Genomic DNA, 72089 nt, shown 5'->3' with positions numbered 1-72089 from the left:
GGTATGACTATGACTGGATCTCTTTTACCATGAATTAGAATGTTTAGTCAGTCCTTGATCTTTAAAGGTGCTCTGCATTTATGTTTTGCAGTCTCAGAAAGGGCTAGCGAGATACCATCTTGTTATATCATATTACGATTGTTTTGAGAAAGTGTTGTCATCCGAGATTTATTATTATTGCTCGCTAGTTGATTATGCCATTGATATGAGTAAACATGAGACCTAAGTGTTATTGTGAATATGGTTAGTCATAATCTTTGCTGAAAACTTGAATGCTGGCTTTACATATTTGCAACAACAAGAGCAAACCGAGTTTGTAAAAGTTTTTCTTTATCACTTTCAGTTTATCAACTGAATTGCTTGAGGATAAGCAAATGTTTAAGCTTGGGGGAGTTGATACGTCTCTGTCGTATCTACTTTTCCAAACACTTTTGCCCTTGTTTTGGACTCTAACTTGCATGATTTGAATGGAACTAACTCGGACTGACGTTGTTTTCATCAGAATTGCCATGGTGTTATTTTTGTGCAGAAACAAAAGTTCTCGGAATGACCTGAAACTTCACGAAGATTATTTTTGGAAATAATAAAAAATACTGGCAAAAGAATCAAGGCCAGGGGGGGCCACACCCTGTCCATGAGGGTGGGAGGCGCGCCTGCCCCCCTGGGCGCGCCCCCCTGCCTCGTGGGCCCCCTGGTGCTCCACCGACCTCAACTCCAACTCCATATATTCACGTTCGGGGAGAAAAAATCAGAAAAAAGATTCATCGCGTTTTATGATACGGAGTCGCTGCCAAGCCCTAATCTCTCTCGGGAGGGCTGATCTGGAGTCCGTTCGGGGCTCTGGAGAGGGGAATCCGTCGCCATCGTCATCATCAACCATCCTCCATCACCAATTTCATGATGATCACCGCCGTGCGTGAGTAATTCCATCATAGGCTTGCTGGACGGTGATGGGTTGGATGAGATTTATCATGTAATCGAGTTAGTTTTGTTAGGGTTTGATCCCTAGTATCCACTATGTTCTGAGATTGATGTTGCTATGACTTTGCTATGCTTAATGCTTGTCACTAGGGCCCGAGTGCCATGATTTCAGATCTGAACCTATTATGTTTTCATGAATATATGTGAGTTCTTGATCCTATCTTGCAAGTCTATAGTCACCTACTATGTGTTATGATCCGGCAACCCCGAAGTGACAATAATCGGGACCACTCCCGGTGATGACCATAGTTTGAGGAGTTCATGTATTCACTATGTGTTAATGCTTTGGTCCGGTACTCTATTAAAAGGAGGCCTTAATATCCCTTAGTTTCCGCGAGGACCCCGCTACCACGGGAGGGAAGGACAAAAGATGTCATGCAAGTTCTTTTCCATAAGCACGTATGACTATATTCAGAATACATGCCTACGATACATTGATGAATTGGAGCTAGTTCTGTGTCACCCTATGTTATGACTGTTACATGATGAACCGCATCTGGCATAATTCTCCATCACCGATCTAATGCCTACGAGCTTTTCACATATTGTTCTTAGCTTATTTACTTTTCCATTACTACTGTTACAATCACTACAAAACCCAAAAATATTACTTTTGCTACCATTACCGTTACTTCCATACTACTTTTCTACTAAATACTTTGCTGCAGATATTAAGTTATCCAGGTGTGGCTGAATTGAAAAATCAGTTGCTAATACTTGAGAATGTTCTTTGGCTCCCCTTGTGTCGAATCAATAAATTTGGGTTGAATACTCTACCCTCGAAAACTGTTGCTATCCCCTATACTTGTGGGTTATCACTCGGTTGGAGATAAGTTCGGTGATAAAAGTACATTGCTACATTGAATCGAACGCCTACTCTTTATCTATGCCATCTATAAGACTGTGTAAACTATAGTCTTGTGAATATTTCGCAGCCATCATTACTTGGTAATATACGAAGTTCACAGGAATTTCTTTTCCATCTGGCCCCTGAGGGCCTACTCGTGCTATATGATTCGGATCGAGTCCGGTGTAGCGCGTTTTCACCATCGCCCACACCTCTCGTGCACCTTCTCGGCATGCAGACACCTTCCATAGCTCGAAATGGCGTCGGGCGCCTTTAAACAGCTTCGCCAACCCCTCCATACTTTCTGGAGGGGCATCGGATGGCCATAAGGCCTTAGCCATACTTATCATAGCTTTCTGGGCCCGCTCATGCACCACGGTCAACTCCTTAAGCACATCCCCTCGGAATCCGGACACTTCTTCTTCAGGCCGACCGGTTAACAGACCTGTAACAACAGAGTTGTGACAATCCGAATTATGGGATACTATGAGTCCTTTGGATGGTTCAAAGGGTCATACCGAATATGCTGCATTTCAACTTCTTATTTTCTTTTTGCGTGATTGATAATTGAGCCTTTAAGCTCCTTATCTGTTCGGCTTGTTTATCCTTTTCCTCCACGAGTTTGTTCTTCTGATCAGTGGTCATTGTGGCCTTTTTCATCTCCACAAGTTTTGTGGTGATGACATTCAGCTTTGTCTGGTTTGTTTTCAGTTCCTGGGACAGCGTGTTGTTCTTTTCCTTGAGAACCTGCAGGTCATAACGATCCTTAAACCGGTTGGCCTAACCGCTTCAAGTCTCGGGGGCTACTGGCATATATCTATTAAATTTTCACAAACTATTACCTGCACATCCTTTGAAAATAGTTGAGTAACTCCAACAAGTCCATCCCAAGCGGCTCGGATATATGCATCCACGGAGCTGAGTGCGGCAAATTCCTGTTCAGAGAAAACTGGAGCACGCATGGCCTCTTTCAGTCGACGATGATTCATCACGCTCTCCACCTCGGAATTCATGACGAATACGTCATCCGAATCCTCATGAGGGGGTGGATCTGGCACTATGTCAGCTCTCGTCCAGGTTGACGAGTCCGGTGCCGGATTAGCTGACATTGGGCTAGCAGGGCGTTTGCCCACGGTTTGCCGCGCGATCCTCCTGAAATAAAGGTGGAGGGGAAATTTAACAATCTGATCTCATGTGTAGGCACGTATCAAAGGACGTACCTCTTTGAAGAAGGAGGGGGCTCGACAGTACTCCCGGTTTCCTTTAGTTTTGAACGATTACCCTGCGTAGAAGCCGCTCTCGAGGGAGTGCGGCTTACCGAGTGCCAATCCTATGAAGTACAGTTTAGTGTAATGGATAAGGTGCAAGTAGGGGTCTCTTTTTGAGGAAGCTTTTTGAATACTTACAATGGAGAAGGGGTAAAGGCGGGGGTAGTTGGCTGTAATAGCCACTTCTGAGCTGTCAAGGCTCGCCTGATAGAATACTCCATCATCAAACTCTATGTATATATCTGGATCCTCGCAGAAGCCGGGGTCTTTGTTGCAAGAGTGATCCTCTGGCTGTGGGGAGGGACAATGAATGTCCTCGACTGCCTTCCTCCATGACTGTTTTAAGATAGCAAGAACAATTTGATTAGCGTGCCTCGATACTAAGGTAAAGTGGCGCTGATAATCAAAATCTTACCCATTCAATGGGTTTGTACATGGAAAAGCCTTCTCGGCAGTTTAAGCAGAGGGAGTCTTCTTTCTCCCCCTTATACAGATCGGCTAGGATTATGGCTAGTTCGGCCCGGGTATCCGGGCCCTTGCGTCTGTAACGAGATGCGTTGTCCTCTACATTGTAACACCATAAAGGGGTCACTCTGGACTGGAGAGGCTGAATACATCACTTTAACGCGATGGCCATGACTTCGATTATTGAGAGCTCAGAATGAGCAAGTAATCTGATCTTGCTGACGAGCCTCTTCACTTCCGCACTATCTTCCTCCTTGGGACTCCGGGGACGCCAATTGAGGCGTTTCTTCAGAGGAGCACTGGAGAATTCGGGGAGACCACGCCAAACTGGGTCCAGAAGGGGAACGTCCTCAATGTAAAACCATTCCGATGACCATTCTTGAGATATTTCCTTGGGAGTACCAATGAGGTAGCCCGATCTAGCTATGCGCCATACTTTGGCGCCGCCCACTTTAAATATGGAAACTCCTCGATGACGAGGAACAAGGCAAAGGAACTTTCTACATAGTTCAAACTGAGCCTCGCAGCCCAGAAACAGTTCACAAAGAGCGATGAAACCCGAGATCTGCAGAATAGAACCTGGAGTGAGATTGTGCAGCAGGATCCCGTAGAACTCTAATAGGTCCCTGAGAAAGGGGTGGATCGGGAATCCTAAGCCCCGCAGAAGAAATGAAACGAAGCACACCCTCTCCTCCTTGTTGGTGTTGGGGAAATTTTCTGCTGGCACATCATTGCCGATCGAGGCTAATCCCGCTCGAACAGAGACTAGATCTGCGAGAGGGAGATATCCCTGCATTTGCAGTCGACTCAACTGAAGATGAGACACTGAGCAGCTCCGCCAATCACCCTCTTGAGGGCCATGAGGGCGCGAAGAAGAGCTAGGAGCGCTAGCCATGTTTTGAAGTTTTTCGTGGCTGGTCCTGATGTTCTCTGCACGATGTGCATGGCATTTGGGGATTTAACTGTTGGAAATACGCCCTAGAGGCAATAATAAATTGGTTATTATTATATTTCCTTGTTCATAATAATCGTTTATTATCCATGCTAGAATTGTATTGATAGGAAACTCAGATACATGTGTGGATACATAGACAACACCATGTCCCTAGTAAGCCTCTAGTTGACTAGCTCGTTGATCAATAGATGGTTACGGTTTCCTGACCATGGACATTGGATGTCGTTGATAACGGGATCACATCATTAGGAGAATGATGTGATGGACAAGACCCAATCCTAAGCCTAGCACAAGATCGTGTAGTTCGTTTGCTCAGAGCTTTTCTAATGTCAAGTATCATTTCCTTAGACCATGAGATTGTGCCACTCCCAGATACCGTAGGAATGCTTTGGGTGTACCAAACGTCACAACGTAACTGGGTGGCTATAAAGGTGCACTACAGGTATCTCCGAAAGTATCTGTTGGGTTGGCACGAATCGAGACTGGGATTTGTCACTCCGTGTAAACGGAGAGGTATCTCTGGGCCCACTCGGTAGGACATCATCATAATGTGCACAATGTGACCAAGGAGTTGATCACGGGATGATGTGAGTTACGGAACGAGTAAAGAGACTTGCCGGTAACGAGATTGAACAAGGTATCGGGATACCGACGATCGAATCTCGGGCAAGTAACATACCGATAGACAAAGGGAACTGTATACGGGATTGATTGAATCCTCGACATCGTGGTTCATCCGATGAGATCATCGAGGAGCATGTGGGAGCCAACATGGGTATCCAGATCCCGCTGTTGGTTATTGACCGAAGAATCGTCTCGGTCATGTCTGCGTGTCTCCCGAACCCGTAGGGTCTACACACTTAAGGTTCGGTGACGCTAGGGTTGTAGAGATATTAGTATGCGGTAACCCGAAAGTTGTTCGGAGTCCTGGATGAGATCTCGGACGTCACGAGGAGTTCCGGAATGGTCCGGAGGTAAAGATTTATATATGGGAAGTCTTATTTTGGTCGCCAGAAAAGTTTCGCACTTTATCGGTATTGTACCGGGGGTGCCGAAAGGGGTCCGGGGGTCCACCAAGGGGGGCCACCAGCCCCGGGGGGCCACATGGGCTGTAGGGGTGTGCGCCTTGGCCTATATGGGCCAAGGGAACCAGCCCCAAGAGGCCCATGCGCCAAGAGATAAGATAAAGGGAGAGTCCTAAAGGGGGAAGGCACCTCCGAGGTGCCTTGGGGAGGATGGACTCCTCCCTGGCCGCACCCTTCCTTGGAGGAAGGGCCAAGGCTGCGCCCCCCCTCTCCCTTGGCCCTATATATAGTGGGGGGAAGGGAGGGCAGCAATATCTAAGCCCTGGCGCCTCCCTCTCCCACCCGTGACACCTCTTCCTCCCCGCTTGCGCTTGGCGAAGCCCTGCCGGGATCCCGCTACTTCCACCACCACGCCGTCGTGCTGCTGGATCTCCATCAACCTCTCCTCCCCCCTTGCTGGATCAAGAAGGAGGAGACATTGCTGCTCCGTACGTGTGTTGAACGCGGAGATGCCGTCCGTTCGGCGCTAGGATCATCGGTGATTTGGATCACGACGAGTACGACTCCATCAACCCCGTTCTCTTGAATGCTTCCGCTCGCGATCTACAAGGGTATGTAGATGCACTCCTCTCTCTCGTTGCTAGATGACTCCATAGATTGATCTTGGTGATGCGTAGCAAAATTTTGAATTTCTGCTACATTCCCCAACAGTGGCATCATGAGCTAGGTCTATGCGTAGTTTCTATGCACGAGTAGAACACAAAGTAGTTGTGGGCGTCGATGTTGCCAATTCTTCTTGCCGCTACTAGTCTTATCTTGTTTCGGCGGCATTGTGGGATGAAGCGGCCCGGACCGACCTTACACGTACGCTTACGTGAGACAGGTTCCACCGACTGACATGCACTAGTTGCATAAGGTGGCTAGCGGGTGTCTGTCTCTCCCACTTTAGTCGGAACGGATTCGATGAAAAGGGTCCTTATGAAGGGTAAATAGAAATTGGCATATCACGTTGTGGTTTTACGTAGGTAAGAAACGTTCTTGCTAGAAACCTATACAAGCCACGTAAAAACTTGCAACAACAATTAGAGGACGTCTAACTTGTTTTTGCAGCATGTGCTATGTGATGTGATATGGCCAGAAGATGTGATGAATGATATATGTGATGTATGAGATTGATCATATTCTTGTAATAGGAATCACGACTTGCATGTCGATGAGTATGACAACCGGCAGGAGCCATAGGAGTTGTCTTTATTTTTTGTATGACCTGCGTGTCATTGAATAACGCCATGTAAATTACTTTACTTTATTGCTAAGCGGGTTAGCCATAGAAGTAGAAGTAATCGTTGGCGTGACAACTTCATGAAGACACAATGATGGAGATCATGATGATGGAGATCATGGTGCCATGCCGGTGACAAAGATGATCATGGTGCCCCGAAGATGGAGATCAAAGGAGCAAGATGATATTGGCCATATCATGTCACTATTTGATTGCATGTGATGTTTATCATGTTATGCATCTTATTTGCTTAGAACGACGGTAGCATAAATAAGATGATCCCTCACTAAAATTTCAAGAGACGTGTTCCCCCTAACTGTGCACCGTTGCGAAGGTTCGTTGTTTCGAAGCACCACGTGATGATCGGGTGTGAAAGATTCTAACGTTCGAATACAACAGGTGTTGATGAGCCTAGCATGTACAGACATGGCCTCGGAACACATGCGAAACACTTAGGTTGACTTGACGAGCCTAGCATGTACAGACATGGCCTCGGAACACAAGAGACCGAAAGGTCGAACATGAGTCGTATAGCAGATACGATCAACATGGAGATGTTCACCGATGATGACTAGTCCGTCTCATGTGATGATCGGACACGGCCTAGTTTGACTCGGATCATGTATCACCTAGATGACTAGAGGGATGTCTATCTGAGTGGGAGTTCAATAATCAGATGAACTTCATTATCATGAACATAGTCAAAAGGTCTTTGCAAATTATGTCATACGCTTTAGTTCTACTGTTTAAGATATGTTCCTAGAGAAAATTTAGTTGAAAGTTGGTAGTAGCAATTATGCGGACTAGGTCCGTAAACTGAGGATTGTCCTCATTGCTACACAGAAGGCTTATGTCCTTAATGCACTGCTCGGTGTGCTGAACCTCAACGTCGTCTGTAGATGTTACGAAACATCTGGCATACACGTTTTGATGACTAAGTGATAGTTCAGTGCGTATTGCTAACGGTTTAGAATTGTGGCACCAAAGACGGTTTTGAATCGTCGCAGAACATATGAGATGTTCCGAAGACTGAAATTGGGATTTCAGACTAGTGCCCACGTCAAGAGGTATGAGACCTCTGACAAGTTTCTTAAGCCTGCAAACTAAGGGAGAAAAAGCTCAATCGTTGAACATGTACTCAGATTGTCTGAGTGCCACAATCGCTTGAATCGAGTGGGAGTTAATCTTCCAGATGAGATAGTGATGGTTCTCCATAGTCACTGCCACCAAGCTATTAGAGCTTCGTGATGAACTATAAATATCAAGGATAGATGATGATCCTTGAGCAACTCGCGATGTTTGACACCGCGAAAGTAGAAATCAAGAAGGAGCATCAATTGTTGATGGTTAGTAAAACCACTAGTTTCTAGAAGGGCAAGGGCAAAAGGGAAACTTCATGAAACAGCAAATCATTTGCTGCTCTAGTGAAGAATCCCAAGGTTGAACCCAAACCCGAGACTAAGTGCTTCTGTAATGAGGGGAACGGTCACTGAAGCGGGACTACCCTAGATACTTGGTAGATGAGAAGGCAGGCAAGGTCGACAGAAGTATATTGGATATACATTATATGAATGTGTACTTTACTAGTACTCCTAGCAGCACCAGGGTATTAGATACCGGTTCGGTTGCTAAGTGTTAGTAACTCGAAATAAAAGCTGCGGAATAAATGGAGACTGGCTAAAGGTGAGATGACGATGTGTGTTGGAAGTGTTTCCAAGGTTGATGTGATCAAGCATCGCATGCTCCCTCTACCATTGAGATTTGGTGTTTGCGTTGAGCATGATTGGATTATGTTTATCACAATACGGTTATTCATTTAAGGAGAATAATGGTTACTCTGTTTATTTGAATAATACCTTCAATGGTCTTGCACCTAAAATGAATCTCGATCGTAGTGATACACATGTTCGTGCCAAAAAGATATAAAATAGTAATGATAGTTCCACATACTTGTGGCACTGCCATTTGAGTCATATTGGTATAGAACGCATGAAGAAGCTCCATGTAGATGGATCTTTGGACTCACTCATTTTTGAAAAGATTGAGACATGCGAACCATGTCTATTGGTATATATGCATGAAGAAACTCCATGCAGATGGATCGTTTGGACTCACTTGATTTTGAATCACTTGAGACATGCAAATCATACCACATGGGCAAGATGACTGAAAGTCCTCGTTTTCAGTAAAATGGAACAAGAGAGCAACTTATTGGAAGTAATACATTTTGATGTATGCAGTCCAATGAGTGCTGAGGCATGCAGTGGATATCGTTATGTTCTTACTTCACAGATGATTTGAGTAGATGCTGAGTGTATTTACTTGATGAAACACAAGTCTGAATTATTGAAAGGTTCAAGTAATTTCAAAGTGGAGTTGAAGATCGTCGTGACAAGAGGATGAAATGTCTGTGATATGATCATAAAGATGAGTATCTGAGTTACGAGTTTGGCACACAATTAAGACATTGTGGAAAGTGTTTCACAACTAATACCGCCTGGAACACCATAGTGTGATGGTGTGTCCGAACATCATAAATACACCCTATTGGATATGGTGCATACCATGATGTCTCTTATCGAATTACCACTATCGTTTATGGGTTAGGCATTAGAGACAACCGCATTCACTTTAAAAGGGGCACCACGCAATTCCGTTGAGACGACACCGTTTAGAGAAACCTAAGTTGTCGTTTCTTAAAAGTTTGGGGCTGCGAAGCTTATGTGAAAAAGTTTCAGGCTGATAAGCTCGAACCCAAAGCGGACAAATGCATCTTCATAGAATACCCAAAACGGTTGGGTATACCTCCTATTTCAGATCTGGAAGCAAAAGTAATTGCTTCTAGGAACGGGTCCTTTCTCGAGGAAAAGTTTCTCTCGAAAGAATTGAGTGGGAGGATGGTGGAGACTTGATAAGGTTATTGAACTGTCACTTCAACTAGTGCGTAGCAGGGCACAGGAAGTTGTTCCTGTGGCACCTACACCAATTGAAGTGGAAGCTTATGATAGTGATCATGAAACTTCGGATCAAGTCACTACCAAACCTCATAGGACGACGAGGATGTGTACTACTTCAGAGTAATGCGTGATCCTGTCTTGGAAGTCATGTTGCTAGACAACAATGAACCTACGAGCTATGGAGAAGCGATGGTGGGCCCATATTCCGACAAATGGTTAGAAGCCATGGAATCCGAGATAAATGGATCTTTAAGAAGAAGACGGACGTGGACGGTAATGTTACCGTCTATGAAGCTCGACTTGTGGCTAAGAGTATTTCCACAAGTTCAAGGAGTTGACTACGATGAGATTTTCTCATTCGTAGCGGTGCTTAAGTCCGTCGGAATCATGTTAGCATTAGCCGCATTTATGAAATCTGGCAGATGGATGTCAAAACAAGTTTCCTTACCAGTTTTCGTAAGGAAAGGTTGTATGTGATACAATCAGAAAGGTTTTGTCGATCCTAAGGATGCTAAAAGGTATGCTAGCTCCAGCGATCCTTCTAAGGACTGGAGTAAGCATCTCGGAGTTGGAATGTACGCTTTGATGAGATGATCAAAGTTTTTGGGTTTATACAAAGTTTGTTAGAAACTCGTATTTACAATAAAGTGAGTGGGAGCGCTACAACATTTCTGATAAGTATATGTGAATGACATATTGTTGATCCGAAATGATGTAAAATTTCTGGAAAGCATAAAGGGTTGTTTGAAAGGAGTTTTTCAAAGGAAGACCTGGATAAAGCTGCTTACATATTGGGCATCAAGCTCTATAGAGATAGATCAAGATGCCTGATGATACTTTCAAAGAACGCACACCTTGACATGATTTTGAAAGAGTTCAAAATAGATCAGCAAAGAAGGAGTTCTTGGCTGTGTTACAAAGTGTGAGAATTGAGTAAGACTCAAGACCTGACCACAGCAAAAGAGAGAGAAAGGACGAAGGTCGTCCCCTATGCTTTAGACGTAGGCTCTACAGTATGCTATGCTGTGTACCGCACATGAAGTGTGCCTTGCCATGAGTTGGTCAAGGGGTACAAAAGTGATCCGGGAATGGATCACATGACAGCGGTCGAACTTATCCTTAGTATCTAGTGGACTAAGGAATTTTCTCGATTATGGAGGTGAAAAGGAGTTCGTCATAAAGGGTTACGTCGATGCGAACTTTGACACTAATCCAGATGACTCTAAGTAGTAAACCGGATTCGTATAGTAGAGCGGTTATTTGAAATGGCTCCAAGTAGCGCGTGGTAGCATCCACAAGATGACATAGATATTCGTAAAGCACACACGGATCTGAAAGGTTCAGACCCATTGACTAACAACCTCTCTCACAAGCATAACATGATCAAACCAGAACTCATTGAGTGTTAATCACATGGTGATGTGAACTAGATTATTGACTCTAGTGCAAGTGGGAGACTGTTGGAAATATGCCCTAGAGGCCATAATAAATTGGTTATTATTATATTTCCTTGTTCATAATAATCGTTTATTATCCATGCTAGAATTGTATTGATAGGAAACTCAGATACATGTGTCGATACATAGACAACACCATGTCCCTAGTAAGCCTCTAGTTGACTAGCTCGTTGATCAATAGATGGTTACGGTTTCCTGACCATGGACATTGGATGTCGTTGATAACGGGACCACATCATTAGGAGAATGATGTGATGGACAAGACCCAATCCTAAGCCTAGCACAAGATCGTGTAGTTCGTTTGCTCAGAGCTTTTCTAATGTCAAGTATCATTTCCTTAGACCATGAGATTGTGCAACTCCCGGATACCGTAGGAATGCTTTGGGTGTACCAAACGTCACAACGTAACTGGGTGGCTATAAAGGTGCACTACAGGTATCTCCGAAAGTATCTGTTGGGTTGGCACGAATCGAGACTGGGATTTGTCACTCCGTGTAAACGGAGAGGTATCTCTGGGCCCACTCGGTAGGACATCATCATAATGTGCACAATGTGACCAAGGAGTTGATCACGGGATGATGTGAGTTACGGAACGAGTAAAGAGACTTGCCGGTAACGAGATTGAACAAGGTATCGGGATACCGATGATCGAATCTCGGGCAAGTAACATACCGATAGACAAAGGGAACTGTATACGGGATTGATTGAATCCTCGACATCGTGGTTCATCCGATGAGATCATTGAGGAGCATGTGGGAGCCAACATGGGTATCCAGATCCCGCTGTTGGTTATTGACCGGAGAATCGTCTCGGTCATGTCTGCGTGTCTCCCGAACCCGTAGGGTCTACACACTTAAGGTTCGGTGACGCTAGGGTTGTAGAGATATTAGTATGCGGTAACCCGAAAGTTGTTCGGAGTCCCGGATGAGATCCCGGACGTCATGAGGAGTTCCGGAATGGTCCGGAGGTAAAGATTTATATATGGGAAGTCTTATTTTGGTCGCCGGAAAAGTTTCGCACTTTATCGGTAATGTAGCGGGGGTGCCGAAAGGGGTCCGGGGGTCCACCAAGGGGGCCCACCAGCCCCGGGGGGCCACATGGGCTGTAGGGGTGTGCGCCTTGGCCTATATGGGCCAAGGGAACCAGCCCCAAGAGGCCCATGCGCTAAGAGATAAGATAAAGGGGGAGTCCTAAAGGGGGAAGGCACCTGCGAGGTGCCTTGGGGAGGATGGACTCCTCCCTGGCCGCACCCTTCCTTGGAGGAAGGGCCAAGTCTGCGCCCCCCCCCTCTCCCTTGGCCCTATATATAGTGGGGGGAAGGGAGGGCAGCAATATCTAAGCCCTGGCGCCTCCCTCTCCCTCCCGTGACACCTCTTCCTCCCCGCTTGCGCTTGGCGAAGCCCTGCCGGGATCCCGCTACTTCCACCACCACGCCGTCGTGCTGCTGGATCTCCATCAACCTCTCCTCCCCCCTTGCTGGATCAAGAAGGAGGAGACGTCGTCGCTCCGTACGTGTGTTGAATGCGGAGGTGCCGTCCGTTCGGCGCTAGGATCATCGGTGATTTGGATCACGACGAGTATGACTCCATCAACCCCGTTCTCTTGAACGCTTCCGCTCGCGATCTACAAGGGTATGTAGATGCACTCCTCTCTCTCGTTGCTAGATGACTCCATAGATTGATCTTGGTGATGCGTAGAAAATTTTGAATTTCTTCTACGTTCCCCAACATTAACCTCTTTAAATAGGCGTCGTCCCTGTGTGGTTAGGGGCGTATTTGTAAAAAGGTATTGTGGACCGTTTGCTTTCGCGCAGCGCGTGGAGATCGATGCGACGGAAGGGAAGGAGTCATAAAGGCAGAACGTGAAGGCCAGGGCCGGACTGTCATTCGTCCGAAGTATGATGAATAACCTGCCTTGGAAAGCCGAAGACACAAGACGGATACTACATCGTCATTGAAGGCAAGTTAATGGGCTACTGAGGGAGTCCTGGATTAGGGGGTCCTCAGGTGCTCGGCCTATTTAATGTGGAACCGGACTGATGGGCCGTGAAGATAGAAGCCGAAGATTATCCCCCATGTCCGGGTAGGACTCCTATATGCATGGACGAGAAGTTTTGGTGTCCGGATGTATTTCCTTCCTCTGCAAACCGGCTCTGTACATCCCTAGGCCCCTCTGATGTGTATATAAACTGGAGGGTTTAGTCCGTAGAGGCTATCAAAATTCCCATAGGCTAGACAGGTAGGGTTTAGCCATTACGATCTCGAGGTAGATCAGTTCTTGTAACCCTTATACTCATTGAATACAATCAAGCAGGACGTAGGGTTTTACCTCCTTTAATTAAGAGGCCCCAAACCTGGGTAAACATTATGTCCCATCGTCCCTTGTTACCATTGATCCTCAGACGCATAGTTCGGGCCCCCGTACCCGAGATCTGCTGGTTTTGACACCGACAGGCAGGCCCTACCCCTGGGCGCGCCCTCCACCCTTGTGGCAGCCTCGTGGCTCTTCCGACTTGATCTCGAAGTCTCCTGGGTGTCTTCTGGTCTAAGAAAAATCATCGCGAAGGTTTTATTCCGTTTGGACTCCGTTTGGTATTCCTTTTCTGCAAAACTCAAAAACAAGGAAAAAACAGAAACTGGAACTGGGCTCTAGGCTAATAGGTTAGTCCCAAAAATAATATAAAATAGCATATTAATGCATATAAAACATCCAAAACAGATAATATAATAGCATGGAACAATAAAAAATTATAGATATGTTGGAGATGTATCACGCATGTGGGATGTGGAAGGAGGAGGATGGGGGTCGGGTGTGGATTACCTGCCTGGACCGACGAGGCCGAGCAGCGTGAAGCAGGGTTGCCGGCAAGGAGGCGGCATTGCAAGCAAGGAGTCAAGGTTTCAACTTGGAAAGGAAGGCGAAAACAGGGGAAATGTGGCTTTTGGTAAGGGGGAGGTGGCGGGGAGGTATTTATTTCCGCCGAAGCCGAAAATTTTGGACCGGTGCAGCGAAAAAACTGGCGCGGAAAGGGTCATTAGACACGGTCCCTTATTAAGCACTATGTACAATATGTGAACATCACAAACGATTCATATAGCTTACCCCGTGTTTGGTGAGTTTGAACGTGCAAATTTTGGTCAGAATTTTCCTGGTTACAGTGGTCATCCACGTCATTGCATAATTTGGGTACACAAAGGAGACTACAGCACACCCACACTTTTTAATCGAGCAGGTTCAGAAATTAAACAAAGCTAGCTGACCTAAACATTACTCTAACAAATTAAAGATCAGCACTCTTAACAAAACAAAGAGTACTACTTCGGCTGGTGGTCATCGATTTCCGCCGCCTCCTCCATGTCCAGCTCGCGCCCGACGATCTCCTAGGGAAGGGGCTCCATGGCATCCATCGCACCATACTATGCAAGCATCTCACCATCCGCATTCGCCATCTCTTTGGAAAAGGCCACCGCGAGCTGGGCGTGTGCGGCCGCGATCTGGGCTTAGACGGGCTCCATCATGGCAAGGTATGCCGCAGAGGAACGGACGGCTCCTCGAACGCTCTCGGTGATTGCCAACTCTTCGTTCGTGGGTTGCCGACCATTGTGGGAGAAGCTTCATTCGATTTGTGTGGTGACCGCCAGGAGCTGTGCATGGGCGGCTTTGACATGGTCGTGGGTGACCTCCATCAGGGCTAAGGCCACCGCTGCGGAGCGAACAACTGTTGTGCCGCTCTTGCCAGTTGCTATCCCCGAGATAGATGTTGCTGCCGCCACCTGAGAAGCAACAGCGACCGTTTGGGCTGCCTTGGCCGCACGATCGCAGATTGTGGCCGCACTCACGCAACTTGTTAGCACGCGCATGGCGGGTGCGGCCGCGCTGTCGCCGGAGTGGACCGTCAAAGTTGCCCTCACGACGCGGGTCCATGTCCCCATCTTTCACCGGCGACGATTGAACAGTGAAATGATATTTGGGGAGCGAGCTAGTCTGCTTGACACGCCAGTTGTGGACTGTAGTCGACGCAACTTCTCGCGTAAGCCATATGCGTATTATACTGCAACGGTGCTCCAAGATATTTTGTACTGCATCTCACACGGTTGGTGATAATAAACCATGCGCGATCTACTTGATTTTTTGTCTTGATTTGAATTACATAATGGGGTCACAACGGTAAAGGAGGGTGTTTGAATTGCTAGAACTTTTATCTGTAGTGAACATGCAACTATAGGTGTGTCGTCAAAAAATTGGAATTATTCAGGGTTCGTTGGAATGTTTTGATAGATTAACTTGGTTTTCTAGGCATTTCAGTGCACAATTCAAAATTAAACTACATGCACATGCTTCGGTGCATGAAAATGGGTTGTAAATCATATATGTGTCCATAGGTTGATGCTTATGTCCCATGCAAGAAATGGGGATGGATTTCAAACACCATGGCACCTTTGAATTACATAATGGGGTCACAACGGTACTTCCTTTTGTAATTCTAGTAAATCCAAGACTCGTCTGACATTCACGAACCTTGGCATGCTATCATGGAATGGCATCAACATGCTGGCGTAAAAAATATTGTCCCATTTGGGGTAGGTTATGGTATAAGCTTCTCACAAACCAGAGTTTCTCACAAGAAGCCTCATGGTTTCGGTAGGGAAACATGTCACCTTTGTGGACAAAATGATATTCGTCGCCTCTTCTTGCTTTCAATCTTTTTCTGGTGTCAACATAGAACAACAGGAGTGTTGTGTTAAATTTTAGAATTTTTCGAGGATCGTTTGGACATTTTGATACGTTAACTGAGTTTTTTAGGCATTTATGTGCATAATTCAAAATTTAACTACATGCACATGCCCCTATACATAAAAACAGGTTGAAATATCAAATGTGTGTCCTTGGTTGCAAGCTTAGGTCTGATGCGGCTTGAACAACATCGGTATTTCCCCAAAGAGGAAGGGATGATGCAGCACAACTACGGTAGGTATTTCCCTCACTGATGAGAACAAGGTTATCAAACAAGTAGGAGAACCACTCAACACTATGTAAACAGTACCTACACACAAATAACAAATACTTGCAACCCGACGTGTAAGAGCGGTTGTCAATCCCTCCCAGGTAAAAAGATAGATAAATTTGTAGTAGATTGGATAAATAGATCTCGCGGAAACGCGAAATAAAGTAAATAATAAAAAAATGCAGCAAGGTATTTTTGGGTTTTTGGATTAATAGATCTGATAATAAAAGCAAATAAAAATAGATCTCGAAGGCAAATATGATAAGGAAGAGACCCGGGGGCCGTAGATTTTACTAGTGGCTTCTCTCGAGAAAAATAGCATACGACGGGTAAACAAAATACTGTTGGGCAATTGGTAGAGTTTCAAATAATTATGATGGTATCCAGGCAATGATCATTATATAGACATCACTTCCAATATTAGTAGACCGACTCCTGCCTGCATCTACTACTATTACTCCAGACATCGACCGCTATCCAGCATGCATCTAGTGTATTAAGTTCACTGAAAAATGAAGTAATGCAATAAGAACGATGACATGATCTAGACAAGATATATTCATCTAGGAACAGACCCCATCTTGTTATCCTTAATAGCAATGATACATAGGTGTCATGTCCCCTTCGGTTAGTGGGATTGTGCACCGTAAGACCGAACCCATCACAAAGCACCTCTTCCCATGGCAAGAAATATCGTTCTAGTCGGCCTAACTAAACCAAAGATTCGAAGAAGAAATACGAGGCTATAAGCAATCACGCATATAAGAGATCAAAACTCAAATAACTTTCATGGATAAAATAGATCTGATCATAAACTCAAAGTTCATCGGATCCCAACAAACACACTGCAAAAAGAGTTACATCAAATAGATCTCCAAGAGACCATTGTATTGAGAATTAAAAGATAGAGAGGAAGCCATCATGCTACTAACTACAGATCCATAGGACTATAATGAACTACTCACGCATCATCAGAGAGGCACCAATGAGAATGAGATGAACACCTTCGTGATGGTGTCTAGATTGGATCTGTGGTTTCTGGAACTTGCGGCGGCTGGAATTGTGTTTTGTCGACTCCCCTAGGGATTTTGGATTTTTTGGGTATTTATAGAGCAAAGAGGTGGTGCGGGAGGCGTCCGAGGTGGGCACAACCTACCAGGGCATGTGGGTTGTGCTCCCTCAGAGCCCCCTCTGGTACTTCTTCGGCCCAACAAGTGTCTTCTGGTTCGAAAAAAATCCCCAAAAAGTTTCTCTACATTTGGACTCCGTTTGGTATTGACTTTCTACTAAGTAAAAAACAAGCAAAAAAACAACAACTGCCACTGGGCACCGTGTCAATAGGTTAGTCCCATAAAATGATATAAAGTTGCTATAAAATGATTGTAAAACATCCAAGAATGATAATATAACAGCATGGAACAATAAAAAATTATAGATACGTTGGAGACGTATCAGCATCCCCAAGCTTAATTCCTGCTCGTCCTCGACTAGGTAAATGATAAAAACAGAATTTTTTATGTGGAATGCTGCCTATCATGTTCATCACATATATATTTTTCTTTTGTAGCATGGACATTTGGACTTTTATATGATTCAAAGAAATAGTCGAGTTCTGACATGAAGATTTCAATACTCAAGCATATCAACATGCAACCATGTCTTTCAAAATATCAACACTAAAGTAAGTTATCCCTAGCCCATTATGCTCAATCATTGATCCATTCATGAAACACACTCGCATATTAGCTACACCCAATGCTCAAGTACGATCATAGTGCCCCTTAGTTGGTGCTTTATAAAAGAAGATGGAGACTGAAATGAAAATTAAAATTGCATAAAGTAAATAGAAAGGCCCTTCGCAGCGGGAAGTAGGGATTTGTAGAGGTGCCAGAGCTCAAAGCGGAAAAAGATAGAGATAAAACATTTTGGGTGGCATGCCTTTCCTGTCAACGAAAACGATCGAGTAGTTCCCAATACTTTCCACGCTAGATATATCATAGGCAGTTCCCAAACAGAAAATAAAGTTTATTCCTTTTTCCACCATACTTTCACATTCTAACCAAATCCATGGGTACCGTCCATACCAACAGTTTCCAAGGAATTTATTATTTGACAACATAAAGTAAATTCATTTTTCATTTCAAGACTAGGCATCCCACTACTAGGAAAAGGGCTATAGATAATATGGACACTAATGGCGCACCACACATGTGGTGCGCCACTACTATATACTAATGGCGCACCATGTGTTGGTGCGCCATTAGTGTGAAAATACTAATGGCGCACCACATCCACGGTGCGCCATTATTAAAAAAAAAATTTAATTTTTTCAAAACTACTAATGGCGCACCGTGGGATGGTGCGCCATTAGTAGTTCAACTAGTAATGGCGCACCATCCCACGGTGCGCCATTAGTAATTATGTTTCAATTTTTTTTTTGAATTTTTTTTATTTTTTTTAAACTACTAATGGCGCACCGTGGGACGGTGCGCCATTACTAGATCAACTACTAATGGCGCACCACTCCCACGGTGCGCCATTACTAGTTGAACTACTAATGGCGCACCACTCACAGGTGCGCCATTAGTAATTTTGTTACAAATTTTGTTTCAATTTTTTTTTGAAAACTACTAATGGCGCACGGTTGGGGTGGTGCGCCATTACTAGTTGACGCCATTACTAGTTGAACTACTAATGGCGCACCACCCCCACGGTGCGCCATTAGTAACGCCCATTCCACCGAATGCACGCCCCCACCCCCCCCCCCCCCCCCGTGGACCGCCTTTTCAGTTTTAAAAAAAATAAAAGAAAATGATGGAAATGTCAAAAAAATAAAATAAAATAAGTTTCCCATGTGATATGTGGTCTAGTTGTTGGGAAAATTAACAAATATGAATTTCGACTTTATTTGCAAAATCTCTCTGGAATTTCTTAAAATGGGCATAACTTTTGCATACGAACTCGGATGAAAAAGTTCTTTATATGAAAAATCATCTACTCGAAAAGTTACATCCGAATTTAACCTAACAGAAAAAAAAGATACGGGGCTTTCAAGATCTAGAGGCAAAAAAATTCAAAAAATTTCAAACTTACTAGTGGCGCACCGGTTGCTAGGTGCGCCTCTAGTAACAGAAAAAAATATTGGTTTTGAATTTTTTTTGGATTTTTTTTCAAAAAATGATTCGTAATATGACAGGGAAGTTTGAAATATTTTTCAAAATTTCATCATACTCATTTATATGAACAAAGTCCTAGACATCAACAAGGTTTAATAGGATTGATATGATAGATATATCAACAAGTGGTTGTTAAGTGAGGTGGTGCTGGGGTTGGATAGAACCACGAAGTTAAGCGTGCTCGGGCTGAATTTTTTTTTTGAAAAAAAATTGTTACTAATGGCGCACTACTATGTGGTGCGCCATTACTAAGTCAGATAGTAATGGCGCACCGTGGCATATACTAATGGCGCACCAGCGGTGCGCCATTCGTAAAAATTACTAGTGGCGTGATGCTAGTGGCGCACCAGTAGTGCGCCATTAGTAGGCAAAACTGGTGCGCCACTAGTATGCCTTTTTCTAGTAGTGTCCCTAATACCTTTGCCATACTCTCGTGCAATGACAAGTGAATAAACACTCATCTTGATAATAACACATCTAGCATGAAAAAATATCCGCCACCCCCTACCATTTCATGAGCTGTACGAGCACGCAAAAAGGAAATTTATTTTTAAGATTAGCGATGGCACATACAAATTTGCTTAGAACGGCATGGAAATACCGCATATAGGTAGGTATAGTGGACTCATATGGCAAAAACCGGGTTTAAGGATTTTGGATGCACAAGTAGTAATCCCACTTAGTACAAGTGAAGGCTAGCAAAAGATTGAGAAGCATCAAACCAAGAAAAGAAAAATGTCATAAGCGAGCATTAAGCATAACTAACACCGAATAATGCACCACAAGTAGGATGTAATTTCATTGCATAACTATTGACTTTCGTGCTTGCGTAGGGAATCACAAACCTTAACATCAATATTCTTACTAAAGCATAATTACTCATCAACATGAGTCACATATTTTTTTGACTGTAAGACAGTAAGGCAAATGCCTTATTGTATATCATTTTCATATAAAGAAATAGGAAGTAACATAGTCTTTACAATGGTTGATGGTGTGACAACCAGGGAGTTTATTGAAAAATACAAAAGAGTGAAATGGAAAAAAATTATATGTTATCAATCCAAGATGACATGCCCTCCTTGAGACTGGGTTTAGCTCTCAGCTTTGTTAATTTGAAAGATCTGATAAAGTCATATCTGCATTCATTGATAGAGCATGGGATTCCATCAAATATCATCCCATTTATTTGATTCCATATACTCCAGCATCCCACTATCATAATTTCCATGAAGTGGTGTTGGTGATATCTTTCTTGTGCATCAATAATCATATCATGAAAATTCAGATCTGTGTTCCATTCAAAACCAATGTTCCACCAAAATCCCTGGCTAAATGGGAAGGAAAATAGTAGATGCATTATATCTTCAATATCTTCTGCATTACATAAGACACATTGAGTGGAATCAAGATGCATATTCTTCCTGGTCAGGAGGTCACATGTGTTTATTCTATCATGAAGTAGAAGCCAGCAAAAGAATTTATTCTTTGGTAGGCAACATGTTTTCCATATCCATTTGAAGGTCACTTTAGCATCCTCATTTCTCATGAAGAAATTATAAATCCTCTTGGTCATATTTATACTGTTACCCCAGGAGAAATTCCATATATCATGTTCATTGTTGGATCTGATGTTATGTAATTTGTTAGCCAGAAGATGAAATTGCTGGTGTGCAGTGATGGACAGTGGTAACTGGAATAAATTGTAAAGATCTTCAGTACCTTTGGCAGCCCAAATAGATATTTTCTCATGTAGGCCGAAAGAGTGAAGCTCAGGGTATTTCAATTCCATGATCTCTCCATTCCAGTTGTCATCCCATAGTATGGAAGAGCTTCCTGCTTTGATCTCACATGAACTCATCTCTTTAAATAGATCAAACATTTTCATGCAGTCTTTCCACCAAAATGATCCTTTATTGGGGTTTGTGTGGGGAGCTTCATTATTATGATAATGTGCTTCCCAAATTAATTTGACCCAAGGAATATCCATCTTATTGTAGTATTTGTAGAGATGTTTGATAAGTAGGGCTTTGTTTTGCATTCTCAAATTTAATACACCAAGGCCTCCTTGATTTTTTGGCTTGCAAATCATATCCCAGTTGGCAAGGCATTTACCATTTTTGTTGATCTCATTTCCATACCATAGAAAGTTTCTGCTGGATTTGTCCACATCCAATATGGTGTAATGAACTTTTAGTGAGCACATGGAAGAAATGGGCATGGAGGCAACAATAGAATTAACATATGTGAGTCTGCCAGAATGATTCATGAACCTAGTGACTCCTGATAGTCTTTTGTCAATTTTGGATATGACAGGGATGAGATCCATAACAGAGGTTTGGTGGTGCCCATGGGTGAGCCCAGATAAGTGAATGGAAGACTTTCAACCGTACATCCAAATGTATTTGCAATCATAGTAACTGATTGTAGATCGATGTTGATGGGAATCATGGATGATTTGCTGTAATTAACAAGCAAACCAGTGGAAAGACTGAATATGTTGAGCAAATATTTGAGGTGGATAAGCTGGTCTTCATTAGCTGGCATAATCATTAGAGTGTCATCTGCATTTTGGATAATTGGATAGTCTTGTCCATATGCATGGTTGATAGGAAGAGTGATCTCATCGTTGACCCAAGCAGCATTAACCACAGTTTGTAAGAGATCAGCAGTGATGATATAAAGTAGAGGGGAGTGTGGATCACCCTGTCTGACTCCTCTCCTACAAATAATCTTTTTTTCCAGCCACTCCATTAAGTAGGACAGAGGTTGATGCAGAATGAAGTATATTTGTTACCCAGTTTATCCATCTAGGTCCAAATCCTTTAGCGTTCAACATAGCAATAATGGCCTTATATTCAACCTTATCAAAAGCCTTTTCGAAATCCATTTTCAATATGATGATGGTTTTTTTTGATTGATGGCATAAATGGAGATATTCAAATGCATATCCCAGGCAATCTTGTATATTTCTACCTTTAATAAACCCATACTGGTTCTGGTGGATAATAGTAGTGATGATCTTTTGAGCTCCGTTGGCCATAAGTTTAGTAATAACTTTGAGTGGCAGACTGACAAATGAGATAGGTCTAAAATCGTTCATATTCTTTGGGTTAGTTATCTTTGGGATGAGAGTAATGAAAGCAGTGTTAATACTATGAATATCGCAGTTTCCTTCAAAAAATCCCAGATCATGGTATAGAAGTCTTGCTTAATGATATCCCAACATCTTCTTAAAAAGGTGCCATTGAAACCATCAGGGCCAAGGGCTCTGTCAGTACGTAATTCCTTGATAACTTGGTCAATCTCATCCATTGTAAAAGGAGCCTCAAGGTCTGACAGGTCTTGTGGCTGAATTAGTTCGTCAAGATTGCAGAGCATGGGAGGGTCAATGGATGTGCCCAATCTGTCTTTGTATGATTGTAAGTGCATCTAGTGCCCCTTAGTGATTTTGGTGTATTGAAGACTTATAGGTTAAGGGACTAATGTGTTTATGAGTGTACACAGGTCTATAAGTCTATGAGGAGTTTGATATTTACAGAGAAAGTCGACCCCTAAAAATGAAGTTCTTTGATTGAAGACTTTGGTTTTCTGAAGACTTTCTCAAGACTTTGAAAGAGAAGAAATTGGTGTGACCTTGAAGACTAGGTATCCATTCGAGGAACATGAAGCGTGAAGACTTTTGTTTTCGTAGTTTCATTTTCTCTTTCTTGAGTCATAGGAAACACTGTACTGTTAAAGGGGGTCGAGGAAATACTAAGGAAAAATTTCCATGTGATGCTCAACTCAAAATCCTACACCTACCAATCCCTTCGAATGAAGCCATTGGAAATCTCATACAGTTTAGTCAATTTCTTCAGTGACAGAGACGAAGTTCTTCTGGTCTCTGAGGAATTTTTTCTGACTGAGGAGTTAGGAATTCACGCCTACACAGTGAGGAACATGATAGCCCTGAGGAATTTGATACTCAAATTTCCGACCATTGCTGTGCCTTGTGCCAGCTGTCCCAAAATATCTACCCACCTAACGGTCATATCATTGAAGGGCATTTATGTCTTATCATGTCGGGCTGCTCCCTAGGCTATAAATAGCCGCCCCCTACAACCACTAGCTGGTTGGCTGCTCCGAGAGAAAACTAGCACTTGTCATTTGAGAGCATCCCATCCTCCGAGGACTTTGAGCGAAAATCATCGAGTGAGGAAAACCCAAACCCAAACACCTACAAACTGAAAGTGATTGAGCATCACTGAAGAGATTGATCTTGCGTAGATCCGACGCTTGTTACCTTTCAAGACTGTGCTTCTTCTAGACGGTTAGGCGTCATGGTCTAGAGTATCCAAGAGGAATTGTGGATCGCCGAGTGACCAAGTTTGTGAAGGTTCGGAAGTCACCTGCAGACTTACCACGAGTGATTGGGCGAGGTTTGTGTGACCTTAGCTCAAGGAGAATACGGTGAGGACTGTGTGTCCAGGACTGTGTGTCCTCAGGTTTGAATACCTAGCCGCTCCAACTAGATGTACAACTGAGACAGCAGTTGGAACTGGTCTACCAAATCATTGTCTTCACCAAGCTTACTGGTTCTATTTCCTCAACTCTTTCATTTCCTAATAACTGTGATTGTGCACTTGTTCATATCTGTTTGAAGACTTTGACTGAAGCCTTTCTCAATTTCCTCAGTTCAATTTCTTTAGTCTGTTTGTATTCATCCTGTGTTATCATGTGTTTACGCTTTCTGTACTCTGTGCTTGCCTTCATTTCATCATGATGAACATGCTTGTGTTCTGTTATGTTTACATTTGAGTACTTATACCGCTACAAGTAGTTCTTCACTAAGGAATTTCCTCACCCACAAATTCCTTAGTGAAGAATTCATAAAAATCGCCTATTCATCCCCCTCTAGTCGATAAAACGCACTTTCAATTGGTATCAGAGCAAGGTACTCCCTTGTTCTGTGTGATTTTGGTTTAACCGCCTGGAGTTTTAGTTATGTCGATCGCATGTATGATCAAGGTCTCTGCTGGGGGTCCTACCTTCGATGGGACGGACTACCCCTACTGGAAGAATATGATGCGAATGCATCTTGAGGCAATTGATAACGATCTCTGGTATGTTGTGGAAAACGGTGTTCCCTCAGTCACACCTTCTCTGAATGCTGCTGATGTGAAGAGGTTCAAGCAACTCGATTCTCAAGCAAAGAATATCATATGTGGCCATCTGAGCAAAGGACAGTATGGAAGAGTGAGTGCTTTGGAAACTGCTAAGCTTATCTGGGATAGGCTCTCCAAAGTCAATGAAGGAGTCTCAACATAGCATGACTCTCGAGTTGATGTTCTTCGCAATCTCTTCAACCGCTTGAAAAGACTCGACAATGAAAATGTTCAACAAACCTTCGATCGCCTCACTGACATCTCAAATGAGCTTCAAGCACTTGGTGCCACTGACATCACCGACCATGAGGTGGTGAAGAAATTGCTGAGATCGCTTGATTCCTCATTTGATACTCTGGCACTGATGATACAAGAACGTGCTGATTACAAGTCACTTGATCCCGCTGTTATCCTCGAGAGGCTAAACACTCATGAGTTCCAGCTTGCTGAAAAGAGAGATCTCTATGGTTCGAGCTATGGCAGACCACGTGCCCTGAAGGCCAAGGCTGTCTCTGAATCTGAAGGTGAAGATTCTAGTAGTAGCCTTGATGATCTTGAAGAACTGAGCCAGGAGCTAGCATTGCTCGAAGAAATTCCAGAGGTTCTTAAGACGTGGTCGCTTTGGAAAATCCTCAAGGAGCAATGATTCCTCATCCAGTGACTACAAGAAGAGGTTATGTCACAAATGCAAGAAGCCTGGTCACTACATTCAAGATTGTCCTCAGTGGGAAAAGCAATCAAAGAAGAAGAAATACAAGGATTACAGATCTGATGACGCGAAGAAGAAGAAGAAATCGTCAAAATCTTCATCATCAAAATCCTTGAAGTCTTCATCTCACAAGAAGAGTAGCTCCAAGAAGGCTCGGGCATTCATTGGCAAGGAAATGGACTCTGAGGCTGAATCTGAGGAACATGAGGAAGAGGAGGCATTTGAGGAGTCCGAGTCTAGTGTGGCGAGTCTAGCTCTTACTACCGCATTCGTCAGCAACTCCATCTTCAACTCTGAAGAAAATGGCTCCACCAACAAGGCTGATGAAGGCAATGATGACTAGGCTCCCTCCTATTGCTTCATGGCAAAGGGTGCCAAGGATGATCAACCCAAATCCACTGAGTGGGTCCTCGATAGTGGATGTACAAATCACATGATTGGTGGCAAGAATCTATTGATGGATGCTCCCTTATCTCCATCGCATCTGAAGCATATCATCTTCGCTGACAAAGGCAAAAGTCAGGTATTGGGTCTAGGTAAGGTTGCGATCTCAAAGGATCGACACATGGACAAAGTCATGCTTGTCGAGTCCTTAGGATACAACCTCATGTCTGTCTCAATGCTTTGCGATCTTGATATGGTTTTTGTCTTTGGCAAGTATCGTTGTGTTGTGATCATGGAAGCTGACAATTCCAAAGTCTTCGAAGGCTTTAGGAGAGGAGACTTGTATATTGTTGATTTCTCTACAGGACCACAACCAGCCGTATGCCTACTTGCAAAAGCTTCACAAGGCTGGCTATGGCATCGACGACTTGGTCATGCAGGCATGAGGAATTTGCACATGCTTTCGAAGAAGAAGCATGTCATTGGCATTGAGAATGTCAAATTCCTCAAGGATCACTTATGCGGAGCCTGTGAAGCTGGAAAGATGACCAAGGCTAAGCATCCAGCGAAGACTATCATGACCACTACTCGACCATTTGAATTGCTTCACATGGATCTCTTCGGTCCCAATTATTATTCTGCAGTTTCAAATGATGCATCTCAATATGGCTTTGTTATTGTTGATGATTACTCTCCCTACACATGGGTACACATTGTTACTTACAAACATGAAGTGCAGGAAGTCTTCAAACGATTTTCCTCGAGGGCTTCAACCAACTTTGGTGTGAAGATCAAGCACATCAGAAGTGACAACGGAACTGAGTTCAAGAATTCTGGTCTTGATGACTATCTTGATGAACTTGGTATTACTCATGAGTTATCTGCTCCTTATACTCCTCAGCAGAATGGCGTCGTGGAGCGCAAGAACAGGACTCTTGCTGAGATGGCCCGCACTATGCTTGATGAATACAAGACGCCTCGTTGTTTCTGGATTGAGGCAATTGATACTGCGTGCCACATCATCAACAGAGTATATCTTCACAAATTCTTCAAAAGGACTACATATGAACTCCTCACTAACAAGAAACCCAATGTGAGTTATGTCAAAGTCTTCGGTGCTAAATGCTGGATTAGAGATCCTCGTCACAACTCAAAATTTGCACCAAAAGCACATGAAGGTTTTATGCTTGGTTACGGAAAGGACTCGCACACCTACAGAGTCTTCAACAACGTTCTTCACAAAGTTGTTGAAACTGTAGATGTGCGGTTCGATGAAACTAATGGCTCGCAAAGAGAGCACCTACCTTCTGTGATAGATGAACCAGCACCTGAGGAATCTATCAAGTTCAAGGCTACTGAGGATGTCATTCCGACCGAAGAATCTTCTGAAGAATTCATTCCAGAACGTGAAGAACGTTGAGCTGAGGCACCTGAAGAAAATGGTGCTGAAGAAAATGCTGATCAAATTCCTCGACGACAACCCGCTCATCCTCACGTTGCAAAAGAAGTGCAAATTGAGAAGATCATCGATGACATTGAAGCACCAGGTCCTCTCACACGCTCAAGAGCTTCACATTTATCTAACTTTTGTGGGCACTTTGCTTTCGTGTCTATCACAGAGCCCGCTAAGGTAGATGAAGCATTTTTTGAGCCTGAGTGGATTCAAGCCATACAAGAAGAATTACATCAGTCCGAGCTCAACAACGTCTCGGAACTTGTCAAACGTCCAGATCCTCGCAAGCACAATATCATTGGCACAAAGTGGATCTAACGCAACAAGCAAGATGAAAATGGACTTGTGGTGAGGAATAAGGCACGGCTTGTAGCTCAAGGCTACACACAGGTTGAAGGAATTGATTTCGATGAAACTTTTGCACCTGTTGCTAGACTTGAGGCTATTCACATATTACTTGCTTATGCTAACCATCTGAACGAAATATGCCCTAGAGGCAATAATAAAGTATTATATATTTCCTTATATCATGATAAATGTTTATTATTCATGCTAGAATTGTATTAACCGGAAACATAATACATGTGTGAATACATAGACAAACAGAGTGTCACTAGTATGCCTCTACTTGACTAGCTCGTTAATCAAAGATGGTTATGTTTCCTAGCCATAGACATGAGTTGTCATTTGATTAACGGGATCACCTCATTAGAAGAATGACGTGATTGACATGACCCATTACGTTAGCTTAGCACCCGATCGTTTAGTATGTTGCTATTGCTTTCTTCATGACTTATACATGTTCCTATGACTATGAGATTATGCAACTCCCGTTTACCGGAGGAACACTTTGTGTGCTACCAAACATCACAACGTAACTGGGTGATTATAAAGGTGCTCTACAGGTGTATCCAAAGGTACTTGTTGGGTTGGCGTATTTCGAGATTAGGATTTGTCACTCCGATTGTCGGAGAGGTATCTCTAGGCCCACTCGGTAATGCACATCACTATAAGCCTTGCAAGCATTGTGACTAATGAGTTAGTTGCGGGATGATGTATTACGGAAAGAGTAAAGAGACTTGCCGGTAACGAGATTGAACTAGGTATCGAGATACCGACGATCGAATCTCGGGCAAGTAACATACCGATGACAAAGGGAACAGCGTATGTTGTTATGCGGTCTGACCGATAAAGATCTTCGTAGAATATGTGGGAGCCAATATGGGCATCCAGGTCCCGTTATTGGTTATTGACAGGAGAGGTGTCTCGGTCATGTCTACATAGTTGTCGAACCCGAAGGGTCCGCATGCTTAACGTTACGATGACAGTTTTATTGAGTTTTGATGTACCGAAGGAGTTCGGAGTCCCGGATGAGATCGGGGATATGGCGAGGAGTCTCGAAATGGTCGAGACGTAAAAATCGATATATTGGACAACTATATTCGGACTTCGGAAAGGTTCCGAGTGATTCGGGTATTTTTCGGAGTACCGGAGAGTTACGAGAATTCGTATTGGGCCTTAATGGGCCATACGGGAAAGGAGAGAAAGGCCTCAAAGGGTGGCCGCACCCCTCCCCATGGTCTGGTCCGAATTGGACTAGGGAAGGGGGGCGCACCCTTCCTTCTTTCTCCTTCCCCCTTCCCTTCTCCTACTCCCACAAGGAAAGGAGGAGTCCTACTCCCGGTGGGAGTAGGACTCCCCCCTATGGCGCGCCTCTCCCCTTGGCCGGCTGCCTCCCCCTTGCTCGTTTATATATGGGGGCAGGGGGGCACCCCAGAGACACAACAATTGATCCTTGAGATCTCTTAGCCGTGTGCGGTGCCCCCCCCCCACCATATTACACCTCGATAATACTGTTGCGGAGCTTAGGCGAAGCCCTGCGTCGGTGGAACATCATCATCGTCACCACGCCGTCGTGCTGACGAAACTCTCCCTCAACACTCGGCTGGATCAGAGTTCGAGGGACGTCATCGAGCTGAACGTGTGTAGAACTCGGAGGTGCCGTGCGTTCGGTACTTGATCGGTCGGATCGTGAAGACGTACGACTACATCAACCGCGTTGTGATAACGCTTCCGCTGTCGGTGGGTACGTGGACAACACTCTCCCCTCTTGTTGCTATGCATCACCATGATCTTGCATGTGCGTAGGAATTTTTTTGAAATTACTACGTTCCCCAACAGTGGTATCAGAGCCTGGTTTTGTGCGTTGATGCTATGCACGAGTAGAACACAAGTGAGTTGTGGGCGATATAAGTCATACTGCTTACCAGCATGTCATACTTTGGTTCAGCTGTATTGTGAGACGAAGCGGCCCGGACCGACATTATGCGTACGCTTACGCGAGACTGGTTTCACCATTGCGAGCACTCGTTGCTTAAAGGTGACCGGCGGGTGTCTGTCTCTCTCACTTTAGTTGAACCGAGTGTGGCTACGCCCAGTCCTTGCGAAGGTTAAAACAGCACCAACTTGACAAACTATCGTTGTGGTTTTGATGCGTAGGCAAGAACGGTTCTTGCTAAGCCCGTAGCATCCACGTAAAACATGCAACAACAAAGTAGAGGACGTCTAACTTGTTTTTGCAGGGCATGTTGTGATGTGATATGGTCAAGACATGATGTGATATAATGTGTTGTATGAGATGATCATGTTTTGTAACCGAGTTATCGGCAACTGGCAGGAGCCATATGGTTGTCGCTTTATTGTATGAGATGCAATCGCCATGTAATAGTTTTACTTTATCACTAAGCGGTAGCGATAGTCGTAAAAGCAATAAGTTGGCGAGACGACAACGATACTATGATGGAGATCAAGGTGTCGAGCCGGTGACGATGGTGATCATGACGGTGCTTCGGAGAAGGAGATCACGAGCACGGTGCTTCGGAGATGGAGATCACAAGCACAAGATGATGATGGCCATATCATATCACTTATATTGATTGCATGTGATGTTAATCCTTTATGCATCTTATCTTGCTTTGATTGACGGTAGCATTATAAGATGATCCCTCACTAAAATTTCAAGATAAATGTGTTCTCCCTGAGTATGCACCGTTGCGAAAGTTCTTCGTGCTGAGACACCACGTGATGATCGGGTGTGATAAGCTCTACGTTCAAATACAACGGGTGCAAAACAGTTGCACACGCGGAATACTCAGGTTAAACTTGACGAGCCTAGCATATGTACAGATATGGCCTCGGAACACAAAGACCGAAAGGTTGAGCGTGAATCATATAGTAGATATGATCAACATAGTGATGTTCACCATTGAAACTACTCCATCTCACGTGATGATCAGACATGGTTTAGTTGATTTGGATCACGTAATCACTTAGAGGATTAGAGGGATATCTATCTAAGTGGGAGTTCTTAAGTAATATGATTAATTGAACTTAAATTTATCATGAACTTAGTCCTGATAGTATTTTGCAAATTATGTTGTAGATCAATAGCTCGCGTTGTTGCTTCCCTGTGTTTATTTTTTGATATGTTCCTAGAGAAAAATTATGTTGAAAGATGTTAGTAGCAAAGGTGCGGATTGGATCCGTGATCTGAGGATTATCCTCATTGCTGCACAGAAAAATTATGTCCTTGATGCACCGCTAGGTGACAGACCTATTGCAGGAGCAGATGCAGATGTTATGAACGTTTGGCTAGCTCAATATGATGACTACTTGATAGTTTAGTGCACCATGCTTAACGGCTTAGAATCGGGACTTCAAAGACGTTTTGAACGTCATGGACCATATGAGATGTTCCAGGAGTTGAAGTTAATATTTCAAGCAAATACCCGAGTTGAGAGATATGAAGTCTCCAACAAGTTCTATAGCTAAAAGATGGAGGAGAAATCGCTCAACTAGTGAGCATGTGCTCAGATTGTCTGGGTACTACAATCGCTTGAATCAAGTGGGAGTTTATCTTCCAGATAAAATAGTGATTGACAGAATTCTCTAGTCACCATCACCAAGTTAGTAGAACTTCGTGATGAACTATAGTATGCAAGGGATGACGAAAGTAATTCCCGAGCTCTTCGTGATGCTGAAATCGACGAAGGTAGAAATCAAGAAAAACATCAAGTGTTGATGGTTGACGAGACCACTTCAAGTGTTGATGGTTGACAAGACCACTAGTTTCAAGAAAAGGGCAAAGGGAAGAAGGGGAACTTCAAAAAGAATGGCAAGCAAGTTGCTACTCAAGTGAAGAAGCCCAAGTCTGTACCTAAGCATGAGACTAAGTGCTTCTACTGCAAAGGGACTGGTCAACTGGAAGCGGAATTACCCCAACTATTTGGTGGATAAGAAGGATGGCAAAGTGAACAAAGGTATATTGGATATACATGTTATTGATGTGTACTTTACTAGTGTTTATAGCAACCCCTCGGTATTTGATACTGGTTCAGTTGCTAAGAGTAGTAACTCGAAACGGGAGTTGCAGAATAAATAGAGACTAGTAAAAAGGCGAGGTGACGATGTGTGTTGGATGTAGTTCCAAGATTGATATGATCATCATCGCACACTCCATATACTTTTGGGATTAGTGTTGAAACTAAATAAGTGTTATTTGGTGTTTGCGTTGAGCATGAATATGATTTGATCATGTTTATTGCAATACGGTTATTCATTTAAGTTAGAGAACAATTGTTGTTCTGTTTACATGAATAAAAACCTTTTATGGTCATACACACCAACGAAAATGGTTTGTTGGATCTCGATCGTAGTGACACACATATTCATAATATTGAAGCCAAAAGATGCAAAGTTAATAATGATAGTGCAACTTATTTGTGGCACTACCGTTTAGGTCATATTGGTGTAAAGCGCATGAAGAAACTCCATACTGATGGGATTTTGGAATCACTTGATTATGAATCACTTGATGCTTGCGAACCGTGCCTCATGGGCAAGATGACTAAAATGCCGTTCTCCAGAACTATGGAGAGAGCAACAGATTTGTTGGAAATCATACATACAGATGTATGTGGTCCGATGAATATTGAGGCTCGTAGCAGGTATCATTATTTTCTGACCTTCACAGATGATTTGAGCAGATATGGGTATATCTACTTAATGAAACAGAAGTCTGAAACATTTGAAAAGTTCATATAATTTCAGAGTGAAGCGGAAAATCATCGTAACAAGAAAATAAAGTTTCTACGATCTGATCGTGGAGAAGAGTATTTGAGTTACGAGTTTGGCCTTCAGTTAAAACAATGTAAAATTGTTTCACTACTCACGCCACCTGGAACACCACAATGTAATGGTGTGTCCGAACATCGTAACCGTACTTTATTAGATATGGTGCAATATATGATGTCTCTTACCGATCTACCACTATCGTTTTGGGGTTAAGCATTGGAGACAACTACATTCACGTTAAATAGGGCACCATCAAAATCCGTTGAGATGACGCCTTATGAACTGTGGTTTGGCAAAAACCAAAGTTGTCGTTTCTTAAAGTTTGGGGTTACGATGCTTATGTGAAAAAGTTTCATCCTGATAAGCTCAAACCCAAATCGGAGAAATGTGTCTTCATGGGATACCCAAAGGAGACAGTTGGGTACACCTTCTATCACAAATCCGAAGGCAAGACATTCGTTGCTTAGTAGGGATCCTTTCTAGAGAAGGAGTTTCTCTCGAAAGAAGTGAGTGGGAGGAAAGTAGAACTTGATGAGGTAACTGTACCTGCTCCCTTATTGGAAAGTAGTTCATCACAAGAAACGGTTCCTGTGACGTCTATACCAATGAGTGGGGAAGTTAATGATGATGATCATGAAACTTCAGATCAAGTTGTTACTAAACCTTGTAGGTCAACCAAAGTAAGATCCGCACCAGAGTGGTACGGTAATCCTGTTCTGGGGTTATGTTACTAGACCATGACAAACCTACGAACTATGAAGAAGCGATGGTGAGCCCAGATTCCACAAAATGGCTTGAGGCCATCAAATCTGAGATGAGATCCATGTATGAGAACAAAGTGTGGACTTTGGTTGACTTGCCCGATGATCGGCAAGCAATTAAGAATAAATGGATCGTCAAGAGGAAGACGGACGCTGGTAGTAGTATCACTATCTACAAAGCTAGAATTTTCGCAAAAAGGTTTTCGACAAGTTCAAGATGTTGACTACGATGAGAGTTTCTCACTCGTATCTATGCTTAAGTCTGTCTGAATCATGTTAGCAATTGCCGCATTTTATGAAATATGGCAAATGGATAAACAAAACTGCATTCCTTAATGGATTTATTAGAGAAGAGTTGTATATGATGCAACCAGGAGGTTTTGTCAATCCTAAAGGTGCTAACAAAATATGCAAGCTCCAGCGATCCATCTATGGACTGGTGCAAGCATCTCGGAGTTGGAATATACAATTTGATAAGTTGATCAAAGGATATAGTTTTATACAGACTTGCGGTGAAGCCTGTATTTACAAGAAAGTGAGTGAGAGCACTACAGCATTTCTGATAAGTATATGTGAATGACATATTGTTGATCGGAAATAATGTAGAATTATTCTGCAAAGCATAAAGGAGTGTTTGAAAGGAGTTTTTCAAAGAAAGACCTCGGTGAAGCTGCTTACATATTGAGCATCAAGATCTATAGAGATAGATGAAGACGCTTGATAAGTTTTTCAATGAGTACATACCTTAACAAGATTTTGAAGTAGTTCAAAATTGAACAGTCAAAGAAAGAGTTCTTGCCTGTGTTACAAGGTGTGAAATTGAGTAAGACTCAAAGCCCGACCACGGCAGAAGATAGAAAGAGAATGAAAGTCATTCCCTATGCCTTGGCCATAGGTTCTATAAAGTATGCCATGCTGTGTACCAGATCTATTGTATACCCTACACTGATTTTGGCAAGGGAGTACAATAGTGATCTAGGAGTAGTTAACTGGACAGCGGTCAAAATTATCCTTAGTGGAATAAGGATATGTTTCTCGATTATGGAAGTGACAAAAGGTTCGTCGTAAAGGGTTACGTCGATGCAAGTTTTGACACTAATCTAGATGACTCTAAGTCTCGGTCTAGATACATATTGAAAGTGGGAGCAATTAGCTAAGAGTAGCTCCGTGCAGAGCATTGTAAACATAGAAATTTGCAAAATACTTACGGATCTGAATGTGACAGACCCGTTGACTAAAATTATCTCACAATCAAAACATGATCACACCTTAGTACTCTTTGGGTGTTAATCACATAGCGATGTGAACTAGATTATTGACTCTAGTAAACCCTTTGAGTGTTGGTCACATAGAGATGTGAACTATGGGTGTTAATCACATGGTGATGTGAATTATTGATGTTAAATCACATGGCGATGTGAACTAGATTATTGACTCTAGTGCAAGTGGGAGACTGAAGGAAATATGCCCTAGAGGCAATAATAAAGTATTATATATTTCCTTATATCATGATAAATGTTTATTATTCATGCTAGAATTGTATTAACCGGAAACATAATACATGTGTGAATACATAGACAAACAGAGTGTCACTAGTATGCCTCTACTTGACTAGCTCGTTAATCAAAGATGGTTATGTTTCCTAGCCATAGACATGAGTTGTCATTTGATTAACGGGATCACCTCATTAGGAGAATGACGTGATTGACATGACCCATTACGTTAGCTTAGCACCCGATCGTTTAGTATGTTGCTATTGCTTTCTTCATGACTTATACATGTTCCTATGACTATGAGATTATGCAACTCCCGTTTACCGGAGGAACACTTTGTGTGCTACCAAACGTCACAACGTAACTGGGTGATTATAAAGGTGCTCTACGGGTGTATCCAAAGGTACTTGTTGGGTTGGCGTATTTCGAGATTAGGATTTGTCACTCCGATTGTCGGAGAGGTATCTCTGGGCCCACTCGGTAATGCACATCACTATAAGCCTTGCAAGCATTGTGACTAATGAGTTAGTTGCGGGATGATGTATTACGGAACGAGTAAAGAGACTTGCCGGTAACGAGATTGAACTAGGTATCGAGATACCGACGATCGAATCTCGGGCAAGTAACATACCGATGACAAAGGGAACAGCGTATGTTGTTATGCGGTCTGACCGATAAAGATCTTCGTAGAATATGTGGGAGCCAATATGGGCATCCAGGTCCCGCTATTGGTTATTGACCGGAGAGGTGTCTCGGTCATGTCTACATAGTTCTCGAACCCGAAGGGTCCGCACGCTTAACGTTACGATGACAGTTTTATTGAGTTTTGATGTACCGAAGGAGTTCGGAGTCCCGGATGAGATCGGGGATATGACGAGGAGTCTCGAAATGGTCGAGACGTAAAAATCGATATATTGGACGACTATATTCGGACTTCGGAAAGGTTCCGAGTGATTCGGGTATTTTTCGGAGTACCGGAGACTTATGGGAATTCGTATTGGGCCTTAATGGGCCATACGGGAAAGGAGAGAAAGGCCTCAAAAGGTGGCCGCACCCCTCCCCATGGTCTGGTCCGAATTGGACTAGGGAAGGGGGGCGCACCCTTCCTTCTTTCTCCTTCCCCCTTCCCTTCTCCTACTCCCACAAGGAAAGGAGGAGTCCTACTCCCGGTGGGAGTAGGACTCCCCCCTATGGCGCGCCTCTCCCCTTGGCCGGCTGCCTCCCCCTTGCTCCTTTATATACGGGGGCAGGGGGCACCCCAGAGACACAACAATTGATCCTTGAGATCTCTTAGCCGTGTGCGGTGCCCCCCTCCTCCATATTACACCTCGATAATACTATTGCGGAGCTTAGGCGAAGCCCTGCGTCGGTGGAACATCATCATCGTCACCACGCCATCATGCTGACGAAACTCTCCCTCAACACTCGGCTGGATCGGAGTTCGAGGGACGTCATCGAGCTGAACGTGTGTAGAACTCGGAGGTGCCGTGCGTTCGGTACTTGATCGGTCGGATCGTGAAGACGTATGACTACATCAACCGCGTTGTGATAACGCTTCCGCTGTCGGTCTACGAGGGTACGTGGACAACACTCTCCCCTCTCGTTGCTATGCATCACCATGATCTTGTGTGTGCGTAGGAATTTTTTTGAAATTACTACGTTCCCCAACACCATCATGATATCACTTTATATCAAATGGATGTGAAAAGTGCATTCCTCAATGGTAAGCTTGAGGAAGAAGTATATGTTGCTCAACCCCCAGGTTTTGAAGATCCAAAGCATCCTGACAAAGTCTTCAGACTCAATAAGGCCCTCTATGGCCTCAAGCAGGCCCCTCGGGCATGGTATGATACTTTCAAGGAATTCCTCATGAAGAAAGGCTTCAAACCCGGTTCACTTGACCCTACTCTTTTCACTAAATCCTATGATGGTGAATTGTTTGTGTGCCAAATATATGTTGATGATATTATCTTTGGTTGTACTGACCAACGTTACAGTGATGAATTTGCCTATATGATGAGTGAAGAATATCAAATGTCTATGATGGGAGAATTGAAATTCTTATTAGGTCTTCAAATTCGTCAACAGCGAAATGGCATATTCAAATCTCAGGAGAAATACCTCAAGGATGTACTGAGGAAATTCGGCATGCAAGATTGCAAAGGGGTCAAAATTCCAATGCCCACAAATGGTATTGACCTCGATCAAAAGGTATACCGCTCCATGATTGGTTCTTTATTGTATTTATGTGCATCTAGGCCAGATATTATGCTTAGTGTTTGCATGTGTGCCCGATTTCAAGCTACACCGAAGGAATCACACCATAAGGCTGTGAAGCATATTCTTCGATATCTAGCTCACGCACCAACACTTGGATTATGGTATCCCAAGGGCTCACCTTTTGATCTCATTGGATATTCAGACTCTGACTATGTTTGTAATCGTGTGGACCGCAAGTCAACATCTGGCACATGTCATTTCCTCGGACGATCTTTGGTATGTTGGTCCTCGAAGAAACAGAACTGCGTATCACTTTCTACTGCTGAAGCTGAGTACATTGCTGCTGGTTCTTGCTGTGCTCAATTGCTATGGATGAAGCAAACTCTCAAGGACTACGGCGTCAACATGAAGAATGTGCCTCTCTACTGTGATAATGAGAGTGCCATCAAGATTGCTCACAACCCAGTTCAGCACTCGAAGACAAAGCACATTCAGATTCGTCATCATTTTCTTTGTGATCATGTGTTCAAGGGCGACATTTCTATTGAGCATGTGAAGACTGAAGAACAACTAGCCGATATCTTCACAAAGCCCTTGGATGAGAAGAAATTTAGCAAGTTGCGGTGTGAGCTAAATATCCTAGAATCTTCGAATGTTCTTTGAAAAGGACACTCATCCTAACACTTATGCAAAATTGATGACTTAGATGTGCAACACATGAAGAAACGTTTTTCTTCAATCGATGAAGAATAACACTCTTAGTGTGAAACAATTAACGAAGAATTTGATTCTCAAAGCTCTACGACAATTGTACGCGGTGTCTGAAATCATCATTCTTATACGGTGGGTCACGCCACCACCAAAAGTTGAAAATCTTCAATTTGAGTTTTTCCTTAGTTTTGAAATTCCTCAGTTGTTCATGTTCTTCAACTTTACATTGTCTTCATCGTTTTCGTCATTTTTCTTCATTGGCTATATAGATATATATATATATGAGTTTATGTCCTCTACAGCATTCACTTATTGCTATTTCTTCAAGTTGCTTTTTCTTCTAAGTGAATGTGATCGGACCCTTCCCCCTCTATGCTAAACTCAACCCAATCTATTCACAAATTCTTCATGTGCGTTCTACTTGAAACTCGTTCAAAATCTTCACTGTGTCCTTGTCAGCTGAAAAATTTGCGAACGGAATGTTTAACTTATCTTATCTAAATTTTTGGCTTTGCCGCTCAAACCGTTCCGCATTCCACGAAATACTTATCTATTCACCCACGATCTCACACGATCTCCACTTCTCAGTACGTGGGTGACACATGTCAAGCGAATGAGAAGGGTCAGGGGCACGTTCGTCCAAATTCTTCGGGCGAACAGTTTTTCACCGTGGCTATAAATACCCCTCCCCTTCTTCACTTCTCTTTTAGTCCGCTCGACCTCACTCCAGCTCGAGCTTCTCAAACCCTAGCGCCGCCGCTACTTCATCATCGCCGGTGAGGAAGAGCTTCACTGCCTCGACCTCGTCGCCGTCGTACTCGCGCCGGCCGCGGATTTCTTCCCTCTGCCGCCGCCGTAGCTGTCTTCCTCAGCCGAGTTAGGGCGTGGAGATCTGAACTGACGAACTTCACATCTACAGTTCCCAGTTCATCGTGTTCTTCGTCCAGGGTAATTAAAAGTTACTTTTATTGCCCTCTTGGATTCAAATGATTTCTACAAAATCTTCAAAGGTGTTTATTCTTCAAATTCTTCACACACTAAAACACCTCACATGTCATCTGTTCTTGATGCATTTCTCTAAGCGACAATTTTTATTCATGATTCCTCAATTGTGTGGATCTTCGATCTATACAACTCTGGAACCTAAGACAAAGAACGCTTAGTGAAATTCTTCAAGACTCATCTGGTCAAATTCTCAAACTTGTTCTTTTTGAAAAACCTTCTGAGAACGCATATGACCTCTCCAAATTCCTCGCAACTATACTCTGTTCACAGGTACTCATGTCCGCTGCTGAATCACTAGGTTCTCATCAACTTAACTCATTTGCAGCGTTCCTCGAAGAAAAGTTGCATACATCTTCAGAAAATTCCATTGTTCAAATTCCTCATCTGAAGAAAATGGCTGATGGTAAGAAGCCACAGAAAGGAGGAAAAAGGCCTGAAATCAATACTGCCATCGAGATCCCTGATGACATATACAAAGATTATTGCACTCCTGATGAGGCCAAGTTTGGTAAGGAGGACAAGAATCAGCGCAAGGTGCGCATACAAAGGATAGAAAGGAGATGGGCACAGGAATGGAGGGAGTACAAGTATGTTACTCCCATGTATATGAAGAAATTCGCACTAAATCCTCCATGCCCAAGACCTCCGTTGGCACCTGGCCAAGGAGCAGATCCCACCAGCCTCAAGCGCGGTGAGGATTATCCTGATGAATGGGCCACGCGCCAGGCCAAATTGGCCAGACAAGCCAGAGAAGCAGTGAGGAAATTCAACAAAGACTCTGCTGCTGCTGCTGCCACTGAGGCCTCTGTCAAACCAAAGAAGGCCATGGCAAAGAAGCCTGCTAGCCAAGTGCTTCAACTTCAATGCCCTCACGGCCAAGTTCCTCAGCAATGCCCTCACGGCCAGATTCCTCAAAGCCTTCACGGCCAACTCCTCAAGCTGCTCCTGCTCCTCCAAAGTCCTCAGCTCCTCCGCCAAAGTCCTCAGCTGCTCCGACCAAATCCTCAGCACCTGTGCATCTCGCCACGTGGCAAAGGACAACGGGCATTTCTATTGCCTCAGGAGCTTCTACTAGTTCCTCAGCTGCACCAAATTCTTCAACTGGTCCCTCTCTGCTGAGGACAAAGGCCACTGCTGGACAAGGTTCTCGCCCAAGTCCTCACAAGAAGCAGGTCGCCTTCCAAGTGACGTCTGATGAAGACGAAGCTGATGATGAGGAACTTGCCGAAATCATCAGAGACATGCAAGTCAAGGCCGCTAGAGCCAAGGGCACAAATGTGCCTCTGCTTTTGGATCCAAAGTTGATCCTCGACTACATTGATCTCTGGCACAAGGACCCAAACACTCCTTTGCCTGATTTCAAGCTGACTCCTGGCCAAAGTCATATGCTGACTGCCTTCATCCAAGAAGAAAAATGGAAGTTTGAAAAGGCCAGGTAGATCAAGAAAGCGCAGTACAAGAAGGAGCGTTTCCTGAAGAAACATGTTGTCTCTATGACAACTGACGAACTTGTCAGTATTCAATCTGAGATCAAGAAACTCAGTGATGAATTTGACGTGTACCGCGCTAACTGGCTTGGAGCCAAAGTCTGTTTTGTCAAGTTGACAGAAAATTTCACTCCAAATGTTGCAGCCTCAACGCAACAGGAAATTCCTCAGGCTGAAGCATCTGCTCAGCCGACTGAAGAAAATGCAAGCACCGCTGATGATATTCAGGCTGCTGAAGAAACTCAAAGCACCAGGGCTGATGATTGCATTCCCGCCACTGAAGAAACTGCCAGGGCATCCACTAGTGGTGCGCCTGAAGAAAATGAAGAAGTCAGGGCAACTGAATCAGTTGTGCCTGAAGAAATTCAACCTAATCCCTCTGCTCCTCCTACGCCTACACCAACTCTGATCCTTCCATCTGCATCAGATGTGAAGAAGACCAAGGCTGCAGAGCATGCAGCAGTGAAGAAAAGGAAGGCATCAACTTCATCCGATTCTTCAGCTCCGAAGAAGATGAAGCCTTTGACCAGCTCTTTTGCTAATCCCATTGATGTTGTTCCTATATCCACCATGCCACCAAAATACCTTGTTCCATATGATGAAGAATATGTGATTCCTAGCGAATCAGATGAAGAGAATCCTTCTGCTGCTTCATCAGAGCAGTTGGATGAAGAAATTGAAGTGGATGCAATCCCTTCAACACCAGTTGTTTCCTCGCCTGTGCCTCAGTTCACTGGTGAAGAGGCCGGCGTTGAAGAAATAGAAGAAGAAGAGGTGGACATTGGCTGTACCACACCCGTGCTGAATGTTGACTTTTGGGAAAGTCAGCACCCCAACTCTCCACTCTTCACACCATTGCAACAAATTCCTCAGTCCCCAATAACTACAGTACAAATGGGATCTGATGAACCACATGCCACACCGTCTGTCCATGAAGAAATTCCAGCCACTAGTGCTAAAGAAAATGAAAATGGAGAATTAAAGACCCAGGCCGTCACTGAAGAAGAAGCTGAAATTCCTCAGCCTGTGCAACCTGAGATTGCGATTCCTGAGGTGATAATGCAATTGACTGACACTCCTCAGCCCAAGCCAAAGGATCTATTCTCAAAGAAGCAGAAATTCAAGGCTGATGATTTCTTCGGCGAGCATGTGTTCTTCACTGACTACAATCCCTATGATTCTGCTCGTCTGAGAAGGAAGTTGTGACACCCAAAAAATTTATTTGGCTTTTTCAAACTTTTATTTGATTTGAGGGATGTTATTTAAAATTTTCTTCTAAAAGAACTCTCCCCCTCAAAAACTTTCTTTTATGACAAGTGTTTTGTTTGGATTCACCCAAGACTTGATTTTTGGTCTTGGAGGTTTTTCCATCTTATGTGGACTCAACACCAAATGTTTTTCATTTGGGAGATTTTCTTTTGAAAAAAAATCTTTTAAATAGCCCTATGGCATTTGGAGTGATCTTTTCCCCTTTTCAAAATCTCCTCTTGCCATGACCTAAGTGGAAATCCCCTCCCAAAAGCCATTCCCCATCTTTGTGTCAAGATATACCTCAAATCCAGCAAGTTGAACCTCCCCATGATTTTTCTTCCATTTATTTCTTATCAAAAATATTTTCTGCCTTCTACTTTAGCTCTTGGAGATTTACAAAGGGACTACCATTTCTACTTTGAGTTTGGCCTCCAAACAAATTTCCCTGGCTAGTCCTTAGAGCCCTCAACCAAGATCCATGAAGATCCACTGGTCTCCAGTTCAAAATTTTCAAATTGAACTTGCTGCAAGTTTGGACCATATTTGCCAAATTTGATGAAATTCAATTGTTTTCTCCTCCTAAAAATCTGAGAAAATTCAGGCAGCCTCTGGATGCATTGAGAGGTCACCTCACCAAGCCCCAGCTCCAGAATTTTTTTCTTCATGCCAAATCATTTCGTCGAACACCTGAAGGACACTGTTACTGTCAAATTCAGAAAGTTCAGTAAACAGTTTCAGAAGCTGCTGTCGTTTTCTTCAGAACCTTTCCTCGATCTCGCCAGTAGCCACGGTGGCGCCTTGCTCCCTGTCCCCTCCTTCTTATCCCTGCGCCGCACGATCGCCTGGAAGCTTGCGGGCGTCGGCGACGAGCAGGAGGAGGTGCGCCACCCCGTGAGCGATGGCAACAGCGCCCTTTGCGGCTGCCAGAGAGGCGCAGCGTTGGACGGCGCAGTCCAGCGCCGCCCAAGCCACCAGAGGCCACCGCGTGGCCATCCACTCACCCGTGCATGCTGCAGTCTGTTGTCATGAACTGGTAGGCGCGGAGCGTGCTCCCTGCCGCCGCCGTACCCGTACGGCCGTTCCGTCGAGGACCGGCGTATTACACCAAGCCCGACCGAGGTTTAGCGGAGGAATGGCACCAGTGATCCTCCACGGTGATGCCTAGCCCCCTAAACCCCCTGCCCAATCTCTGCCTCGCCTTTAATCGCTCGCCAGAGCTATCCCGTTCACGGCCACCCCCTCGGATCGCCTATAAAAGGAGGCCCCGAGCTCGAACTCGAACCCGCACCACCTCTACACACCACCAGTACCACGCCAAGCCACTGGGCAGCCCCCGAGGGAGTCTCCTTCCCCAACTCCGGCCGCCTCGACCCGCTTCGGGACCCAGCTCGATTCACCCCCGTGCGTGCACCCCTACCCCTCAGCTCTTGCCAGTAGCCTCCTAGTACATCCACTCTTCTGACCCGCGCATCAATTTGGAGTTTGCAGCACCCACCGGAGTACTCCACCATCGCCCGAACCACCGTCCGCCGGAGATAGTGTCGCCGTCGACGTGGTGCTCTCCGACGGCCAAGTCCACCACCCACCGACGCGGAAGAACACCCTGAACCCGTTGGTACCCTCCGATCTCTCTGCCTCGCCGTGGTTCAACGCCGGCGACCACCGCAGCCTTCGGGCGCCGGCAAGCTCTGTTGGGAGTTTTGAACCTGACGGGTGGGACCCCCCCGTCAGCCTCTCTCCTTTCTCCCTCGAACCGTTTTCTGAAAGCGCCTTTGGGCAAAATGCGTTTTCTCTTTGGGCTGGCGCATTGCATTCCGAACCGTTTTCTGTTTTCTCAAACAAGTCCCTGGATCTTTTCTGTTTCATCACAGATCAGTCCTTGGACTAAAACCCTTATATCTTTTTAATAAAAGATGATTTTTGATTGATTCTTTTTTTGTCAGTCTTATATTTTTGTCTAGTTTTTTATAGTATTTATTTGGAACAATTTTTATGCATGCAACGATTTTCACGTTAGTATACGGTTTCGTTATACCGTAGGTTCCGGAGGAGGTGACGGAGCCGCGAACTTCGCCGAGCTAGACTCCGACTTCTCCGAACCAGGCAAGCATGTTTGAACCTTTGATATGATAGGTGTTTTGCATGTTTGCTTGAACGGTTTGTGCATGGCATATGAGCATCGGTGAGTATTACGTTGCATGCAAGGCAACTAACCGTGTGTTTCGAAGTTACTGTGATCTTTGATGAAAGATGACCTGATCATGTGGTGACATGAAAGGTAGTAAGATGGTATTGTTGTAGCATGCCAGTCTTACGTCATCCGATAAACCCCGACGTTAACGTGGGCTGGGCCACGTTACCGTTCTTCCCCTCTTGTGCTGCCACATGTTTTCTGCAAAGAATACAGTTTAGTAAGTTGCTAACCTCTTTCCTTGTACACACCAAATAGAGGGGCCGGGATGAGGGTTCCATGGCCCTGGATTAAAGCCAGTCATCCGGTCAGGGGGCATGGGTGTTTCCGGTTGGGACCGAGAGGGGGGGCACCCCTTAGAGCGCGCGGTATAAATTTGATCCCATGCTACGCGTGGTTGTAGCCTCCCCGTCTCAAAGTTTTTCTTGAACGTTGCCGAGGGTGATTCCCGGCATCGGAATGTTGAATGGGTGTGTACTGGTTAGATGTGTTTCTCCTAAAACACCGTAAACGGAACTAGTCCCTTGTGACTACTGAAATCCGTTGGCTGTGGTTAAATAGTACAAACTCTGCAGAGTCAAATCCTTCCGAGTCATCGTGTCCATGGTCAAGGACCATGGCCAGTATATCCATATCCATGTCAGTCCCTATGTCAGTCTCAGTGGTAAATCCCCGGTGAACAAGCTCGAGTGGTAAACCCGGTTAAATTGTTATTCCTGTGGATGGACTAACATTTTATTTATCTCGTACCTGAACTGATTTAAATTCATGAGCTACTGAAATATTAAGTTATGAAATATAAGCCCTTTATGTGATGTCGCTCAGACGTCCGACTGTGGCACTCTTGTCATTTACTTTCAATATAAGCCCTTTATGTGATGTCGCTCAGACGTCCGACTGTGGCACTCTTGTCATTTACTTTTGATATAAGCCCTTTATGTGATGTCGCTCAGACGTCCGACTGTGGCACGCTCGTTATTTACTTTTGATATAAGCCCTTTATGTGATGTCGTTCAGAAGTCCGACTGTGGCACGCATTGTCATTTATTTTCCATTATAAGCCATTTTTGAGGTGTCGCCTTGACGCCCGACTGCGGCATTGTTATTTCATTTGTATCCTTTCGAGGAGTCATTCAGACACTCGATTGGCCTTCAGTATTACTTTGGGATTTTGGGAGGACTACCGCCCGACTTCCCTTTTATTTCCCATGCATGGCTATCTCATTGTCTGAGTGCGCTCTATTAATCTGTTCATATGCATCATGTTTACATTTGTTATATCTTATGTCCGAACTGTCTTGCGAGTACTTTCATAGTACTCACCTGGCTTGTTGATTTGGCCAGATGTTGACGAAGGCGATCTCTTGGATGAAGAGTTTGATAGTGAGTCCGACGCCTAGAGGAGTCCCAGTCAGTCCCGTGCGATCCTAGATATTGGTCACTTGTATTATTTACGCTTCCGCCACCCACAATAAGAATCCTCGAGCTTCACTCCGACGCTCGAAGAGCTGTTAGATTCAGGAGTCATGTCACCCACTTCACTGTGATATACCCACCACCGCTTTTATTGCGAGTCAGTAGTTATGCCACCCTATCCGCCTTTATGTATTATCGGCGTGGTTGTAATAAATTGTTGAGCAGTCTCCGCTCAACCTTGTATTATATTTAGTACTCCTGGTTTTTCTTCTGTGATCAAGAAATTGTCTACCAGTGAGAAGGATTCTTCTCGACTGGTCCGTAAAAGGGATCGGTTTCTCAATAAATATTTTTATTGGAAAACCGGTCGTGACAAGCTTGGTACCAGAGCCAGGCTGACTGTAGGAAGCCACTAGGTGCGATCGCTAATCGGTTATTAGCGTCTTTAGTGATTTTTTTAGCATTTTGCAAACGTAGCTATTTTCTGTTGGTCATCATAAATTTATGATTTGACTACTCATAATTTTTGCCTACTTTTGTAGATGGTTGGCAGCAACTGCAAGACTCGGGTGTTCACTAATGTGCCCGAGGGGTTTGTCAAACTCCTCGTCTCCATCACCAAGCTCGCGATCGGGCCAGTGACTCGTCCGGAGTTCACGCTTTACCAGCACAAGCTCAACGACGGCGTGTCTATGCACCAGGCCGTGGTGCAATTCAAGGGAGGATGTTCTACATCTCGCCACTTCCGTTTTGTGGGAAGGGCCATGCCTACGGAGAGGCATGCCATGCAGATGGCCGCCCGTGAGGCGATAGCTCGCCTTCGAGATATTCTTCCTTCGATGAAGACTCGTCGCTACCGCTACCTCCCATGCCATGTGCCATATACTTGTCACTATGCATTCGCCTGCCATAGGGGAGAGCGAGATGAAGCTATAGAGATGCTTGTTGAGTATCTCAAAGCTCTGAAGGCAGCTTTCGACAACCTCGTGGACGATCTTGTGGCTGCCCGCATGGACTTAGTTCGGGGCTGTTCTGCCAATAGGAGGGAGCTTCTCCACATGGCACCGCCACTGACGTTCGTCTCGTCCTCAGCATCCTATTCACCTGCCATTTTGGCCACCGCTCGCCGTCTGCCTATCACTGAGGAGTTCGACCAGGTCATTGTTCCTACTCCAGTCAGGGCTGCACCGCCTGCCGCGCCCACACTACCGCCTGTCGCACCCGCGCCATCTCCTCAGTGCAGTGCTACGCGCCTGAAGCCTTTTAGGGAGGTGGTGGAGGTTGAGTCTCCTGCACCGCTGGGTCTTACCCTCGGCAGGGGGAAGGACATCCTCACCATCTCCGACTGAGTGCGCCTAGTAGCCACGCGATGTGCCTGCTTGTATGATATGTTTTATATGTACTTAAGTTTGTGGTTGTTGTGTGCGCATCATGTAGGGTCCCGGAGGAGTGTGCTAGCTTAATAACATGTCAGGAGTGTGTACGCACATCCTGAGTGATGTATCGTATGTTTGCGTATCGCGTGTAAAATTTGTGCTAAGCAGTCCTTCTCCGTGCGCAATCAAATATTTTCGTGAAAAATCTTGAGGTCCTTTAAATTTTTGCCTTTACAAAATTTTCCTTGTGCCACACAGTTCTTCTCATGATTTTTGCAAAATAATACCCCAGAGTGGAAAATGTCTCGTCCGTGGACTCGTTCCATGCCAAATCCACCCGAAGAAGTTTATGGAACACAGACAAGCAACAACTTCACACAGGCGCAGTCTAGTCAACAAGACAGCAAGACAGCCTTATCTCAAGTATGCCGCCTTTTCGAACAAAGCCAACAGCAACACCAAGAAATGATGAATCACGTCATCAATATGGGAAATCACCGTGAACCATACCAACCGCACTCCAAGTTGTCTGAACTACAGAAGACACGCCCTCCAACGTTTGCTCACACTGATAGGCCACTTGAAGCCGATGATTGGCTTCGAGACATCGAAAGAAAGTTGATTATTGCTCAATGTTCTGATCATGAGAAGGTGCTTTATGCACCTCACTACCTCACTGGAGCAGCTGCAGCATGGTGGGAGAACTTCCTACACATGCATCCCAGTGAACATAACATCACCTGGGAAGAGTTTAAGGAAGGCTTTCGTGGGGCACACATCCCCAGGAGCATCATAAAAATCAAGAAAAGAGAATTTGATGACCTCAAGCAGAGAGGCATGACAGTGACGGAATACAACAGTCAGTTTACCCAGCTATCTCGTTATGCCTACAATGAGCATATGACTGAGAACAAAAGGATGGAAAAAAATTTGGACGGCCTGGCGCCGGCACTAAAATGCCAACTGGTCGTACACACTTTCCCAGATTTCAAAACTCTGGTTGACAAAGCCATTACGTTGGAGAATGAGCGCCGCAGTCTGGAGGATATTCGTAAGCGAAAAAGGGACAAGACGACTCTTGCTCGCAACAACCGGAGCAAGACTGATGTTCAGAGGAATGAAGCAAGAAAATCCATGACTACTGCTCTAAGGCCAACCAGACAGTTTCATTCAAGGGACAAGGACTTTACATACCGTCCAGGGGTCACTTGCTATGCTTGTGGAGAGGAAGGGCACTATGCCAAGCAGTGCCCAAAACCAAGGAACTCGGCCCCCAAGCCGAACAATGGTGGGAACAATCCTGCCCCCAAGCGTAACAATTTCAATCCCAACAACAATCACAGGAAGGGTCACCTGAACTATGTGACCAAGGAAGAAGCACAGAATGCCCCAGACATCGTACTCGGTACGTTCCCTGTCAACACAATACCTGCCACGGTTTTGTTTGATTCTGGAGCTTCTCAGTCGTTCATTTCGAAGAGTTTTGTTTTGCAACATGGTTTTTCGATACTTCCTTTGGAAAAGTCTATGATCATCAAGTCCCCCGGGAATAAGCAGATCACTCAGAGTTACTGCCAAGGAGTGATTATTGAATTCGAAGGACTAAGGTTTCAGGCTAATCTCATCGTGTTGGAAAATAAAGGACTGGATATTATCCTAGGGATGGACTGGTTGACCACCAACAAGGGATTCATAGACTGTTTCAATCGGACTGTGATTCTCACTCATCATCACGGCAAGACAATAAAAGTTTCAGCTCAAGAGAGACCACGGTCACGGCAACCAAAGTTGAACAAAGTGGACATTTCAGAACTGAGAAAAGTTCCAGTGGTTTGTGAGTTTCCCGACGTATTTCCAGAAGAACTACCAGGCATGCCACCAGACAGAGAGATAGAGTTCAGCATTGAACTAGCACCTGGCACCACCCCCATCTATAAGAAACCTTATAGAATGGCACCCTCAGAGTTGGTAGAATTGAAGAAGCAAATAAAGGAATTACTGGACAAAGGATTTATTCGGGCCAGCTCCTCACCATGGGGTTCACCAGTTTTATTCGCCAAGAAAAAGGATGGGACACTGAGATTGTGTATTGACTATCGAGCTCTCAATATGGTCACCATCAAAAACAAATATCCGATGCCACGGATAAATGATTTGTTTGACCAGCTCACGCAAGCCATGGTGTTCTCAAAGATTGACTTAAGATCGGGATATCATCAATTAAAAGTACGGACAGAAGATATCCCTAAGACAGCATTCACCTCCAGATACGGATTATATGAGTTCACAGTAATGCCGTTTGGACTGACGAACGCCCCCTCATATTTCGTCCACCTCATGAACAAAGTGTTTATGAAATTTATGGACAAATTTGTTGTAGTGTTCATTGATGATATTCTGGTATACTCAAGGACACCAGAAGAACATGCTGAACATCTCAGAATTGTATTGGGAGAATTAAGGAAACATCGATTATACGCCAAATTTAGCAAGTGTGAATTTTGGCTAAGACAAGTTGGTTTTCTAGGCCATATATTGACCCAAGAAGGCGTGGCCGTAGACCCAGAAAAAGTCAAAGCCATACTTGACTGGAAACCACCAGCCAACATAACAGATGTACGGAGTTTCCTAGGAATGGCTGGATATTACCGAAGATTTATTGAAGGATTCTCCACTGTGGCAAAGCCAATGACACAGTTGCTCAAGCAAGACAAGAAATTTGTATGGACGGAAGCGTGCGAGAAAAGCTTCCAAGAACTCAAAAAGAAACTAACAACAGCACCGGTTTTGATTGTGCCAGACATACACAAGAGTTTTGAAGTGTATTGTGACGCATCCCGGAAGGGCTTCAGGTGCGTATTAATGCAGGACGGCAAAGTTGTCGCGTATGCTTCCAGGCAACTACGGAAGCATGAGGAAAATTATCCTACTCATGACTTGGAGCTAGCAGCAGTCATCCATGCACTCAAAGAGTGGAGGCACTTTCTGTTGGGAAATCGTTGTGAAATATATACGGACCATAAGAGCCTTAAATATATTTTCACGCAACCAGAGCTAAATTTACGACAACGACGCTGGTTGGAATTGGTCAAGGACTATGATGTCGGCATTCACTACCATCCAGGGAAAGCAAATGTAGTGGCAGATGCTCTTAGTCGGAACCCCAGCCCGTGCAACGACAGTCCACAAAACTTGAGGCCTGAGTTTCAGCAGGAGTTCGCTAGACTCAACATGGTGTTAGTCTCAAAGGGCAACGTATCAAATCTGGAGATACATCCCACCCTAATGGAACACATTAAGAAGGCTCAGCAGGGACATCCCAGCATCGAAGGTATAAAGAGAAAAATGAGCCTTGCCAAGGCTTCAGAGTTCGTCACTGACAATGAGGGAATACTATGGTACGGGGACATACTTTGCGTACCAAACGTTGAGGAACTCAAACAGCAAATCCTAGCCGAAAGTCACACCGCCCCATATTCGATCCACCCTGGAGGAACCAAAATGTACAAAGACATTCAGGAAAGATTTTGGTGGCACGGTATGAAAAGGGATATAGCCGCATTCATTGCTTGTTGCGATTCATGTCAGCGCATTAAAGCCGAGCATCAAAAGCCAGCAGGGCTACTACAGCCAAACAGGATACCTGAGTGGAAATGGGATGAAATTGGAATGGACTTCATCGTCGGACTACCTCGATCACAACGCGGAAATGATGCCATATGGGTCATCACAGATAGGCTAACCAAGGTAGCACATTTCATTCCCGTGAAGACGACCTACTCCACTCAAAGGCTAGCTAAGCTTTATCTCTCCCGTATAGTTTGTCTGCATGGAGTCACAAAGACTATAATATCCGACCGAGGCACCCAATTTGTCTCTAAATTCTGGGATCACTTACAACAAGCACTGGGCACGCAACTAGCATTCAGTACAGCGTACCACCATCAGACTGATGGACAAGCGGAACGCGTGAACCAAATCCTAGAGGACATGCTGAGAGCCTGTGTTCTCACCTATGGATCCAGTTGGGAAGAAAGTTTGCCGTATGCCGAGTTCGCATACAACAACAGTTACCAAGCCAGCTTACAAATGGCACCTTTTGAAGCATTGTACGGACGGAGGTGTCGTACCCCATTAAATTGGTCAGAGACAGGTGACAGTCGTATCTTCGGCCCAGACATGCTCAAGGAAGCCGAGGAGAAAGTTAAACAGATCAGGGACAGACTCAAGACAGCTCAAAGCCGACAAAAGAGTTATTACGATCGAAAACATCGTGAGGTCAGCTTTGAACCCGGTGAATATGTATACCTACGAGTGTCTCCTATGAGGGGCCTGCAACGGTTCAAAATTAAAGGGAAGCTAGCCCCAAGATTTATTGGACCCTTCTGTATAGTTGCTCGAAGAGGCACAGTAGCCTACCAGCTAGACCTACCCAAAGAGCTGTCAGACGTCCACGACGTGTTCCACGTCTCACAGTTGAGGAAATGTGTGAGCAACCCGGAAAAGCATGTATCTCATGAGAGCATTGATGTGCAACCAGACCTCACCTACAGACAGCGGCCAGTGAAGATATTGGAAGAGTCTGAAAGGAGGACCCGTCAGAAAACGATAAAAATTTTCAAGGTTCAGTGGAGCAATCACACCGAGGATGAAGCTACATGGGAAAGAGAAGATTTTCTTCAGGCAGAGTACCCACATCTATTTGAGGATCAGCTGAAATCTCGGGGACGAGATTTTTCCTAAGGGGGTAGGTGTTGTGACACCCAAAAAATTTATTTGGCTTTTTCAAACTTTTATTTGATTTGAGGGATGTTATTTAAAATTTTCTTCTAAAAGAACTCTGCCCCTCAAAAACTTTCTTTTATGACAAGTGTTTTGTTTGGATTCACCCAAGACTTGATTTTGGTCTTGGAGGTTTTTCCATCTTATGTGGACTCAACACCAAATGTTTTTCATTTGGGAGATTTTCTTTTAAAAAAAAATCTTTTAAATAGCCCTATGGCATTTGGAGTGATCTTTTCCCCTTTTCAAAATCTCCTCTTGCCATGACCTAAGTGGAAATCCCCTCCCAAAAGCCATTCCCCATCTTTGTGTCAAGATATACCTCAAATCCAGCAAGTTGAACCTCCCCATGATTTTTCTTCCATTTATTTCTTATCAAAAATATTTTCTGCCTTCTACTTTAGCTCTTGGAGATTTACAAAGGGACTACCATTTCTACTTTGAGTTTGGCCTCCAAACAAATTTCCATGGCTAGTCCTTAGAGCCCTCAACCAAGATCCATGAAGATCCACTGGTCTCCAGTTCAAATTTTTCAAATTGAACTTGCTGCAAGTTTGGACCATATTTGCCAAATTTGATGAAATTCAATTGTTTTCTCCTCCTAAAAATCTGAGAAAATTCAGGCAGCCTCTGGATGCATTGAGAGGTCACCTCACCAAGCCCCAGCTCCAGAAATTTTTTACTTCATGCCAAATCATTTCGTCGAGCACCTGAAGGGCACTGTTACTATCAAATTCAGAAAGTTCAGTAAACAGTTTCAGAAGCTGCTGTCGTTTTCTTCAGAACCTTTCCTCGATCTCGCCAGTAGCCACGGTGGCGCCTTGCTCCCTGTCCCCTCCTTCTTATCCCTGCGCCGCACGATCGCCTGGAAGCTTGTGGGCGTCGGCGACGAGCGGGAGGAGGTGCGCCACCCCGTGAGCGACGGCAGCAGCGCCCTTTGCGGCTGCCAGAGAGGCGCAGCGTTGGACGGCGCCGTCCAGCGCCACCAAAGCCACCAGAGGCCACCGCGTGGCCATCCACTCACCCGTGCACGCTGCAGTCCATCGTCGTGAACTGGTAGACGCGGAGCGCGCTCCCTGCCGCCGCCGTGCCCGTACAGCCGTTCCGTCGAGGACCGGCGTATTACACCAAGCCCGACCAAGGTTTAGCGGAGGACTAGCACCAGTGATCCTCCACGGTGATGCCTAGGCCCCTAAACCCCCTGCCCAATCTCTGCCTCGCCGTAATCGCTCGCCAGAGCTATCCCGTTCACGGCCACCCCCTCGGATCGCCTATAAAAGGAGGCCCCGAGCTCGAACTCAAACCCGCACCACCTCTACACACCACCAGTACCACGCCAAGCCACTGGGCAGCCCCCGAGGGAGTCTCCTTCCCCAACTCCGGCCGCCTCGACCCGCTTCGGGACCCAGCTCGATTCACCCCCGTGCGTGCACCCCTACCCCTCAGCTCTTGCCAGTAGCCTCCTAGTACATCCACTCTTCTGACCCGCGCATCATTTTGGAGTTTGCAGCACCCACAGGAGTACTCCACCATCGCCCGCACCACCGTCCGCCGGAGATAGTGTCGCCGTCGACGTGGTGCTCTCCGACGGCCAAGTCCACCACCCACCGACGCGGAAGAACACGCTGAACCTGTTGGTACCCTCCGATCTCTCTGCCTCGCCGTGTTTCAACGTCGGCGACCACCGCAGCCTTCGGGCGCCGGCGAGCTCCGTTGGGAGTTTTGAACCTGACGGGTGGGACCCCCCCGTCAGCCTCTCTTCTTTCCCCCTCGAACCGTTTTCTGAAAGCGCCTTCGGGCAAAATGCGTTTTCCCTTTGGGCTGGTGCATTTCATTCCGTACCATTTTCTGTTTTCTCAAACAAGTCCCTGGATCTTTTCTGTTTCATCACAGATCAGTCCTTGAACTAAAACCCTTATATCTTTTTAATAAAAGATGCTTTTTGATTGATTCTTTTTTTGTCAGTCTTATATTTTTGTCTAGTTTTATAGTATTTATTTGGAAAAAAATTGGAACAATTTTTATGCACGCAACGATTTTCACGTTAGTATACGGTTTCGTTATACCGTAGGTTCCGGAGGAGGTGACAGAGCCGCGAACTTCGCCGAGCTAGACTCCGACTTCTCCGAACCAGGCAAGCATGTTTGAACCTTTGATATAATAGGTGTTTTGCATGTTTGCTTGGATGGTTTGTGCATGGCATGTGAGCATCGGTACGTATTTCGTTGCATGCAAGGCAACTAACCGTATGTTTCGAAGTTACTGTGATCGTTGATGAGAGATGACCTGATCATGTGGTGACATGAAAGGTAGTAAGATGGTACTGTTGTAGCATGCCAGACTTACGTCATCCGATAAACTCCGACGTTAACGTGGGCTGAGCCACGTTATCGTTCTTCCCCTTTCGTGCTGCCACATGTTTTCTGCAAAGAATACGGTTTAGTAAGTTGCTAACCTCTTTCCTTGTACACACCAAATAGAGGGGCCGGGATGAGGGTTCCATGGCCCTGGATTAAAGCTAGTCATCCGGTCAGGGGGCATGGGTGTTTCCGGTTGGGACCGAGAGGGGGGCACCCCTTAGAGCGCGCGGTATAAATTTGATCCCATGCTACGCGAGGTTGTAGCCTCCCCGTCTCAAAGTTTTTCTTGAACGTTGCCGAGGGTGATTCCCGGCATCGGAATGTTGAATGGGTGTGTACTGGTTAGATGTGTTTCTCCTAAAACACCGTAAACGGAACTAGTCCCTTGTGACTACTGAAATCCGTTGGCTGTGGTTAAATAGTACAAACTCTGCAGAGTCAAATCCTTCCGAGTCATCGTGTCCATGGTCAAGGACCATGGCCAGTATATCCATATCCATGTCAGTCCCTATGTCAGTCTCAGTGGTAAATCCCCGGTGAACAAGCTCGAGTGGTAAACCCGGTTAAATTGTTATTCCTGTGGATGGACTAACCTTTTATTTATCTCGTACCTGAACTGATTTAAATTCGTGAGCTACTGAAATATTAAGTTATGAAATATAAGCCCTTTATGTGATGTCGCTCAGACGTCCGACTGTGGCACTCTTGTCATTTACTTTCAATATAAGCCCTTTATGTGATGTCGCTCAGACGTCCGACTGTGGCACTCTTGTCATTTACTTTTGATATAAGCCCTTTATGTGATGTCGCTCAGACGTCCGACTGTGGCACGCTCGTTATTTACTTTTGATATAAGCCCTTTACTGATGTCGCTTAGACGTCCGACTGTGGCACGCATTGTCATTTATTTTCCATTATAAGCCCTTTTTGAGGTATCGCCTTGACGCCCGATTGCGGCATTGTTATTTCATTTGTATCCTTTCGAGGAGTCATTCAGACACTCGATTGGCCTTCAGTATTACTTTGGAATTTCGGGAGGACTACCGCCCGACTTCCCTTTTATTTCCCATGCATGGCTATCTCATTGTCTGAGTGCGCTCTATTAATCTGTTCATATGCATCATGTTTACATTTGTTATATCTTATGTCCGAACTATCTTGCGAGTACTTTCATAGTACTCACCTGGCTTGTTGATTTGGCCAGATGTTGACGAAGGCGATCTCTTGGATGAAGAGTTTGATAGTGAGTCCGACGCCTAGAGGAGTCCCAGTCAGTCCCGTGCGATCCTAGATATTGGTCACTTGTATTATGCTTCTGGACCGCCAGCCAGGCCAACTTCTATTCTTCCCTGCTCTTCAACAAGCACAAAGTCTTCGACCACAAGCATATTCCTCATGTGGACATGGAATCACTGCCATACTTCACTCCTGTCCTCAGTGTGCTTCATGACACAGGCCTCCTCAACTTTTACACAGACATAGTTGATTGGAATGAAGAGCTCATTCTTCAATTCTACGCAACACTGCACATCACAGGAGATGTTGACGATGTGAACTCCTGGGTTTTGGACTGGATGACCGAAAGCACTCACTACAAGGCACCGACCTCTGAATTACTTCACGCCCTGCCCATCAGTCCTCCACCTGAAGGAGCTCGTTGCCTGTACCAAGAGCCTGAACTGACTGCCCATTATATGCAAGTTCTTATGAAGCCTCTGAAACCTGGTCAAGCGTCAAGAACCAAATTCCTCATGAAGGAATTGCAGTATGTACCAAGGACAGTCTATCGCATTCTGACAAAGACTATGAGTCCAATAAAGGCCATGACTCGTCTGATGAGGAAATTGTTGGCATCATGAAAAATGTGGTATTCAACATCATTCATGGCATACCCGTCAACTACCATGATTTCTTCATGAGGACTCTTGCAAATGTTGCACTTTCTCCATTTGAGCTGAAGCCTTATGCACCATGGATTATGAGATTCCTCGAAACAAGATCTTCACTCAACTACAAGGTTGATTTTCAGAATCACCTCAGCTACTTGCCCCCAATCGAAGTCCTCAAGCTGACCTATTCCTCAGCTGACGAAAAGGGCAAGGCACCTGCTGTTGTTGATGAAGGCATTCGTCCATTGGATGGTCAGTGTCGCAAAGCTGCATCTTATTCCACCAATGATGACTCTGCCACTCATGATTCTGCTGCCCATGCATCCAAGCCAAATCCTCAAGCCACTGCTCCTCGTGTGATGACTGACCGTGAGCTACTTCTTAGTCTTCACCAAAAGGTGGATCGAAACCATATATGGGTTAAGCGTTAGTTTGGTTCAATTCTTCACAACATGACTGCTACACACAATGCAGTGAAGAAAAACCATTACTACCTCCATGAAGTCTTCGGTCGCACCTTGGCTATTCTATCTCATGTATATGGTGAAGAAGATCTGAAGAAAATGGGTCTCAAGGAAGATTTTGACTGGTCTGCTCCTCCACCGAAGAAATACAAGAAGGTCAAGGTTCCTTCCTTGGTGGCCAGCTCATATTCTTCATCGCGCGAAACCGACGAGCATGAAGACTTGGACGACACTGCGGCCGGCCCTACATGAACAAATGACCCCAACAACGCTGGCGCTCCTTCATCAACTTGATATTCTTCAGGGGCGTTAGTCCTCATTTTCGATCCTTTTGGTCATTCAATGACAAAGGGGGAGAAATTTGAGTTAGTCTTCAAGCGGGTCTATCTTATATGGGCGTTTTTTTGCGATGTTACAACTCTCGTTCTTTTGATGACTTTGTTGGATCGAGTTGTAAACTTAAACTCTATGGTGGCCTGATACTTTTGTTGTGTTTTTCTGCATGCTTATTCCTCATTAATGTTAATGCACGCATGATGAATTACTTCAGTCACCATATTTCATCATGCATTTCAAATTCTTCATATTATATGTCAAATGTGTGTATGAATTATAAGATATAGGGGGAGATCTCCATGATACTACTCTTCAAGTGTGCATTGCTTCAAAAGAAAATTCCTCACTATGCACATCTTCAGGAGGAGTTCTTCTATATCTTGCAATCAAATTCCTCAGTATCAGTATTTACACTTCATATGTTTATCCCCGTTGAAAACTTCACCTATATTGTCATCAATCACCAAAAAGGGGGAGATTGTAAGTGCATCTAGTGCCCCTTAGTGATTTTGGTGTATTGAAGACTTATAGGTTAAGGGACTAATGTGTTTATGAGTGTACACAGGTCTATAAGTCTATGAGGAGTTTGATATTTACAGAGAAAGTCGACCCCTAAAAATGAAGTTCTTTGATTGAAGACTTTGGATTTATGAAGACTCTGAAAGTGACGAAATTGGTGTGACCTTGAAGACTAGGTATCCATTCGAGGAACATGAAGCATGAAGACTTTTGTTTTTGCAGTTTCATTGTCTCTTTCTTGAGTCATAGGAAACACCGTACTGTTAAAGGGGGTCGAGGAAATACTAAGGAAAAATTTCCATGTGATTCTCAACTCAAAATCCTACACCTACCAATCCCTTCTAGTGAAGCCATTGGAAATCTCATACAGTTCAGTCAATTTCTTCAGTGAGAGAGACGAAGTTCTTCTGGTCTCTGAGGAATTTGTTCTGACTGAGGAGATAGGAATTCACCAGTGTGGATTGCCTACACAGTGAGGAACATGATAGCCCTGAGGAATTTGATACTCAAATTTCCGACCATTGCTGTGCCTTGTGCCAGCTGTCCCAAAATATCTACCCACCTAACGGTCATATCATTGAAGGGCATTGATGTCTTATCATGTCGGGCTGCTCCCTAGGCTATAAATAGCCGCCCCTACAAACACTAGCTGGTTGGCTGCTCCGAGAGAAAACTGACACTTGTCATTTGAGAGCATCCCAACCTCCGAGGACTTTGAGCGAAAATCATCGAGTGAGGAAAACCCAAACCCAAACACCTACAAACCCAAAGTGATTGAGCATCACTGAAGAGATTGATCTTGCATAGATCCGACGCTTGTTACCTTTGAAGACTGTGCTTCTTCTAGACGGTTAGGCGTCATGGTCTAGAGCATCCAAGAGGAATTGTGGATCACCGAGTGACCGAGTTTGTGAAGGTTCGGAAGTCACCTGAAGACTTACCACGAGTGATTGGGCGAGGTCTGTGTGACCTTAGCTCAAGGAGAATACGGTGAGGACTGTGTATCCGGGACTATGTGTCCTCAGGTTTGATTACCAAGATATAATATTCTTACCAAGATAACTGGAAATCCCAACCGATAAGAATCCTAGTGAACCTAGAAAAAAAATACAGGACCAGAAAAAATTACCCCTTTTTCCGAACCTTTTAGTAGCCGCTTCAACCAGATGTACAACTGAGACAGCAGTTGGAACTGGTCTACCAAATCATTGTCTTCACCAAGCTACTGGTTCTATTTCCTGAACTCTTTCATTTCCTCATAACTGTGATTGTGCACTTGTTCATATCTGTTTGAAGACTTTGACTGAAGCCTTTCTCAATTTCCTCAGTCCAATTTCTTCAGTCTGTTTGTCTTCATCCTGTGTTATCCTGTGTTTACGCTTTCTGTACTCTGTGCTTGTCTTCATTTCATCATGATGACCATGCTTGTGTTCTGTTATGTTTACATTTGAGTACTTATTCCGCTGCAAGTAGTTCTTCACTAAGGAATTTCCTCACCAACAAATTCCTCAGTGAAGAATTCACAAAAATTGCCTATTCACCCCCTCTAGTCGATATAACGCACTTTCAAGGATTTCCAAATAATGGCAGCTTTATGCCATTGATTTTGGTAAGTATTTCCATCCTCCCCAATAATAGAAGTAATATAATTTTTTATGTAGCTTTGGGTGGCCATGGCATGAAAAAATTCAGTGTTTTCATCATCCAGTCTCACACTCCTCATTTTAAATCTAGATTTCCAATAGATTCTTTTAACTTCCAATAATTTGAGAATGTGCTGTTTCAAAATATCCCTGAAATTTGCTTCCATAGTACTCAGTAATCTTTGATCTTCAATACCATCCATCATAGATAAGACATAATTACAAGCAGAGATATTAGTATTGAGTTTAGATAGGTTTTTGCTCCATTTCTTGAGTCCCATTTTGAGGCATTTGAATCTTGCTGTAATATCATTTGCAGAATTTAACATCTGTTGGTTTCTGTTCCAACATTGCATGACAGTCTCATAAAATAAATCAAACTCAAGCCAATAATTTTCAAACCTGAAAATAGAGGCCTTTGGAATATCACTGCCAATCTGAATATGAATTGGAATATGATCAGAAGATACTCTAGCAAGTGGGTGGGCTAGAGTATTTGGGAAAGTTAAGGTCCGGTTTGCTGAGGTAAAGATCCAGTCTAGTTTTTCTAGTAATGGTGAGTCTTGCATATTGCTCCATGTGTAATTTCTTCCTTTGAGTGGAATTTCCACCAAATCAAGTTGCTCTAGTAAGCTGTTGAACATAAGCATATTGTTTGAATCTCCCCCAGGTCTGTTCCTATCATGTGGACTTCTGATTAAATTACAATCTCCAATAAGAATCCAATGATCCATTTGTGAAGCATCAATATTATCCAACCAGTCAAAGAAATCAGTTTTGTTCTCATTCTGGCATGGTCCATATATATTGCTGACATAGAAAATGTGGCCTGATAAATTGCATAGTAATTTGACTGTGAGCTGAAATGAGGATTGGCTAACAATCGAACCACTATAAAGGCTGCCATTCCATATAGTAATCAGCCCACCAGACAGGCCCAATGAAGGGGTATAAGCATATTGATTAAATCTTCTAGGAGAGAAATTTCTATGATAATTTTTGTCAAAATCATCTTTTTTTGTTTCTTGCAGGCATATAATACCACAATTGCTTTCATCAATTTTGTCCCTTAAATCATCCCATCTGGTTTGGGAATTTATTCCTCTGACATTCCAATTTAATACATTCCATGTTCTATTCATTGGGACAAGAGGTGGAAATGAGTCTACAGTAAAATGACTTAATCATTTTAGAATAACCAGAGACCATCATAATGGTGAGTGCAGACAAGCCATGCCAGTAACATATACATGATTCCATAGAGAAACAAAACTGACCATAACCAGGCAAACCATTCAGACTTCTTAGATAACAAAATAATTGTAGCACAAGTTCCCAGCAACATAAGCAAATAATGGAGTTTAACTCCTTACAAACCAAGTTCATAGATAATGCAAAAGTAAATATCCTGAGCCATGATAAAACTAAGGGTGACATAAGGCCAGAAAAGGTCTTGGCATAGCAAGGCCCTAACAGACATAGAATCGCTTATTCATGGACAACTGGAGCCATCAACTTCTCTCCAGACACCTCCTCAGGAGGGATCTGACACTGCCTGATAGCAATTGCTTGGATGGTCTCGAGAGGCAGCTCAGGGGGTGGACCTGCGTCAGGGTTGCGAATCTCATGCTCAAATTCAGAAGATAAGTTCTTCTTGCAGCGTGCCATCTCCTTGGCCTTGACAGCAGCAACTTCGTTCTTAAACCCCACACTTAGTCCCGCCAGTCGACGACTGCGGTGTAGATCATTTACATCCAGTGGAGCATTGACCTTCTTTCTCTTATTAACAGCAGGGTTGGTCTGGGCAGTAGGTATCACATTTGCAGGAACTTGAGGTTCCACCTCAGCTGGAGAGTTGTGGGTGTTGGCAATGAAGTCAAGCAGAGCAGGTGACTGGATATGATCTTCAGCTTGTGTGTTACAGAATTCAGAGTGGTCAGACAATTCATCTATTTGTACTGAAGTGGCCACAGGCTCATATGGGTGTGCAGTAGTGATGGTGAGCAAGCATTTCTTGATGGTGCCATGATCATCTTCAACGTTTACCAGCTGGCACTTGGTACTGATCACATTGGAGCCTGCAAGTTTTTCAAGTAATGAAGGGGCAGTGGCCATAATTTTTAACATCATGTCATGCAACGCCATGAAGGAGTCAGTTGCTTCCATTGCAGGCTGGAAAGGCATGTCATGTGCCTGTTCTAGGCTCTGAGGTGGAGTCTGGACCATGGGATCGGCTTCATTTCCTTCCTCGGGTGCATGGTGAGCAGCAGGTGCGGCAATTGGGTTGTGTCCATCATTAACATCAGCATCGTGCCAAATACCACCAAACGGGGCAAATGGCATGGGGTGCATAACACCATCCGGTGGGATTGGATCCTCATCGCCCCCATGGCACCAAGCAAATCAGCGTGCAGAATGTAAACGGCACAGGTCCATGACTGTCCATGACCATAATCATCTAGACTCTCACAAATGACATGGCTAACAGGTATTTCAAGCAGATCAGGCACTCTGACTTTCACTAGGATACGTGCTCTGTTTGACATGTCTCTGTTCCAAACTAAGAACTTAGAAAATCCACTAACTGACTCTGTAACTTTGTCCGGTCTCCATCCTCAAGCGGGAAGTTCACGATCATAATCCAAGCATCATGGGTAAAAGTACAATCCCTATGGTTGATACCTCGGTCATGGCGGATGATACACAGATCGGAGTCACCGACGAAGTACGGGCTGTTGGCGATGGCGGTGTCGATGTCGCATGCATGACGGGATCGGACGAGAGCAGCACCCATCCCGTAGCGAGAGATCTCGGCGATGCGGAAACCACGCTCGTGACCGAGGAAGTGGTTGATGAGCATGGCATCAGTATCGAACTGGTTGGGGTCCGGTGGTGGGGTGAGGGAGACGATGGCCCAATCACCTGATTGGACCAGAGGTTCGCCGCCGAGGTAGTGGTAGGTGCGACGGCGTCGGTTTCCATTAGCATCCATGATGGCAGTGCTTGGTGGCAGGAGGGGCAAGGGGTCGCAGAGGGTAGGTGGCCATGGCTTCGGAGGTGTTTCGTTGTGCGGAGGAGAAAGATGAAGGGGCAGAGCAGGGTTTCGAGGGGGAGCAAGGCGAATGGCAGGTCGAGCTGGCTGGTCGAGGGTGTGAAGGGGGGGTTTTGGGGAGACGAGTCGTCAAGCGGGTTATCGGGCATAGGCGGCGGGTTGGTAGGAGGGTGGGATTTCACCCGATAAACGGGAGCTGATTTTTTGGAGTTGTAACAAAAACGAGATATATGGTCATATCTATAACAACTACGGCATCTAAACTGATTAATGCAATCCGCACGAAGGTGGCCAGAGGATAAGCGTTTACCGCAGATAGTAAATCCAGGGTAGTTAGTATTTTGGCCAGCTTGGTTTGGTGGGATAATGATAGGCTGGGGATTATGGCCTAGGATAATTGGTGGGTGAGAGTAGGTTGGGCCGAGGCCTGCCGTGGCTGGCCAGTATGGGCTAAAAGGGATGGGAGTGGGCCAGTGGGCTGAGGGTTGGATGATTGGGCCATGGGGGTGGAGATAGGATTTGAAATTTGAATGGTACCGGTCACGCCCGAATATGGCTCTTGATCCCAGGAAGGCGCATGGTGGTTTGCATGAGAGCCTGGTCTGTCCGTCGGAGTTGGAGGGAGGGGTCAGCGGCCGACGGGGATGGAATTTGCACCAGAGAGGATACGGCGTGGGGATTTGGTTACCAAAGACCATTCCTGATCGTGCTCATAGAGCCAATTTTTATACTCTCTGATCCATGCCGGCCCGCCGAAACCCCGTAGGTGAAAATGGCAAAAGAAAAGCGGGCATCTAAAAGATCTAATATGGTAGATCATAAATCTCACAGCCTTAGAGATGACAGAAAACTTGAAAACGCTCCCACGAATGTGAGTGACATGAAGTCCAGATGGTAAAGCACCTATTCAAGATTGAAGCGTGTGGCTAACATTCTCAATGGAGAGTGGGAAGGACGAATGACTAAACGAGACAACTAGATGAAAAGCATGTTGTGGGTCGAGGCAATGAACATGGGTGGAGAATCTGGGTCTGACCTGATCATCAAATCCCACCCCTGGTGAGAGATCCAGGAGAGGGGGGGCCATGATGGCCGGAGGAGCTTACAAGGATGAGATGCCATGGATCGCCGCTAAGGTCGCCGTTTGAGTCGCCAGGTGGAGGGAGGGGGTGGGAGCCATGTTAGTGTGACATGAGTCACATATTATATCATCATACCGCAAAACAATTACAAAGAATCAAGTTTATTTTGTCCAATGATCTTCGTGAAAGTTTTTATTATATCCCTCTTGAATATCTATCACTTTGGGACTAATTTCATATGTTGCTTTTGATAGCTCAAACAATCTAAGTGAAGAACGTGAGCATAAACATTTCTTCTCTCAAAATAATTTAAGTGAAGCATGAGAGAATTTCTTAAATTTTTTTACTAACTCTCAAATAAATCTAAGTGAAGCATGTGAGCATTTCTTCAAAATACTAAAGCACACTGTGCTCAGAAAGATATAAGTGCAGCACTAGAGCAATTCTATAGCTCAAAAAGATTTAAGTGAAGCATAAAGAGCAATTCTAACAAATCATAGCATATTTTTTAGCTCTCTCCAATAGGTGTGTCAAGCAAGGATAGATGACACAAAATAAAAAATAAAACAAGCAAAGAATCAAATAATAAGACGCTCCAACCAAAACTCTATATGTGATGAATAAAAATATAGCTCGAAGTAAAATACTGATGGTCGTTAGAAGAAAGAGGGGATGCCACTCGGGGGCTTCCCCAAGCTTAGTTGCTTGTTCCTCTTTGGATAATAACTTGGGGTGCCATGGGCATCCCCAATCTTAGGTTCTTATTACTCCTTATTCCTTCATCCATCGTGACCTCACCCAAAACTTGAAAACTTCAATCACACAAAACTTGGCAGAGATGGCCGATATTCCTCTGAGAGATACAGTGCCCCTGGAAGCAATTCAGTTGGAGAGTGACCTGACCTATGAGGAGAAACCAGTCAAGATTCTCTAGTTCGCCAACCGAGTTACACACAGCAAGGTCATCAAATTTTGCAAGGTTCAGTGGAGTCACCCTAGCGAGGAGGAAGCCACCTGGGAACAAGAAGAAGACCTCCGAAAGGACCACCCACACCTTTTTTCCAGCCAACCCGAATCTCGAGGGCGAGATTCATCTTAAGGGGGTAGGTTTGTAACATCCCAATTTTCAATTTGGATGTTATTTAGATCATTCATATGCATTAATCTTTTGAGCATGTTTTAATTTGTTATATTTCAATTCTTGATCCTAGAAACCTTAAGCAACTCAAGGACCAATGGAGAGAGTTGGAGGTTTTCACAAAAAATCCATTTTTGAATTTACAAAATTTGCAAATTGGATCAAAGTGATTTATTTGAAATTATTTATCCAATTATTTCAAATGAATAAAATATTGAGAGAAGATAATATGACTTCTTCAAAAAACAGCAAAGAAATATTGGAAATTTAATTTTGAATAAAAGTATATTTGATTTGGTTTTATTTGCGTGTTCAATTATTTTATTAGTACTAAAATGTTTGTTTTTATTTTAGGCATTTAGGTCCAGAAAAATGTTCACCTAGCCCATTTAATTAGGAGGGAATTATGTGAATTTTTTCTGGAATTTGGAATTTTTTTTTAGGTTTTTCCTATTTTTCGTATTTTCGGAAAATGTTTTTTTAACTTCGGACCGAACTGGGCCGAAGCCCAGTCGGCCCAGGCTGCCGCCACCACCGACCCTGAGCCGGAGTCCGGCGAGAGCACGCAGCCGCCGCCGTGTCCGTCTCGGCCATGAGTCGCCTCGCCGCCGCCTTGCCCCCGCCTCCAAGCCGCCCCGGAGCCGCCAGTCCCCACCCGCCTTTATAAGCCGCGGCCCCCGGCCCCTCTCTCCCCATCAGCAGCCGCCGCCGCAAGCCACCGCCGCCGCGTCGTGTCGCCTCGCGGCCCCGCGCCGCAGCAACGACTTCCACCGGAGCAGCCGCCGGAGCCGCCCCGCCTCGCCGCCATCGCCGGATAGCCGTCGTCGCCGCCGACGTCGAAACCGCCCGAACCGGTAAAAACCGCCACCGGTTCGGTTTTCTTTTAGTTTATCTGTTTTTTCGTTCGGTTTATTTTTCGGTTCGATCTACTTAGCGAACGTCCGTTCGTTTAGATATGTTAACGAACGGTTTCGTTCGTTAGTCTCCCGTAGCGGACGTTCGTCCGATAGATTTTTCTTTTTTTTTCGGTCAGGGACCTATCCGTGATTATTTTCTTCATAGATTAGCCCCTGATTTTCAAACCCTCGTAACTTTTTGCTCGTTTCCAAATCCGACGAAACCAACGACAAATTCTTCGTTATGATCCCCTCTGTCTAGAAAACCAACTTAAACATATTTTTGAAAGTTTAAAATTTGGTTTTCAAACAAATTTGAATATTTGAATTTGAACTTCTTTTGTTCATAACTTGAGTTTCGTAATCCCGATTTGATTAATTCTTTTTGCAAATCAAAGCTCTTCACTTGAACTTTCTGTTTAGATCTTTTTCTTCTGTTTTCCTTTGCATCTTATGCTTGAGTGCTTATGTATGCTACTGTTTGTCTACGATAGATTTTCCGAATTGCGAAGCTTGCTATTACGAATCTCTAGGGTTTACCGATCGTCAGCAAGGCAAGTTACAGTTTGATCATACCCCTTTATTACCCAGTTTTTACGCATTAGTTTCAACCCTCAAAGATTGCATGAGTAGGATTGGGAACATGTGGTTATGCTATGTAGTTGATGAGCTAGGAACCTAATACCTTTGATCTCCTCGGGAATATACGTTATACTCATATTGCTTAGCAATGCTCGTAGATGGGGATTGGTTACTTAATGTGGCTACTTTAATACACATCTGGGTGGATTGGTTGCGGGCACCTGGGGAATCCAGTGTTTACCTAGGAGATCCCAGGGTACCCGTGTGATCATCCTACGGAATGCCACCCAGGCTCAAAGGGATCATAGGATTATTCATGCTAGAAACTTCCGTGTGCAGCCACAAGCCATTATGGGCTCTGGCATAGTTGAGTAAGTTGTGGGAAACCTTTCCATGATGGGCTAGCAGATGTAGGGGAATTGTAGGTGTACCGGCCTATCTATCGGTTAAGGGGACCTCTTCAGAAAGGCTATATGTCTCGATCTTCCGATCATGGATGCGATCGAGTCTTGTGGGGAAAAGTGTGCAAACCTCTGCAGAGTGTACAAACTAATCATGATTAGCCATGTCCCTGGTTATGGACATCATTGAGTATCTGGTATTTGAATTTATTGGTTGATCTCATCACTTTACATAATGAATTTGTTGGGTTATTATTATTACTTGGTAATTTTGGGATTGAGTTGGGGAAACCTTCTCAATAATGGCATAAATTTGGTAGTAAATAAAATCTATTCCTTTGTTGTAAGGAAAAATTAGCTTTATCCAAATGTTAAACTTACAGCCTCCACCAGCCAGATATGCATATAGTGATAGCTATTATTCATCATTGCTCTATAGTGTGATCTTGCCAGCATATTCCATGTGCTGACCTACACGGCTGCAACGTCTCATGTTGCAGAGTTTTAAGACGAGGAGTAAGGTGCGATAAGTCGTTGTCTTGCACTCAGTTTTGCCATGGAGTTGGATGGACTCATCTATCTTCAAAGCCTCCGCAGTTATTTTATTTAGATGGCCTTCAACCATATTATTGTAATAAGTACTCTTTTTGAGACTCTGGATGTAATAAGTGTGTGATTGAACTCTGTTATAAATCCTCGAGTACTGTGTGTGTCAGCATACCGATCCAGGGATGACACTTAAGCACAGAGACTTCCATCCATTGAGATCGGGTCGCTATAAGATGGCATCAGAGCACACGCTGACTGTAGGACGCAACCACTAGGAAAAGCCACAGGATACTCTTCTCTACTCATTTCTAATTCTTCTCTATTGCTACTCAATAGATGTCGGACCCCAGGAACAAGTTCATTCAGCCGGATGACGACACCCCTTTCGGACGACACTTGGAGGAAGTCACTAAGTACCTGAACATCAGCATACCAAGCTTCACCGGAACCTTCACTGCAACTTTACCAGAAGAGGAGGGCTCCACGATTCAAGTTCGTGTTCTAGGAAGGACTTTTGCACCAATTACCGAGCCCATCGAGTTTTCCTTTGATGCACCAACCTAGAGTTTAGGAAAGAGCAAGGTCGCCCACATCACCATTGGACGCATATGCGAGGTGTACAACAAGGATCTTAAAGACACCGTCTAGCAGATATGTGGACGCCGGGATGAGCAGTGGGAGATGATTCGCACCAGGAAGGATGGATCTATTGCAGCCTACATACAGGAGATGAACCAGCACATTCGTCGATATGAGGATCAGATGTGCGCAAACATGATGGATACCAAGAAGGTGATGACCCGGAATATGGAGCCAGAAGAGGAACTCAAGGCAACTCGCGATGGATACGAAGAGGAAATTGTTGTGCTACTAGAGCAGAATGAAGACCTGAAGAGGAAGCTAGGAATACCCGTGGTGAAGCCCGAACCTGAAGTGGACATTCGTTCGGAAGACTACATCATACTTGATGACACAGACATCGACAGTGATGATGATGAAGACAGTGATGATTTTGAAGACGAAGCTGGAGCGGATATTATGGAGTCTTCCACCGATCGAAATTTCTAGTCGACCACCATATTATTATTAGAATTCTTCCATGTAGTTAGAAGTCATTCGCGAGGTTTTGTAATAGTAGCTTAGATCGATTGTATGAATCTTGTTTGAATTAAGTGGTGTGGATTGAATATATTTGTCTCATGTGCATATGGGTAGTGAAATCTCTCATTAGACCTATTCTATTCTATTCTCACCCCTCTAACCTATCAGATGCCTCCGAGGCGTGACCCTGGATTCGCTTTCCTGCCGGAGCTCACCCAGTTGATCCAACAGCAGAATGCCTTGATGCAGTTGCTCATCCAGAACCAAGGCAACAACGACAACAACAACAACCCACCGCCACCACCCCCAGTTGACAACCTAGCCCGTTTCCTAAGGTTGAATCCACTGGTGTTCTCTAGGAGCACCGAGCCAATTGTTGCTGATGATTGGCTCCGCAAGATCGGAAGAGAGCTAACAACTGCTGGATGCACGGATGCAGAGAAAGTGCGCTTTGCCGCACATCAGCTTGATGGACCTGCAACCTCTTGGGGGGAGAACTTCACCGCCACCTACCACATTGCTATAGTTACATGGGATTAGTTTCAGCAGGCTTTCTGCACCACACATGTCTCAGCTGGAGCCATGAGTTTTAAGAAGCGTGAGTTCCACAATTTACGCTAGGGGAATCCTACTGTGGCGCAATACATGGATGAGTTCAGCAAGTTAGCACGCTACGCCCCAGATGATGTGGCCACAGATGCCGCGAAGCAGGAGAAGTTTCTTGAAGGGCTGAATGATGAGCTGAGTATGCAGTTGATGGTGGCAACATTCACCAACTACCAGGAGCTGGTAGACAGGGCCCTCATGATTGAAGGCAAACAACAGCAGATAGAGAACCACAAGCGGAAGTATGGACAGGGGAAGTACAACTCTTGAGCTCAGCAGAATCCCCGCTATTCCCCGTACTCGGGAGGACACAATCATCATACCCATGGAGGACATAATCATGGAGGCCATTCCCACAATGGAGGAAGATCACACAACCATAGTGGCCCCAAGAATAGGAATGGGAATGGAGGAAACAGCAGTCAGAGTCGTTCCAACCCAGCAACCCCCGCCAAGAAGGATCTGTGTCACGTTACTTGTTTCAAGTGCGGGAAGACCGGACACTACGCCAATGATTGTTCTGAGGCAAAGAATGGTAATGGCAATGGAAGCTCTGGAAAGAAGCCCAACCCTTTCACCAGGGGATAGGTGAATCATGTCAACGTGGAGGAAGTTGACGAGCAGCCTGACGCAGTTATTGGTAAGTTTTTGATTAAGTCATTTACAGCCCTTGTTCTTTTTGACACTGGTGCATCTCATTCATATATATCAAGGGGATTTGTGGATAAGTTTAAGTTGCCAACCGTAGCCCTTAAGACACCTATGTTAGTAAGCTCACCAGGAGCAGAGTATATGGCCAGCCGGGGATGTTTTCAATTGTCATTGACCATAGGTAGGCATGTTTTTCCCATGGATCTCATTATTTTGGAATCACAAGGATTGGATGTAATACTAGGCATGTATTGATTATCCAAGTATGGGGGAAACATCTATTGTGCTGGTAAGTCAATTCTTCTCACCATCCAGAGGGGAAACGAACTAAGTATGTGTCTAGGCATGCGCCAAGGAGGACTCAAGTAAATTCACTCTCAGGAGGAAGTGCCAGTGGTGAAGGATTATCCCAATGTATTCCCGGAGGAACTACCAGGCATGTCACCAGACCGAGACATAGAGTTTTTGATCGAGTTGTTGCCAGGCACCAGACCAATATCCAAGAGACCGTATCAGATGCCCACAAATGATCTGGAGAAAATTAAGAAGCAGATTAAGGAGTTATTGGAGAAGGGTTATATTCGACCAAGTTCATCACTGTGGGGAGCCCTAGTGCTCTTAGTTGAGAAGAAGGGTGGATCCTTGAGAATGGTTGTTGATTATTCTGCATTGAATAAGGTGACGATCAAGAACAAATATCCTCTACCGATGATCAATGATTTGTTTGACCAGCTACAGGGAGCTAAAGTATTCTCCAAGATCGATCTTTGATCAGGATATCACCAGCTAAGGATCCGAGAACAGGATATACCTAAGACAGCTTTTACCACAAGGTATGGGTTATATGAGTACACAGTCATGTCTTTTGGTTTGACTAACGCCCCTGCCTCCTTTATGAGTATGATGAATAAGGTGTTCATGGAGTTCTTGGATAAGTTTGTTGTGGTGTTCATTGATGATATATTGGTGTACTCGAAGAATGAAGAAGAACACCAGGAACATTTGCGCTTGGTTCTCGAGAAGCTCAGGGAACATCAGCTATATGCCAAGTTCAGCAAATGTGAGTTTTGGTTGAAGGAAGTCGGATTTCTTGGACATGTTATATCAGGAGAAGGAATAGCAGTAGACCCTTCCAAGGTTAAATCTGTCACCGAGTGGTTGGCACCCACCTTAGTGGGAGAAATACGCAGTTTCCTTCGACTTGCAGGGTATATTATTGGAGATTTATTGAAAAAATTTCCAAGATTGCAAAGCCTATGACGGAGTTATTGAAGAAGGACACCAAGTTTAAATGGACCGAGGATTGTGAGGCCAGTTTTCAGGAGTTGAAGAAACGTTTGGTTACAACCCCAGTGCTAATTCTTCCGAATATACGCAAGGATTCCCAATTTTATTGCGACGCTTCTCGTCAGGGACTTGGAGGCGTTCTTATGCAAGAAGGAAGAGTTGTTTCATATGCATCACGTCAGCTGCGACCTCATGAGTTGAACTATGCCACACATGATTTGGAGTTAGCAGCCGTAGTGCATGCGCTCATGACCTAGAGACAATTCTTATCGGAAATTGTTGTGATGTTTACACGGACCATAAGAGTTTGAAGTACATTTTCATGCAGAAGGAGTTGAACCTCAGACAGAGGAGATGGTTGGAGCTCATGAAGGATTATGACATGAAGCTGCATTATCACCCAGGAAAGGCCAATGTAGTGGCAGACGCTTTGAGCCGCAAGAGTTATGTCAATACTCTCATAACTGGGGGAAAACCTCAGGAGTTAGCCGACGATCTCAGATAACTTCGCTTGGAGATAGTTCCGAGAGATTTTGTTGCGGCATTGGAAGTTCAGTCCACTTTGTTGGGAAAGATCCGAGAAGCCCAGAAGATTGATAAGGAGATCGTAGAGATAAAAGAAAAGATGAGTAAAGGAAAGGCCAAAGGTTTTCGTGAGGATGAACACGGAACTTTATGGTTTGAGGATCGCATCTATGTGCCCAATGACCCAAAGATCAGGAAGTTAATTCTACAGGAGGCTCATGATTCGCCTTACTCGATTCACCTAGGCAACAACAAGATGTATCTGGACTTGAAGGAACGTTTCTGGTGGACATGAATGATGAAGGATATCGCCGAGTATGTAGCAGTATGCGACGTATGTCAGAGAGCTAAGGCAGAGCATCAGAAACTAGTAGGGGTTACTTCAGCCTTTGCCGATACCTGAATGGAAGTGGGATAAGCTTGGCATGGACTTCATCACCCGATTACCTAGGAACCGTTCAGGATATGACCCCATCTAGGTTGTAGTTGATCACTTGACCAAAGCGGCTCACTTTATCCCCGTGAAAACCACTTATACGAGCGCGAAGTTGGCCAAGATATATATGACCAGGATCGTATGTCTGCATGGAGTTCCGAGGACCATCGTACTAGAGGACCATCGTATCAGATAGAGGAACACAGTTTACCTCGAAGTTTTGGAATCAGTTACACCAGACTTTGGGTACCAGGCTAGAGTTCAGTAGAACCTTTCATCCACAGACAGATGGGCAGAAGGAGAGAGTCAACCAGATTCTAGAGGACATGTTGAGAGCTTGTGCGCTAGACTATGGGTCTAGTTCGGATGATAATTTGCCTTCCGCAGAGTTCTCATATAACAACAGCTATCAAGCTAGTTTGAAGATGACCCCTTTCGAAGCTTTGTATGAAAGGAGGTGCAGCACACCATTGATGTGGGATGAAGTTGGAGATCGACAATTGTTTGGACCGGATTTAATCAGAGATTCTGAGGAGAAGGTCAAGTTGATTTGTGATAGACTCAAGATAGCCTAGTCCAGGCAGAAGAGTTATGCCGATACTAAACGCAAGGAGGTAACCTATGAAGTTGGAGACAGAGCATACCTTCGTGTGTCATCACTTCGAGGAGTTAAGCGGTTTGGAGTCAAAGGAAAGTTAGCGCCACGATTTGTAGGGCCATACCGAGTTTTGGAATGTATGGGTGAAGTTGCCTACAAGTTGGAATTACCCGAAGGATTGTTAGGAGTTCATGATGTGTTTCATGTTTCCCAATTGAAGAAGTGCCATGCAGAGATGGCCGATATTCCTCTGAGAGATACAGTGCCCCTGGAAGCAATTCAGTTGGAGAGTGACCTGACCTATGAGGAGAAACCAGTCAAGATTCTCGAGTTTGCCAACCGAGTTACACGCAGCAAGGTCATCAAATTTTGCAAGGTTCAGTGGAATCACCATACCGAGGAGGAAGCCACCTGGGAACAAGAAGACCTCCGAAAGGACCACCCACACCTTTTTGCTAGCCAACCCGATCTCGAGGGCGAGTTCATCTTAAGGGGGTAGGTTTGTGACATCCCAATTTTGAATTTGGATGTTATTTAGATCATTCATATGAATTCATCTTTTGAGCATTTTTTAATTTGTTTTATTTGAATTCTTGATCCTAGAAACCTTAAGCAACTCAAGGACCAATTGAGAGAGTTGGAGGTTTTCACAAAAATCCATTTTTGAATTTTCAAAATTAGCAAATTGGATCAAAGTGATTTATTCGAAATTATTTTTCCAATTATCTCAAATGAATAAAATAATGAGAGACGATAATATGACTTCTTCAAAAACAGCAATGAAATATTGGAAATTTAATTTTGAATAAAAGTATATTTTATTGGATTTTATTTGCGTGTTCAATTATTTTATTAGTACTAAAATGTTTGTTTTTATTTTAGGCATTTAGGTCCAGAAAAATGTTCACCTAGCCCATTTAATTAGGAGGGAATTATCTGAATTTTTCTGGAATTTTTAAAAATATTTTTTATTAGGTTTTTCCTATTTTTCGTATTTTTGGAAAATGTTTCTTTTAACTTCGGACCGAACTAGGCCG

Source organism: Aegilops tauschii, chromosome 2 (genome assembly GCF_002575655.3).
Source record: "Aegilops tauschii subsp. strangulata cultivar AL8/78 chromosome 2, Aet v6.0, whole genome shotgun sequence".
NCBI classification, from domain to species: domain Eukaryota; kingdom Viridiplantae; phylum Streptophyta; class Magnoliopsida; order Poales; family Poaceae; genus Aegilops; species Aegilops tauschii.
This window is presented reverse-complemented; position numbering follows the sequence as displayed.